The sequence below is a fragment of the Salmo salar genome, chromosome ssa11 (genome assembly GCF_905237065.1).
Source record: "Salmo salar chromosome ssa11, Ssal_v3.1, whole genome shotgun sequence".
Classification (NCBI taxonomy): domain Eukaryota; kingdom Metazoa; phylum Chordata; class Actinopteri; order Salmoniformes; family Salmonidae; genus Salmo; species Salmo salar.
In genome coordinates, this window is record NC_059452.1 from 79,220,019 (window position 1) to 79,277,501 (window position 57,483).

At 43.4% G+C, this 57,483-nt stretch overlaps 3 protein-coding genes and 1 pseudogene across 3 annotated transcripts; all 4 read left to right on the forward strand.

The window, feature by feature from the left end:
• The first annotated feature begins 357 nt into the window (after positions 1–357).
• Positions 358–8,882, forward strand: tmc2a (transmembrane channel-like 2a). Its single transcript, XM_045688887.1, has 20 exons — positions 358–576; positions 749–787; positions 979–1,498; positions 1,790–1,942; positions 2,195–2,285; positions 2,386–2,467; positions 2,645–2,751; positions 2,849–2,947; positions 3,181–3,323; positions 3,547–3,694; positions 3,890–4,078; positions 4,328–4,507; positions 4,827–4,985; positions 5,095–5,223; positions 5,359–5,426; positions 5,621–5,860; positions 6,068–6,193; positions 6,425–6,503; positions 7,498–7,624; positions 8,434–8,882. The coding sequence occupies exons 1-20, from the start codon at positions 537–539 to the stop codon at positions 8,667–8,669; spliced, it is 2,955 nt and encodes a 984-aa protein (XP_045544843.1). The 5' UTR covers positions 358–536; the 3' UTR covers positions 8,670–8,882.
• Positions 8,883–11,708: 2,826 nt separating this feature from the next.
• On the forward strand, positions 11,709–14,808 carry LOC123725103 (annexin A1-like; annotated as a pseudogene).
• Positions 14,809–15,381: 573 nt separating this feature from the next.
• Positions 15,382–21,699, forward strand: slc30a5 (solute carrier family 30 member 5). The gene is made up of 16 exons (XM_014128822.2): positions 15,382–15,920; positions 16,233–16,355; positions 16,449–16,515; positions 16,626–16,711; positions 16,834–16,921; positions 17,044–17,131; positions 17,249–17,325; positions 17,456–17,626; positions 17,794–18,088; positions 18,243–18,451; positions 18,624–18,781; positions 20,006–20,135; positions 20,310–20,568; positions 20,742–20,968; positions 21,183–21,311; positions 21,413–21,699. Exons 1-16 carry the CDS (start codon positions 15,850–15,852, stop codon positions 21,581–21,583), a joined length of 2,349 nt encoding a protein of 782 aa, XP_013984297.1. The 5' UTR covers positions 15,382–15,849; the 3' UTR covers positions 21,584–21,699.
• Positions 21,700–22,447: 748 nt separating this feature from the next.
• Positions 22,448–25,780, forward strand: ccnb1 (cyclin B1). The gene is made up of 9 exons (XM_014128823.2): positions 22,448–22,606; positions 22,850–22,984; positions 23,085–23,192; positions 23,334–23,516; positions 23,618–23,776; positions 24,439–24,675; positions 24,918–25,058; positions 25,190–25,300; positions 25,412–25,780. Exons 1-9 carry the CDS (start codon positions 22,586–22,588, stop codon positions 25,514–25,516), a joined length of 1,200 nt encoding a protein of 399 aa, XP_013984298.1. The 5' UTR covers positions 22,448–22,585; the 3' UTR covers positions 25,517–25,780.
• The last annotated feature ends 31,703 nt before the right edge of the window (positions 25,781–57,483 follow it).

Genomic DNA, 57,483 nt, shown 5'->3' on the forward strand with positions numbered 1-57,483 from the left:
ATGTGTTTGAGGTTTGCCTAATGGGTCTTGAAAAGGAAACCTAAACCTTCATTAAATCTTTAAGGCTGTTCGTCTTGGTCTGTGTGTGGTCATGGTGTCTGATGTCCAGACGAGTGAGAGTGTCTCTAACTGTTTAAATGTCCTTGTCCTTCTGCTGCTATACGGACCGTAGAGAAGGTCTACTCCCTTAACCTTCTGTCTGACACAGATGCTGTCCACTGAAATGGTTCCTTAGGTTCCCTTATTTAAGAAAACCAACACCAGATCATGCTGGAACTTTTTTGTTGTTGTTGCTGTGATTAAGTTACACACTCCTTGATGTCTGAAGCTATGATATCATGTTATTGTTTCCAGAAACAATATAACACCTATGGAGGCAGGTCACATGCTGTAGTTGTCATAGTGATGGGGAGTTAGTTACTAGAGCGAGGTACAAGTCCCAGTAGAGCTCTGGCTCTGTGTACCTGGGGAGGGGTTGGTGCATTCAGTCCAGTTAAAGTCCCAGAACCTTCAGAGAATATCTCACGCCAACTGCCATGCCTAGGAAGAGTGACGTGGCGGCGAAGATTGAGGATGGTGAGTTGGGATTCCGAATCTCAGTTGTTAATGTTTTTATGCTCTGGCTTTGAGGTGATATGAAGACTTTATATGACATGCAAATGCAAAATTCCTTTATAGATTCATGCTGGGCCATTTTAGAGATGTTTGAATGAGTGGTGGACATTTATTTGTTTGCGTTGTCATTCAGTTGGAATCGAGATCGATGGGGACGTGAGTGACAGTGAGGGTAAGCGGAGATGAGCTCTCACCTGACCCGTATAAAACAGAGCTTATAGAGGTGTCTTTCTCTGTGAAGGAGGAGGACGGCTACTTACACCGGTTGTTAGAATGACCTGATATTTAAAAAGCTTCAGCTCTATCTGTACTAGTGTGTTTTTTTACATTGTACTAAAAGTGTATATTTTTTCATGTGTTGAGCTATTGTGTGTGTGTGTTCTCGCGCATACATTTTTGTGTGTGTGTGTGTGTGTGTGTATATATATATATATACAGATGACACCAGTCGAAGGAGAGGGAACAGAAGACCAGCAGCTGGCAGAGGAGGAGCCCGCGGCAGGGGCAAAAAGCCAGCCGATGAGGATGATGAGGACGAGGAGGAAGAGGAGGCCCCCAGAAACCGCAGAGGAGCCAATAAGAAGAAGGCTGCTAAGTCACATGACACCGACGATGAAAGTGAGGATGACACCCCCAAGAGAAGACAAGGAAGAGCAGCAAATAAAGGAGCAGCAAACAAAAAGAAAGGAGGAAAGGCCCAGGACAATGACGAGGACAGCGAGGAGGAGAAGGGGAACAAGAGAAACAAGAAGGGAGCCACGGGAAAGAAGGGGAAAGAAGAGGAGACCAAAGATAAGAAAGGAGACGCCAAAGGGAAGGGCAAAGGAAAGGAGAAGGAAGACGAGAAGGACAAGAAGAAGAAGAAGAAGAAGAAAGAGAGCAGGTATCTTGAGTGGAAGTCAGGGCCCAAGATTCTAAACGTAGTACTAAACAGCACAGGAATCGAAATAATCGGTCAAATACCTTATTTAACTGTATTATACAATATTTGCTACCCTTGCACCAAGAGAAATAGAGGGACATCCTTTCTAACCGTCTTCCAACTATCTCTCTCTCTCTGTCTCTCTCCATCACTAACCTCTCTTTCCCTTTGATCGCTCTCTCCTAACAATCTGTCTTCCGCTCTCTCTGTTCCACTCTGTCTCCCTTCCTCTATCTTCTATCTAACTCCCAGCTCAGACACAGACTCTAACACAGACTCAGAGGAAGAGTCCATGTCAGAGGGAGAGATGGAACGACTGAAGGAGGAGGTGGAGGAGAAGAAGAAGGTCATAGCTATTATGAGGAACAAGCCCTGGCGAATGAAGAGGAGGCTGGTACATCTGAAGTAATGAACGAGTTGACTGATTGCACTCGCATAGGCTACTGGAAAAATGACATATGCTGTCAGGATGAAGTTGAGATACACTTTCAGATAATAATTAGCTCTATTCATTGATCATAGCTGTGTTTATTTTACCCCATTTTAAAGTTTTTTCTACACCTCCTGTCAGGATTCTTTTCCTATTTTGTTAATTTTATACATTTATTTGAGCTTGACTGTAGCTGTTCTGTTGCTAACCTTATGATTTGTTCTCAGAGAATGTCAAGAATTTGTGGATAAATTTGAAGGGGCTCTGGGAAAAGGAAAAGGCAGGAAGTTTTATGCCTATAAAGTCATGATGACGAAGGTATGGAACCATGAGCACAATATATGATTTTCTGACACTTAGCTTTTTGTGGTTGTCAAAATACGAGGCTATAATAATGATTGTCTTTCTTTTTCGCCAGAAATGGATCAAATTCCAAAGAGATTTTGAAAATTTCAAAACGACTTGCATACCATGGGAACGAAAGATAAAAGAGGTTGAAAGTGAGTTACCTGATACTCCGCACTTTAGAAACACCAAAATACTGAAAATATTCCTGAACACAGGTCACAACACAAGATAAAAGTAATATACTGAGCTGATTGTCAAAGGCCAGTTGAATGACAGCTGAGTGCTACAACCTAGTGAAGAAACCCTATAGGTCACTTCTCTCCTCTCAGGTCACTTTGGGTCCTCAGTTGCTTCCTACTTCATCTTCCTGCGCTGGATGTATGGCATGAACATGGTCCTCTTTGGCTTAACCTTCGGACTGGTTGTGATCCCAGAGGTAAAACCGCCTCACAAAGAGTTTTAACACATAGATACAACTCTAATGTATACTCTAGCAGTCTATCAATCATTATTTAAATGTTTTATGGCTCCAGGTTCTGATGGGACTTCCGTATGGATCCATTCCCAGAAAGACAGTGCCCAGAGCTGAGCAGCCCACTGCTCAAGACTACTCTGTCCTCATGGACTTCAACGTGGGTTAAAACATGCAGTCAAGATAGGCTACCCTCTATTTACTCTGCATGAAAGCCTATCAAATATTACCATGTCAAAGAGTTCAGGCTCATATGATGTGAGGATATTTCATATTGTACTATTTAAATAATCAGCATGGGTCTGTAGACACCCGTGAAGATCAGAAGACACCGTTTATCGGTACACTAGAAGAGCGCAGTTCATCACTTGCGGTCACTTCTTTCTCTCTCAGGGGTATTGCAAATACTCAGTCCTCTTCTATGGTTACTACAACAACCAGAGGACCATTGGGCTGCTGAAGTTCCGCCTCCCGCTGTCTTACCTCATGGTAGGAGTGGGGACTTTTGGCTACAGCCTGATGGTGGTGATACGAACGTGAGTCACCACCCAATCCCCCACCCATAAAATATGATCCCATGTCACACGTACGTCAAACACAGCTTAACACATCAAGATAGACCCCAGGAAGAGTAGCTGCTGCTTCTGCGAAAGCTAATGGGGATCAAAATAAGGAAATAAATATAAATCATTCTGTTTGATCTGAAAATGGATGACGGCCTTGTCACTTCGCCACTGTGGTTCATGTATGTTTTGATAGAATGGCTAAGAATGCTGACGTGGGGGGAGGGGATGGAGATGATGGGGAGTTCACCTTTGCCTGGAAGATGTTCACCAGCTGGGATTACCTCATCGGCAACGCCGAGACGGCTGACAACAAGTACGCCTCCATCACCACCAGCTTCAAGGTAACCATGGAGACGTGTGTACTATTTTAGCAACTTCATCACAATGTCTGATCTTTTGAATGATGTTCTTCTGAGTATTTGTTACTGTATTCAATCCAGTATAATTACATATATTATTTCCCACTAACTACACAGCACCACTTAAACATGTTAGTGGCCCATAAGCTACGTGCCTTTCTGTCTGACTGAGTGCAGGAGTCCATCGTGGATGAGCAGGAGAACCAAAAGGATGAGAACATCCACCTGAGGAGGTTCCTGCGTGTGCTGGCCAACTTCATGATCATCTGCTGCCTGGGAGGAAGTGGCTACCTCATCTTCTTTGTGGTGAAGAGGTCCCAGGAATTTGCCAACAGGGACGACCTGAGCTGGTACGAGAAAAACGAGGTAATGCTTGGAGAACGGTGTTGATGCCAAGTACATCCTTTGAAACCAATGGAATCTGTTTCTATTTGGAATCAATTATAGTGATATTATGTCATAACAGTGTAGCATTTTTTATTATCTCATTCATTAATGACTCAACAAACTTCCCTCTCTAGTTCATCACTGAAATATGTCTGATCATATGGTGTTGTGTAAAGTGGTGGTGTAGTGGAGAGATGGTATGATTCCTCCCATTGTCCCACTGTGTAGTTGGAGCTCATCATGTCCCTGTTGGGCCTGGTGTGTCCTCCCCTGTTTGAGACCATCGCTGAGCTGGAGGAGTACCACCCCCGGATCGCCCTCAAATGGCAGCTGGGGCGCATCTTTGCCCTCTTTCTGGGAAACCTCTACACTTTCCTGTTTGCCCTGTTCGATGAGGTCAACAACAAGGTACTGTAAGGCTGCCTCACACTACTTTAGGCCACTACCAGACGTTACCTCCTTCTTGTTCATCTTAAATCTACATTGAGAGCGGGATCACAGGATCCTTTTTGGGATAATAGGAAAGCGTCAACGAGAAGGATAAGGTTTAATACTGGGACGGTTGAGTTACATATTCGGTAAACAACGCAGTGCATCCTGTAGTGAGGGATTGGTTTCACACTCTTAGGACTGATGTTCCTCTGAGAGATGCATTGTCATTGGGATGAATGGGTAGTGCATTGCAATGGATGACCTGTGACTCGATGGCTTCCTTCCTTCCACTCAGCTTGAGGAGGAGGTGTCCATTAGGAATGCGTCCATCTGGGCCCAGAAGGAATACTACGCTAACTTCACCCTCTACAACAATGACACGGACACCACCCCGCCCCCCATGGACCCCTCTGATGTCATCAGGGGGCCATGCTGGGAGACCGCCGTCGGCATAGTACTGACACCTTACTGATATCCTCATCTCTGGTGTGATATGGTCATTGTTTCTGTTGTATGCAATGTACCTTTGTGAAGCCCTGTCTGTGATGTTCATCATGTGACAGGAGTTTGTGAAGCTGACCGTGTCAGACATCCAGGTGACCTACCTGACCATCCTGATTGGTGACTTTGCGCGGGCTGTCATTGTCAGGTTCCTCAACTACTGCTGGTGCTGGGACCTCGAAGCCACATATGTACGTGCTCCACTGGTCATTGTTACAAATGTCTTATCTTGTCTATTGGCGGGGATGTTCTAGAGGTCTACATTTTTGTTGCCAGGCAGAAGTTTGAACCACTGTTTGTGATATGGATTGTCTCTCCCTCTGTAGCCATCGTATGGAGAGTTTGACATCAGTGGCAACGTTCTTGGTCTGGTCTTCAACCAAGGAATGATCTGGTAAGAGATATTTCTATTCTGGTTGTAGAACTATAGAACTCATGCAGTGTATTCCATATTCCCTTCGCTGACCCTGTGTGTGTGTGTGTGTGTGTGTGTGTGTGTGTGTGTGTGTGTGTGTGTGTGTGTGTGTGTGTGTGTGTGTGTGTGTGTGTGTGTGTGTGTGTGTGTGTGTGTGTGTGGGGGTCTTTCAGGATGGGTGCATTCTATGCTCCAGGGCTGGTGGGGATAAACGTCCTGCGTCTCCTCTCCTCCATGTACTACCAGTGCTGGGCCGTAATGGCCACTAACGTGCCCCATGAGAGGGTCTTCAAAGCCTCCAAATCCAACAACTTCTACATGGGCCTCCTCCTTCTCATCCTCTTTCTCAGTCTACTGCCTGTGGTCTACACCATCATGACTTTGCCACCCTCCTTTGACTGTGGGCCATTCAGGTAACACACACATACACACATGCATGTTTACTGTTCTGTAGGACATACACATTCACAGAGGAGAATCCCTGCAAATGCACTCACGTCTCTACACATAAACACAGACAAACAATATACAATATGTAAGGACACATACCTGTAGCTACATACTCACAACAACAACAAAAAAACACAAATACAGACTCACACAATCTGTGATCTCCACAGTGGGAAGGCCAAGATGTTTGATGTCATCATGGAGACGATAGACCTGGACCTGCCTGCCTTTCTGGGAACACTGATGGGCTACGCAGCCAATCCTGGCCTCATTATACCAGCTGTGCTACTGATGGTGTGAGTAGAAAAGTATATAGCTACACATACGTACACACACACACACACACACACACACACACACACACACACACACACACACACACACACACACACATATATATATATATATATATATATATATATATATATATATATATATATATATATATATATATATATAGATATAGATATCTATTAGGATACTACATATCTACATTTGTAAACAGATGGATATGTACTTCCCCACAGACTGGCTATCTACTATCTGAACTCGGTATCTGAGGCGTACCAACATGCCAACGCGGAGCTGAAGAAGAAGATGCAGATGGTTAGTCTGAGGGTTTTTCAAATTAATTCTGGCTCACTTATAAATGTTATGTGGTTAATATATACACTACCGGTCAAAAGTGTTAGAACACTGTTATGTCCTGACCATAGAGAGCTCTTATTTTCTATGGTAGAGTAGGTCAGGGTGTGACTGGGGGGGTTGATCTTGTTTATTTATTTCTATGTGTGGTTCTAGGTTTGATTTTCTATGTTGGTGATTTGTATGATTCCCAATTAGAGGCAGCTGGTAATCGTTGTCTCTAATTGGGGATCATATTTAAGTAGCTGTTTTTCTCACCTGTGTTTATGGGATATTGTATTTTGAGTAAATGCACGTAGCATTCTCTGTTAGTCACGGTTTGTTATTAGTTTATTGTTTATTTGTTTTTGTCGTTGCTAAGTTTCACTTTCTAGTAAATAATGTGGAACTCGACATTCGCTGCGCCTTGGTCCGACATTCATTATTCCAGCGAACGTGACAAACACCTACTCATTCAATGGTCTTTATTTTTTTTACTATTTCCTACATTGTAGAATAATAGTGAAGACATCAAAACTATGCAATAACACATATGGAATCATGTAGTCACCAAAAAGTGTTAAAGAAATCAAAATATATTTTATATTTGAAATTCTTCAAATAGCCACCCTTTGCCTTGATGATAGCTTTGCACACTCTTGGCATTCTCTCAACCAGCTTCACCTGGAATGCTTTTCCAACAGTTTTATAGTTTTGATGTCTTCACTATTATTCTACAATGTAGAAAATAGTAAAAAAATTAATTAAAAAAAACTTTAATGAGTAGGTGTTCTAAAACTTTTGACCGGTATTTAAATAATATTCACTTGCTCTTGCTCGTTATCATCTATCTATCTACATGTATATATCTATCTTTCATCTATCACACACACACACACACACACACACACACACACACACACACACACACACACACACACACACACACACACACACACACTCTGTCACTCTTTAGGCAAGAGATGAGGAGAAGAACAGGAGGAACAACACTGAAAGCACAGACCAGGTCATGAAGGACCTGGAGGACCTGCTCCCCAACCGCTCTCTCTTGCCCCCAGCTCCCCCACCAGAGACAGGTGGAGGTGAGCATCATACCTTCACTTCAAATGTGTATGAAACCTTAGCTCCGATAGTGCAACACAGGTGATCTTGTTTGACCTGATGTTAAATATGGCTGAAATCAACGATATTGAGCCCGCCTGGTCTCATAGACTAGACGTAACATGGTAAACGTAACTCCGGGGACACTCAAATTAATATGATATGTTCTGTTTGGTGTGGTTACATAAACAGAAAGTTACTTAAGGAAAAAACAAAATAGGGTGGTTGGTTGGTTGGTTGGTTGGGGTGGATGGGTAGGTTTATAATGCAAACATCTAGCAACCCAAAGGTTCCGTGTTCGAATCTCATCACGGACAAATTTAGCATTTTAGCTAATTAGCAACTTTGCAACTACTTACAACTGTTGTCTACTTTGCAACTACTTAGCATGTTAGCTAGCCATTTCCCTAACCTTAACCCTTTAACTTAACTCCTACCCTTAACCTTAATCCTTAAACCATAGCTAACGATAGCCACCTAGACAACGTTAGCGGTAACCACCTAGCCACCTAGATAATGTTAGCCACAACAAATTGGAATTCGTATCATATCATAAGTTTAGCAAATTCGTAACATATTGTACAATGTGCAAGTTGTAATTCGTAACATATCATACGAAATGTATGATGGACATCCACAAATGAATACATACCATACGAAACATAACATATCATACTAAATGGAGTGTCCTGGATTTACTATGGTACGTCCAGGTTGCATGAGCAAAAATATGGTTGTACTTGTTTAGACTTTGAAGCAATGCACTCCCCCCTATGTCTTCCCTGACCAGACAATAAAGCAGAACAAGGTGGAAAGTCTACAAAGGTGAGGCCAGGAACTGCAGGCAAGGATGTGAACCTGCAGAAAGACGTGTCCCTGTCATCACCAAATCCCAACGCTCGAGGCGCAGTGACCCGCCCACCGGGTCCCCGGGGGCCTGGACCTCTGCCTGGAAATGGTCAGCAGGGGCCAGGAGGGGGACCAGGGCGGGGACGGGGGAGAGGACAGCCACCTCCAAGACGCTAGCACCCAGAAGAAAAATAAAAGTCAAGATTTTTTATAAATCTAACAATTGTTTAACTAAATAATTTGCAAATGTATTGAATTGTACAAGAAAGTGTTGGATTTGAGCTACTAATTGCTTAAGAACAAATTCACGTTTTGGATTAGGTTGGGGACTGTACACTGAGTGTACAAAACATGAAGGACACTTGCTCTTTCCATGACATAGACTGACCAGGTGAATCCAGGTGAAAGCTATGATCCTTTATTGATGTCACTTGTTCAATCCACTTCAATCAGTGTAGATGAAGGGGAGAAGACAGGTTGAAGAAGGATTTTTAAGACTTGAGTCAGTTGAGACATGGATTGTGTATGTGTGCCACTCAGATGTTGAATGGGTAAGACAAAAGATTTAAGTGCCTTTGAATGGGGTATGGTAGTAGGTGCCAGGCGCACTGGTTTGTGTCAAGAACTGGGTTTTTCTGCTGGGTTTTTCACTCTCAACAGTTTCCTGTGTGTATCAAGAATGGTCCACCACCCAAAGGACATCCAGCCAACTTGACACAACTGTGGGTAGCATTGGAGACAACAAGCATTGGAGACAACATGGGCCAACATCCATGTGTGCAACTCAATATTAGGAATGTGTTCTTAATGTTTTGTACACTCAGTGTATAAAGAGATATACAATTATTCAACTGCTATTGTGTCTTTATTGAGTTTGCCTCGTGTTTGAAACGGTTTGGAATAACAGATTTGGAACGGTTGTTTTTGGAACGCTTTGGGAAAACACATTTCAACCTTTTATTCACATACTGTACATGCCTCCTGGCTTTGTATTTCACTCAATGAATCTGACTTTGACGTAACATTTTGTTAACACAACACGTCTTCATGGTATGTTGTGAAATGCTCATCACTTTTATTGTGTTGGAGGAGAACATCAGACATCACCGCAATCAAACCCACTACATAACCACTGATTTGCAGCATTTCTGCTTCTTACTGTAATCTTTAACAGAGGCACTAGTATGCTAAATCTGTTGTGGTTGAACAAGGTTCGCTTGAGGGATAAAATGTTGTCAGGCTCTAAGGGGTTTGAGAAGTGAATGGTGGAGACACTGCAAGGTGTGTTGTTGAGTAGTGAACAACACAATCAAGACAACTGCGGCTCAGGACAATCTCTTCAGGTGAACAGGTGAGATTTTCTAACATTCAAATCAATCAAATAAAATGAAATTGTATTAGTCACATGCGCCGTATACAACCGGTGTAGACCTTACAGTGAAATGCTTACTTACAAGCCTCTAACCAACAATGCACTTAAATAAAAAAAATATTTAAAAAATGCAAACAAAAAGGGTGGCTGGAGTCTTTGACAGTTTTTGGGTGCATGACACCGCCTGGTATAGAGGTCCTGGATGGCAGGAAGCTTTGCCCCATGTACTGGGCCGTACGCATTACCCTCTGTAGTGCCTTGCGGCTGGAGGCCGAGCAGTTGCCATACCAGGCAGTGATGCAACCAGTCAGGATGCTCTCGATGGTGCAACTGTAGAACCTTTTGAGGATCTGAAGACCCATGCCAAATCTTTTCAGTCTCCTGAGGGGGAATAGGTTTTGTTGTGTGCTATTCATGACTGTCTTGGTGTGCTTGGATCATGTTAGTTTGTTGGTGATGTGGACACTAAGGAACTCGAAGCTCTCAACCTGCTCCACTACAGCCCCGTCGATGAGAATGGGGGCGTGCTCGGTCCTCCTTTTCCTGTAGTCCACAATCATCTCCTTTGTCTTGATCACGTTGAGGGAGAGGTTGTTGTCCTGGCACCACACGGCCAGGTCTCTGACCTCCCCTGTGTTGAGGATCAGCATGGCGGATGTGTTGTTACCTACCCTTACCACCTGGTGGCGGCCCGTCAGGAAGTCCAGGATCCAGTTGCAAAGGGAGGTGTTTAGTCCAAGGGTCCTTAGCTTATTGATGAGCTTTGAGGGCACTATGGTGTTGAACACTGAGCTTTAGTCAATGAATAGCATTCTCACATAGGTGTTCCTTTTGTCCAGGTGGGAAAGGGCAGTGTGGAGTGCAATAGAGATTGCATCATCTGTGGATCTGTTAGGGCGGTATGCAAATTGGAGTGGGTCTAGGGTTTCTGGGATAATAGTGTTGATGTGAGACGTGACCAGTTTTTCAAAGCACTTCATGGCTACAGACGTGAGTGCTACGGGTCAGTAGTCATTTAGGCAGGTTACCTTAGTGTTCTTGGGCACAGGGACTATGGTGGTCTTCTTAAAACATGTTGGCATTACAGACTCGGACAGGGAGAGGTTGAAAATGTCAGGGAAGACACTTGCCAATTGGTCAGCGCATGCTGACCAATGTCCTGGTAATCCGTCTGGCTCTGTGGCCTTGTGACCATAAGGAACGTATAAGAAGTATTGATGCACTTGTGCTCATTCTCTTTAAAGGTGCACTATGCAGAAATCGTTCCGTCATTTCCTGGTTGCTAAAATTCTAATAGTTTGCCTAATTTCAGTTTATGTGACAAAACAAGCAAGTACAGTGTAGATAGTCATTGTACCATCTGCAAAATATATTTTCCAGAACCCAAAATATTGTATTTTCAGCTGATCTACCGCTTCTTAGACTTGCTTTCAATGAGAATAACATATCTATAACTCATATTTCTATGTGAATTTGGTCAAGTCACAAAAAAAGTTACATATTGAAGCTTTAATTATAATTCTGTTTATGAAGTTGTTGGTACCACTTTACATTACAGTTGCCCTTATTACTGTTTACTGTTTACTTAGTACAGTGTAACAAGTACACTGTAATTATACTGCTATTACTTAGGATTAGGGTGAGGACTAGTGATAGGGTTAAGTTGATTGAGAAGTACAGTGTAACAATCAGTAATTACAACACCTGTTACACTGTACTTACAGGAATTCTTTTCCCAGATATAACTAAATTCCGAGCTGTAAAGATGGAAACAGTCGCAAACAGTAGAGATGGAATCCGTCGCATCAGCTGTAGAGATGGAAACAGACATAACACCTGGAAAGATGGAAGTCACCTCACAAATGCTTGGTAAATTAAAGCCTGTATATTATGGAACAGTAGCCCCATATCCACACTTAAGTGCTAGTGGCCATGCAGCAGCTTGAGAAAGCCATTGAAGCCAAAGGTAAAAACACCATGTATCAGAATACTCCAACCTCCAAGCCCCCCTCCCGCTGGGCACAGACGTCAGTTCATCGTCTGATTTTGATTTACATTTGGTTGCGTTGTCAACTAACGTGAATTCAACAATGACAAATTCCACATTCACGTTGATTCAATATCACCTTACATTTTTTGGTTCAAATGTGGAAACAATGTTGATTCAGTTTCTGTCCAATGGGCTTCTATTTTTATTTCATTTAAATGTTTTAACCTTTAACTATTCACTCAGTCGGTTTTGTTGCGTTTTTATTAATCATCAATATCGCCTCTACAGGAGTGGATGAGGATGTGACTATGACAGTTCTGGTGAAGAGGAGCAATGGGCAGAGACAAATCAAAATAGTCTATGAGCAGTCTTCTGGGCATTTGAGTCACAACATTGTCCCCTCAGCCAATCCCCACTCCTAACTGCCCCTTACACATCTCGTTCCCCCCCCTCTAACTTGTTTCAGGCTCTGACTGATGACCTGAATTCAGCTCTGAAGGATGTGGTTTTGGCCCTGCTGATGACCCCTGACTAATTTGATGCCCACCAGCTCAGACAAGCTACTAAGGTAAACAGCAATACAGTTTTTTGGTATATTTTTACAACTCTTAGTAAAAAACTCCAAACTAGTCACACAGCCAGTCTTTCATTCAAAACTTGTCCTTGTGCAGTCATTTGGATTGTAAACATCTCACCACACAACCATTGATTACAAATTTAATTTTATTGTGAAATGTAATGAGAACATTGGTTTAATCACCAAAGCACAACAATTCTATATTTTCAATTTAGTCATTTTAACTACCAGTTCATCCAATGTTCATCCGTTACGTGTTTAAATGAAAATTAAATTAGCACGCATTAATTTGCATCAAGCCTGTCTTGAGCATTTGGCCATACATTATCATTCACATCACTGTGAATCTCATTGTTCATGCATCGCGGGAAAAACCTTTTGACTTGGCGAATCCATAGCTTGACGTTGGTCTGCATTGATGTTGTCATAAGCCTCGTCTATTGCCAGAAGGAAGGTGGCAAGCTCCTGGGGATGGTGATCATCCATACTGAAAACAAAAAAAATCCTTAATAGGGTTGAGGACAGAAGAGTATGGGGGCAGGAACAGGGTCACATATCGGGGATGGGCCCCAAAACCATGCCTGAACCCCCTCTGCATGGTGGAACCTGAAATTGTCCCACACAATGTCATCGGTGACACCTCCACCTTGACAGTCCTGCTCAATTTCATTGAGAAACAATGAAGTGTGCAGCGTTGTAGGATCCAAGTAATGACCTACGTTCTACCACACCTTGTCTATGAGCTCTTTGATTTCTTCCTCCCTTGCTGTCTTTCCTGCTCCATGTTGAAAGAAATTGCAAATGTTCACACACACCCTTTTATTTAATTTCTGTAGTTCTCAAAATCCATATATAGTAGACTATCTGGTTTAAAATATATTGGTTTACCAAACAGTTAAGTGATTAACCATTAAGCGCAATCGGATTAAGTGATGGTCAAATGTATATAAACAAATAAGAAGATAATCATATGAAAGGTATTGTGAGCATTGTATTGTGAAACATTCAGGATATTATCATGTACTGTAGGACAGGTCTATGCTCAATTGCTATTCGATATTGTTCTTGTTTTGTTCAATAGCGTTTGGGCACAAATTAGGATATTCTGGTTGAAATTCTGGCATCAAGGTCAAACGAGGAGATTCGTCAGATCAAGAGGACCTTCATGGATAGTGTGAATATGTGTTCATTTCAAGATCGAGTGTAAGGATGTATTGAAGTGTTATAAATGCCTCTCTCGCTTTCTTCTACAGAATACCAGAAGGACTTGGACAAGATCATTAAATGTGAGACCAGTGGAAACTTCACCCCAGCAATTCTGGCCCTTCTAAAGGCTGACAGGAGTGAAGACAGTGACGTGGACATCCGATCTTGACAAAAATGGTGCACGGGTGGGATTGCGCTCATCACAACCTTTAACAACATAGTAGATGCAATAATATAACTCCATGATAATGTCTGGGCACATAGTCAGTCTCTAATGGGGTACAATTGTTTCCTAGGCTCTCTTTGAGGCAGGAGAGAATACCAAAGGGACTGATGTCGCCGTCTTCATTGACATTCCCGCAGCAGGAGCGGCCCACAGCTTGCCAAAGGTAAGGCATATTAATGAGTACAAACACACACAAACACACAGAAGGCCTGCAGAGTCTCCAAAATAGCCAGGTACAAAATCACTACATAGGTTCCAACACACAACAGAGGTCCAAACACACCCAGACAAACAGGTGTAATGTAACCACACACAAACAGGTCACACATAAAACGGACACACAGAAAGAAAGATTCTCAAGACTCTGTGCTTAATCATGAATGAATCAATGTCTATTTTTTCTCCTAGCATTCCAGAAGTATTCTGATTTCAGTGATGTGGCTTTTCCTAAAGCACTCGACCTGGAGCTGAAGATTGAGGACTGCCTCATAGGCATTGGTGAGATCATCTCCACTATCATGATTGACACATTGTACTCCATTTCTGTGATTTATATTAAACTGATCTGTATGATAGTGTAGTAAAGTGTCTGCTGCAAGCCTGCTTTCTTCGTCTGTGTGTGTGTGTGTGTGTGTGTGTGTGTGTGTGTGTGTGTGTGTGTGTGTGTGTGTGTGTGTGTGTGTGTGTGTGTGTGTGTGTGTGTGTGTGTGTGTGTGTGTGTGTGTGTTCATGCGTTGGTGCTTACCTGTATTAGATGGTGTATTTGGTAAAGAAATATAAAGATATAAAACTCTCCAGGGCTACGGTACGTGTGATGAAACTCTGATCAGGGTGCTGCTGAGCCGCTCTGAGGTGGACCTGAAGAAGGTGATGGAAGAGTTTGAGACCATGTACAAAAGAACCCTACAGGAGCACACCCTGGTGAATTACACAACACAACACTGAGTGAGAATCAGGAGAAAGTTGGAGATTGATTTTTTATAAAATGATGTTGACATTAACTCATTACCCTGTTTCCTTTGTGAAACAGGAGGACACAAGGGATATTATGAGAAAATCCTGCTTTTACTGTGCGGACCTCTCTGAAGACTGTACATATCAAATGTTCTTGCATTACTAAAATAAATAAAACATATTGAAAATATTGAAGGCCTACCTGTTTAAAAATAGCTGCATACATAAAGCATAGATAAGAGCATGACAACTTGTGCTGCCTTCATATGTGGTTTGTTTACTAAATAAGTATATTGGAATTATGTATTCATAAAACTCTTTGTAAGAGCAGTAATCAATTTATCTTTTTAGGTATCCTACAATAGTATAAAATATGTAATCCAAAGTCTAAATATAAAACGTTTTGGGGAAAGGCTATAATTTCGCTTTGGCTGCACAAAGCAGAACTGATGTGAACTCGGACCTGGGAACTCTAGTACGTTCAAAACCCCTGGGAACTCGGAAAAAACAAGCTCCGACTGAGAAAAATCGATTTGAACGGTCATCCAAATCGGAATTCAATTTGGGAACTCGGGCCTATGCCTAGAGCTCCGACTTTCCCACCTGAAGATCACTAAAGTCATGATTATACCTCGTATTTTTCCGAGTTCCAAGTTGTTCTGAACGCGGCATTAGGTTCGGGAATTTGTGACGTGGAAACGTTTACAGTATCCGGAAGTGTGGCCGCCACCATCTGGGATGGTATTCTTTCCTTTGGAAGCAATTTTACAAATAGTTTATGATACCATATTCTTAATTATGCCGGATATTTGAATGGACATGGTCTGCATCTGTATTGTAAGAGGGAGGTCTTGCTAACTAGCTAGCTACGATGTCTTGTTGAATTATATGATAAGCTAGCCGGCTAGCTGGCTAACAACAGCTACTATAGTAATCTCTTTGACACAACTTTACCAGGCCACCGTTCGCTAGCAACCACCAGCCTGGTCGCATGGATCATTACATTTGTTGAATTTCAGCCTAGCTATAAAAATGGATGACAAATACAGCAGCAATGTACTTTCCAGTGGACAGCTTGGCAGGGTTGAAGTACCGAATGCCAGGTAAGCCCTCTAGTTTTCTAGTAACGTTAAATTGTTGTGGTTAGGCAGCTTAGGTTAGCTGTAGCTGAGGAATACTCAAGAGAGAAAAGAGTTGAGCGTTGATTAACTATATATCCTGTGACGATTGTACCAGATTAGTTGATGAATTCAGAGTATTTGCTTGTATGTTCTGTTCAATGCTAGCCTACGGTAGAAGTGAGGCTGTTGTTTACATCATGGCTGTGTTTATGTCACTGATTGTCATCACTAGTCTTCCCTAGCTAGGTGGGCAAGATCATGTTCTGAGATTGCATTTGTTATTCTGTCTTTCAGGCTAACCAGGTACATAGTGTTACTGCTTGTGTCCAAGGTGTTGAAGGCACTTGGGATCTTTGAATCATATGACCTCCTCAAAGTTGTCCATATTGTTCAGTTCATCTTCATACTAAAATTGGGGTGAGTAGCTCCTGGTTACCCTTTTCTCCTCCGATTAAAATATGAGTTTAGTCTTATGTATGGAAAATACATCTGTCTCTTGTTCCTGTGTAGGTGTGCAGTGATTTTGGTTTTCTTCCAAAAACCATTTTCTTCTGGGAAAGCAATTTCAAAGAGACAGGTATGTTTTTGCCTTGCTTTCAGGTCTTACTCAGAGACACAAATAATGTGTCATAGACAGCATGTGCACTCCAGGAGTAATCACGTGACCCTCACCCATCTTTATTGCAGTGGATCAAGCTTCTCAAACATTCGGTCATCAGCTGCATCATTTCCCTCCTGGGTTTCTTTGGTCTCACTCTCTGTGGACCTTTAAGGTAAGATGTCATGTCATCCGTGTGACCGTCCGATTGAATGGAGGGTTTGGTTTCTTGATGTCATTACTTGTACGACCTCAGACACTCCTTGATAAGATCCTATTTTTTCCCTTCTTGCTCAGGACGTTGTTACTGTTTGAGCACAGCGATGTGGTGGTCATCGCACTCCTCAGTGTTCTATTCACAAGCTCAGGAGGGGGCCCCTCCAAGGTAAGCACACATGTGCATCTGTTTTTTAATGTTCTTTCTAAACACTCTTATCGATCTTCATTTCAATGTCTTCCAAACCCCTGTGGATGTTGTGAATGACAACATGTCTGTTTGTGTTGTAGACCAGAGGTGCTGCTCTCTTCATTATCGCTGTCATCTGTCTCCTTCTCTTTGACAATGATGACCTCATGGCAAAGATGGCGGAACATCGTATCCTTTCTGAAATGCATGATAGAATAGGGGTATACAAGTGCATTTTTATTCTCTGAATGGGTGATCATAATGTCTAACCTCTATAGTCTTTCCCTTAATAATATGCTCTTCCAGCTGAAGGACACCATGACAGTGCCCTCACTCATGCTCTCTATACTGCTATTGCATTCTTGGGGGTAGCAGATCACAAGGTAAGGAAATCAATCACAAGTACAGTATTTGCTTGTCTAGTGGATGTAATCTTCCCTGTGCCTCAACTCCATCTTCTCTCCTTTCTTCACACTTTGAGAAATGTTAAGCCACTAATGCTCTTTCTCTCAGGGTGGGGTTGTGTTGCTGGTGGTGTCTCTCTGCCTGAAGATTGGCTTCCACACAGCTTCCAGGAAGTTGTCTGTGGAGATCGGGGGAGCCAAACGCCTCTACGCCCTGGATAACCTGGTCTCCTCCATAGTCCTGCTGCCCTGGGTCATAGTGCTCTCAGCCACCACAGAGGTAAGAGATGGAGAATATGGGAAAGCACAGTTCTAAGGCATCTATAATGCAGGTTATCAGATTTTTTACAAATATTTTGTCTCAGTAAGGTTAAGAGCCCAAACCATTGGGTATTTGTTACTGCATAAACAGTACAAAGTGCCTAAATTGTGATTCTAAATCTCCAGAGCAAGGTAGAGTCATGGTCGGCTCTAATCCTGCCATTTGGGATGATCATCTTCTCTGTGATGATCCTGGAGTTCTATGTAGAGTCCATCTGCATCACCAAGATGGAGGCTCCCAGGTGTGCCCGCTACGGCTCCATCTTTCTCTTCCTCAGCGGGCTGCTGCTGGCCAACTTCTGGACTCACCCGCTGACGGAACAGCTCCGGACCATGAGCAAGACCCCCCAGCAAGAGAGCACAGAGACGGAGCACGTGCTCTCTGGGGGGGTGCTGGTCAGTGCAGTCTTCTTCATCATGGGTGAGTGAGAGTACCGGCAGTAGTAATGACTGACTTCACGGTGGCTAGACAGTTTTCGTCAGAGTAAGGACTGTGACATTAAGTAGTCTAACTTTCAGGTGGCATTCATTGAGCATGTCATATAGCGTAAATCCCCATCTCTCACTGTTTTCAGCGGACAGCATCTTGTCGTCACCATCGAAGAAGGGTCAGAAGGGGACCTTGGTGGGGTATTCCCCCGAGGGAACCCCTCTGTATAACTTCATGGGGGACGCCCTGCAGCACACGTCCCAGTCTCTGCCCCGCTTCATCAAAGACTCCCTCAAACAGATCCTGGAGGAGTATGATTCCAGACAGATCTTCTACTTCCTCTGTCTCAATCTGGTAAGCAGGTCCTCAGGTATGAGAATACACAGGACTGAATATCAGATGACTGGACTGGGTGATCTAGACTTGAGAATTTCAGTACCATGTCTTATCTACAGAGCTTTTTGTGGTGGCTAAAAATGAATTAGTTTACTAAATTGCTTGTTACTTCTTGTTTTCCACGTTCTAGGCTTTCACGTTTGTGGAGCTCTTCTACGGTGTGTGGACCAACAGCCTGGGCCTGATCTCTGATGGCTTCCACATGTTGTTTGACTGCTCTGCTCTAGTGCTGGGCCTCTTCGCAGCTCTCATGACACGCTGGAAAGCAACCAGGATATTCTCTTATGGGTAAGCTCAGTAATGGAAATAAGCTGCTCTAAGAGGTATTGGACGTAGGGCTGGGCGATATGGCCAAAATCTCATATCCCGATATAAGTAATGTCATATAACAAAACGTATCACGATGTAGCACATTTTCTGTAAATTCAATGAATAAATAGTTTATATAAAATGACCACATGTAAAGGCCTATTTCTTAATACATTTTGAGTTATACTCAACAAATAAAACGTACTTAAATTATTATTTCTCCTTTTATTTAAAACCATTGTGCAAATTTTGAATTAATAATGTAACAAAATTTATGAAATCTAAAAATGTAAATAGAGAACACTTCAACTACAGTTGCAAAAAAATAAATAATAATATATAATAATATATATATATATATATATATATAAAATTGATAAGTGACGAGTATTAATGCCCAAATAACATGCAAAACAGGCAAGCCTCCCCCAATTTTTTATATTGCCTGTTTTGCATGTTATTTGGGCATTAATACTTGTCACTTATCAATTTGCATTTGGGTCGAGTGTTAGCACCAACTCACGAAACCCCCGTTTCTCGACCGTGTAAATTGGGGCCATGTCTTTGCAGATGTAAGTTGTAACGGCAGCTGTTATCTCCTTCCATCTTTGTGATTCTTTGCCATATGGTGTGCCGCGGGCAAAAGCCTCTTGCAACGTCTGAGTCGGTGGTTTTGAGCACTCAACTGTACTTTTTGGGGTCTCGTCCGTAGACACTCTCTGTACTGTTTCACATGATTCTTGCGTAGGTGGTAAAAGAGGTTAGTGGTGTTTGAGCCTGTTGTCGGGACCGGCTTGCAGAATATTTTGCAGAGGACGGTTTTCTCGCCCGCGTCAGACTTTTGATACCCAAACCACGTCCAAGCGACCGAAGTAGCTCCTCTTTTAGGTACGAGCTCCGTGTCTACGTGCTCTGTGTCACGTTCACTCTCCTCCATGTTTGTGTTGTAAATTTCCTTCCGCACAAGTGGAAGAACGCAAAGCATCGTCCAATTAAAAATATTGACGTAAAGAGTGTGATTTGCGACACAAAGAAATAAACGATAGAGCATAATATGAAATGATATACGTTTTTCTATCGTCGCACGATATATATCGTCATATCGCCCAGCCCTAATTGGACATCTTCATTCTTATCTGGAGCTATTATTGTCAAGTTGAGAAATTCAAATGTGATTGATCAATGTTCTGTTTCAATTTGCAGATATGGCCGAGTTGAAATTCTCTCTGGATTCATCAATGGCTTGTTCCTCATGGTCATAGCTTTCTTTGTCTTTGTGGAGTCGGTCACACGACTCGTAGACCCTCCCAACATTAACACAGACATGTTGACAGTAAGTTAACCATGTCTACAGCTTCTCATAATGCCTGTTTTTATGTTCATCATGTTAACATTTGTATCAAACATATTCAAGTTTCTCTACTTAATAATATGTAGGTTGTCCAAAAGAGTTTAAACAAATGTTTGTCTGGTAACCCTGATAACATAGCATCTGTGTTTTCTCCAGCCTGTGTCAGTTGGAGGGCTCCTCGTCAACCTAGTGGGTATCTGTGCCTTCAGCCACGCCCACTCCCACGGTGCCGCTAAAAGCAACTGTTCATCACATGATCATGGCCACTCCCACGGGCATGGGCACAGCGAGCACGGGCACTCTCATGGGGGACATGGGCACGGTGGAAACGGGCATGGGCAGAGCAGTCATGGACACAGTCATGGAAGCAGCCATGGCCACTCCCATGGCGGGGGCATGAATGCCAATATGAGAGGTGAGTGATCCACATTCTAAAAACTGTTCATAATTCCTTGTAGAGCTGAGCTGAAGAGAGGTGTTATGAATGTACGTCTAAATTAGGTGCTCATTTGCTCTTCGTTGTTTTCAACTGTATGACGGACCACAATCAGTGTTTAATCACGGCTATAAATACGTATTTTTTCCCAGGTGTCTTTCTGCACGTGCTGGCTGACACCCTGGGCAGTGTTGGTGTGATCATCTCCACAATCCTCATTCGTCAGTTTGGCTGGTTGATCGCTGACCCCATCTGTTCCCTCTTCATCTCCACCCTCATCTTCCTCAGTGTCATCCCGCTGCTGACAGATGCAGCCGAGGTCCTCCTCTTGAGGACGCCTCCTGAACATGAGAAGGACCTCAACATCGCCCTGGAAAAGGTTGGATAGCAAAACCTCTACTAACATAGTAAAGTAAATCAAAATTGAAAGATTGTAATTAAATACATTAGATTTGTGTTCAGTTGATTGATAGTGTTTGAAGAGCGGACCATACCATACAATGAATAATCATGTTGGGTTGATTGATATTGTTTGAAGAGCGGACCATACCATACAATGAATGATTATGTTGGGTATTTTTGTGTTCTTTCAGATTGAGAAAGTAGAAGGTGTGCTGTCTTACCGCGACCCTCACTTTTGGAGACACTCAGCCAGTGTCATCGCAGGAACGATTCACCTGCAGCTGATGTCAGACGTTGTAGAGCAGAGGATCATACAGCAGGCGAGTGGGGGGGAAAATGTTCTGGATTATTTTGGGGGTTAAGTTAATTGTGTTTTTCATGAATAATACATCTCAAACCATTTTCATGTTGTCCTTTATAGGTGACTGCTATTCTGAAAGATGCCGGGGTGAATAATCTATCTGTCCAGGTGGAGAAGGAGGCCTATTTCCAGCACATGTCTGGCCTCACTACTGGATTCCATGATGTTCTGGCAATGACACAACAAATGGAGTCCATGAATTATCTGAAAGATGGAACATGTATCATGTAACTTATTCTGTGGTACCAAATCACATTTTTGATTTTATTTTTTTTGCATTTATGTGTGTGTGCGGTTCATGTGAAATAAAAATTGAATATATAACTTTTATCAAAGTTGGACCACAACCACTGTCTTTATTATGTTCTTTGATTATTCCACCTCCATTTTTTCAGAAGAGTAATTATGCACTAGATATTTGTCTACTGCAGAGCCTGATGTGCCTCCTGAGCACATTTATGGGATCAGAGGTTAACACAATATAATAAATGTGTGTTGTATGGTCATGATGTCCTGTTTCCTACATGACTAGCACAAATGCAGTAATAAGAAGACCGTAAATAGTCAAATAACAGTGCAGTACAAGTGTACACTTTATTACATAAAACGCAACTGTGATGGTGGAGTTATCAAAGAAAAGCAGAGCCAAAATCAAAGGTTTTTAAGAATCTTTGGGGAAATTAGCAGCTGATGGTGCTCCTAGGGGCGGCACGTAACCTAGTGGTTAGAGAGTTGGGCCAGTTGCTGGATCGAATCCCCGAGCTGACAAGGTAAAAATCTGTCATTCTGCCCCTGAACAAGGCCGTTAACCCACTGTTCCCCGGTAGGCCGTCATTGTAAATAAGAATCTGTTCTTCACTGACTTGCCTAGTAAAATAAATAAAAAGATCTTTGCAAACACATTCATTACATAGTAGAAAACATCAACAAACAAAAAAACGAGTTGATAAACCGTAATTAAGTACAATAAAGTGCCTTTGTTTTCAACTGAACCAAAACGTATTTTTCTTATAAGGAGGCGGAAGTCTTAAAAAAAGATGAATCCTGTCGTCATTACTGGTTGTCCTAGGAACGCATTCTAAGCGGCTGCGTATCGTCCAATCAGATGACAACGAATTTGGGAACGCAGCGAATGAGATTCGAGCAAGCCTGCATTTAAACCACGGTAATTCACCCTTTGGTATTGTGCAGTGCAGTGTATTCTGTCTTAAGCAAATCAACTCAGCTTTCGAAATGGCTCTCCCTATGACCAGAGTAAGTGAAAAAAAAAAAATCAGAATTTATTTTTGTTTTAATGTAGTCGTGGCATTTGCATTTTTCCCCTATTCTTTCGTTTAGAATTTTTGGAGCTCAAATGGCGATGAGTGAATCGCCTCGTGCATCTGCAAAAATGTTTCCTTCTCGTGGCATTCTTGCTTACATAGTCATTCAGAAATCGATATCCCTTTGATTCACAGTCAAATAAATCTAGCTACATGGTTTCCTTTATTGCTGTAGAGTCGCCTGGCTTCCTCAGAGAACCAAACTACTCTGCCGGGCAAGGCTGTTCTGGGAACCAAGCCTACATTGAGACAACGAGCTGCGCTCGGCGAAATCGGAAATGTTGGAGTCCCCAGACAGACTCTGAAAAAGGTGAGATTCCGGAAACGTATTCTCAATGTATGGTTTACGATTTTTTTTGTCCTTTTTTAATTTTTTTTTACTAAAATGCTGCGCTTCAATTCTTCTACAGAATGCAAAGGCAGAAACCACAAAGGTGGTTGACAGGAAGACCAACACACGGGCTGAAAAGGCACAGGTGGTTCAACAACCAAAAATCGTAGTTTTTGCCCCTGTTCAGGTGAGACTTCTGGGGTGATGGGCAATTTGTCTGCTTCACATTTTTGTTAGCCTTCAGTATACTCAACTCTCCATTCACGTTTTAGACTTTGTTCACCGCTATACCCCATATTGAATACAAACGTTGGTGTTTATCTGACAGGTTTTGCCTGAGCCAATGTCTCCCACACCAATGGAGACCTCTGGCTGTGCTCCCAACGAGCTGTGCCAGGCCTTCTCAGATGTCCTACTTAATATCAAGGATGTCGACGCTGATGACTACGACAATCCCATGCTCTGCAGTGACTATGTGAAGGACATCTACAAATATCTCCAGAAACTTGAGGTTGGTGTCTTGAACCGGAGTAACTATGTCCAGCAAATGCATTGTATTACTGCATGTGCCTGTTGCATACATGCCCCTCCCTCTGTCTTCTCCCCTTGCAGATCGATCAGGCTGTCAAACCCAAATATCTGGAGGGACAGGAAATTACAGGCAACATGCGTGCTATCCTCATCGATTGGCTCGTCCAGGTCCAAATAAAGTTCCGCCTGCTGCAGGAGACCATGTTCATGACTGTGGGAATCATTGATCGCTTCCTTCAGGTAATAAGCCAGTGGCAACTTTCCCTAGCCCAACTACATCCTGATCTGAAACTATTTAAAGTGTGGTGGGAATTTATGTTCACTTTTTTTTTTTTTTTCTCCTCCCCAATTTTGTGATATCCAGTTGGTAGTTAGTCTTGTCTCATCGCTGCAAAGGTCGAGAGCCATGCATCCTCAAACCCAACCTAGCTGCACTGCTTCTTGACACAATACCCATCCAACCTGGAAGCCAGCCGCACCAATGTGTCGGAGGAAACACTGTAGACCTGGTTACTGTCAGCGTGCATTGCACCCGGCCTGCCACAGTAGTCGCTAGTGTGTGACGAGACAAGGATATCCCTGCCGGCCAAACCCTCCCCTAACCCGGATGACGTTGGGCCAATTGTGCGCTGATAATGGGCCTCCTGGTCGCGGCCGGCTGCGACAGAGCCTGCACTCGAACCCAGAATCTCTAGTGGCACTGCTGGCAGTACCTTAGACCACTGTGCCACTCAGGAGGCACATGTCATTTAACCCGCTAGTAGGCTTATTTTATTTCTTGCCAATCCAGGATTTGAAATTGGGGCAGAGCAACAAAATGGTTTGGGGACACAACCACAAATAACTTGCCCCCATTACTGTGTGTGTGAAAGGTCCCAATTGATTGACATTTCATTCACCAGGATAACCCAGTGCCCAAAAAGCAGCTCCAGCTTGTTGGTGTGACAGCCATGTTCATTGCTTCCAAATACGAGGAGATGTACCCTCCGGAGATCGTAGACTTTGCCTTTGTTACCGACCAGGCCTACACCACTGCACAAATCAGGGACATGGAGATGAAGATCCTAAGGGTGCTGAAGTTCAGCTTTGGCCGCCCTCTCCCCCTCCAGTTCCTCAGAAGGGCCTCAAAGATTGGCGAGGTATGCCAACCCCCTTCAACACTGACACCTCGATTTGTATTGCTCTCCAACCCTGCTCCCGAAGCGCTACCTTCCTGTAGGTTTTTGCTCCAACCACAGTTGTAACTTAGTTTATCAACCAGCTAATTATTAGAATCTGGTGCACTAGATTAGCTGTAATGCAAAAATCTATAGGACTATAGCTCTTTAGAAGAGGGTTGGACAGCCCTGGCTTGTATTCACACCAATTAAAATCTCTCCAGGTGACTGCTGAGCACCACACCCTGGCAAAGTACTTTGTGGAGCTCACCATGGTCGATTACGAGATGGTGCACTTCCCTCCCTCGCAGGTGGCCAGTGCAGCCTTTGCCCTCACCCTGAAGGTCTTCAACTGCGGTGAATGGGTAAGATGTCGTCAGTTTGTTCAATTCTCTGAATGGCATCCACCATTTAGTAAGCTTTTCTGACCAGTGAAAGGAGGCCGTTGTTCGCTGTTGCTTAGTCTTCTTACTTGCTGTTTGTGTCCTCACCTCAGAGCTCCACACTACAGCATTACATGAACTACACAGAAGACAGCCTGGTCCCTGCCATGCAGCATATCGCTAAAAATGTTCTGAAGGTGAACGAGGGACAAACTAAGCATATGGTGAGTATCATACAGAACTGCCACTGTTTTATCACTTTACAGGCACCAATGATTAGCGTTCAAATGATTCTACAAAATGTCCCCCTGATATCTAACGTGTCTTTGTTTCAGACGGTTAAGAACAAGTACTCTAGTCAGAAGCAGATGAGAATTGCCACTATTTCACAGCTGAAGTCTTCGCTGATCAAGGACCTTGCAAAACAACTCGCCCTATGAGATGCCTGCTGGCGCTATATGCTGCTTGTACTGTACAGAATGTATGATTCATGTGATTTAAATTTTTTAGTAAAGTCTTAACAGTTGTGGGAGAAATGTTAGTGTTGGGAAGCAGCTTGTGTTCCAACACCTGGGTGTTGGACTTCCTGGTAATTAAATGCATTGACCTAAAGTAGGTACGCTCTACCTGGCCATCAATGTAACTTGCATGTATGATAAAGACTGTTTATTCATGTAATGCCAATAAACATTTTAACTTTTAAATCCTGATTTTTATTTTGGTATTCTTACTGTAATACTTGGTCTTGTCCACTAGAAGGAGCTAGTGCTTTAGTTGCTGCTTGGCAATTTTATGTGAAGTGCAGCTAGTTTCCTTTAGGTGCATGCATGGCACATTTACAACTGGCCATTTTCTAGCTACCACTTGTACATAGGCCAAAGAGCATGCATTCAACTGCTTGAGTAATGACATTTTGACTGGCTTAGGTGGGAAATGGCAACTGAGCATGGCTGGTGTTCACATGTTTTCAAGACACTCATGCTGTAAGGCTGCTATTTTATTTTTTTGGGACAACATGGCTGGGCTGACCCAGTTGCTCAGAGCTGCTCCTTTTCAAGGCCTCTCACTGCACTCTAAGGAGCATCTGCACAGACATTCAGGTCAGATCCATTCTGCTGTTGGCCAGCCTCTGGTCCATTTCATTTAAGTCCTCTGCTTTTGTAACCCAGACCCCTCCATTTTGGGGGGATCTGAACCCAAGGTAACAATGACCTGGTAATTCCAAATGTGTTGTCACACCAGATGGGTGATGTGTTTTACAGGGATAGCCATAGAACAGCACCCCTGGAGCAAGTTGGTGTTAAGTGCCTTGCTCAAGGGTACATTGCCCATTTTCACCATATCTTCTCAGGTATTCAAACAACTTTTTGCTTACTGGCCCAACACTAACCACCTGTAGTCTTCACGGTTCATGAATCTTTATTCCTAGAGGATATTGATCTGTATCCTCTGCAATTACATTCATTTTGTAGTTCAACCTTAAGAACATTTCCTACACTTCCAGTTAGCCTAACAGCCATTCTAATGAGTTTAGCCTACCCTCTGAACCCACATTCTGGTTTAGGAACAATGTCAGGCACTGTAGTGAATATTTTTGCTCAGGGGCTCCATTGCAGGCAAAGCTGTAGAATAAGACCTTGTGTATTCTCAAGAGGAATATGAGGATCCCTTTAAAAGAACAGGACTCAACCTGTCCTGGAGCAAGCAGCGTCAATTACAATTGATCACATCAAGCTAATGGACACAGCAGAGGCAAAAGTTATCACTTTAGCCCATCTGCAGCTGAGGGCCAAGGGGACATTGTTCCATGAGACCCCCAAGAGGATTCTCAGAGAGCTAATGCTGTTCACGGCCACCTGTCATCACAGAGGTCCTTCTCTGTATCCGTCATGATGATCCCAGACCATCATTCACAGATCTGACAGCTCTCAACCTGTTTGTTGGACACCAGCTTGGCAACATACTGTGATTAAGCTGTCACCAAATGTGCAATATTACAAAGACATTTTTATTTGGCATTGAAAACTTAGTTTGTTGTACAGTTCACATGCGAGTTAACATTGCAGCACTCAGAGAAATATGAATCTGTTGCAGAATTAAAAAACAACATTGCTTTAAGAGCACAAATGCAAAGTGGGGAAAAATCAAATCAAATGATCTCCTTCAGAAAACAAATGGCTCCTCAGCCGATTTTCTTTAGCCTACCTTCTGTCATCATAGGCACAAGGGGATGTTACTTAAAGAGTGTCTATAGGTTCATCTTTTCAGCTCTACTGTACCTTCTGCTGCTCTCCATAGGGACAGATGCTAATTAGTCTCAGTTACACTGGAAAGCTGTTCTTTTAAACCCAGACCCATGCTGAGAACTCATGCTTGAAGACTGAGGTCATGACTGGCCAGCCAGATCAGTTTACAAGACAGATTCCTCCTGTGGAGCTTGAAGCCGTACGGTGAAGCAGCCTGGAACACTGGATTTTTAGCCTTTCGTTTTTTTGTGGAAGTTTCATGGAAACCGGTCGTATGACATAGTGGAATAGCAGATAGAAAAGAGGAGTGACCACTCAACCGTAGTGTTGAATGACCGCTCTCTCAATACCCTGTGTGCTATTGTTTGAATATTGAATAACAACCATATTCCATATGTCAAAACTGGATTCATGATTCGTAAAGAATTACATCAAATTACACACTCTCTGATGACAGCTTAAAGGCAACTTTGGGAAAATCCTTATTCAAACATATTCAATCAACACTAAGGCACAAAAGCTCATGCCATATTCTGTGTTTTTCAAGCCCTCAATAAATGAATTCAAGAGTCAGCATTGAGGTCCAGAAAGAATGGAAAACTTGGCCTCAGAAACACCTTTCAAATTTCTGAGATACATAACTCAACCAAAGTTGAATTGTCCAAGACCAGAGTCAACAGTTTGGAAGTGTTTCTCAGTCTAAACATTATCCGAGATGGTCAGGACTTAACAAGTGCACCCTTCAAAATGAGTCAATACACATTCTCAATTCACATCCACTGTGCCTGCATGTCTCAATTCAATAATGACAAAGTCAAACAAACACAACGCCACAGCTGTGATGTTAGGGTTTTTGTGGGGTACTAATAGGTCTGCAGCTGGCAACCGGACTGAAGTCTCTGGCCCTGAAAGTGAAGCACAAATAAACACAGGGGCATTCATTTTCACAATTTATAGATTTTCAAATAAAAATTGGTGTGCTTCCTGAACTTTACCAACCTTTGCTGCTCAATGGCACATGAAGGAAAGAAAGGCTCCTATTGTGGCCTGAACACTGGTCTGTTTCAACCAGGTGTGAAAAGGAATCACTCATTGGTTCATTCCAATTTACTGAACGGCACACACAGGTCCAGTGTGGCTCAGTTGGTAGAGCATGGAGTTTGTAATGCCAGGGTTGTGGGTTTGATTCCCATGGGGGACCAGTATTAAACATTTATGCACTCACTACTGCAAGTTGCTGTGGATAAGAGCATTTGCTAAATGACGTAACCTCTCTATGTAAGAATTGAATGGCAACAGCTCTTTCATCTTCTTCACCCAACCAAGTTCATACCCTCACATTTGTTGAACAGCCTGTACAACATGAATCCTTATACTGCGCATTTTCTCACTAAACCAAACCCACTCAGTAAATGAAAAGGTTGAAATTGTTTGTTGGATAGCTTTGCTCAAAGAACTGAGAACTTCCCAATTCATCTGACTTTGGAACCATACACAAGATACACTGGTAACATAGTATTTGTATAATAATTGCCTTGTCAAAATGGCAAAGCCGCCATTGCATGACGTTGATGATAGTTAGCTTTATATTTGATCATTCAAATCCGATAAATTGTAATACCCTTTTGTTTTTGCATTTCTATCCATAGAAATGTGTACATTGACACTGTGTTGTTGTGCTAGAGCCTGTTTTGTAAGTTAACATTTTACTCCATTATTATCATGAGTTGAATCAAACCCTTCTAAGTAATAGTCACATTTTTGAGGGATTAATGCCAATGTACTTTGTTGATGTTTTGAGTTTACGATATGTGAAATAATGAGACCAAGATTGCCCGTAAGTCCTGTTTTATTTAGTTATTTTTAAACCAACATTTTTGCCCCTTCATTCTTGGAACCACTGGCTTTCTCAGTATGACTACATCAATAAACATGTCATGTAAACATAGGATACAACAAGATTTTTAGCAACAGGGATAAAATAAAGGGTTATTTTGCAGGCCCCATTGGAGAGCCCTTTTTTGGTTCCAGGTAGAACCCTCTGTGGAAAATGCCCTTCAACCAGGAAGGAAGTGCAAAATCTGACAGAAAATGGCAGATTTCCAAAACATATCATTCTATACTATCAGTCTATCCCCACCATGTCCTGTACTGTAATCTTTGCTCAAGATAGCTCCACTCTTGATTCCCAAAACCATATTTCCACCCCAATCCCTATACACAATTTATTAATACCAGACTGGTTATATTCCAGACTGACTTAGACACGTACACCACAATGCGAAGGAGCTATTGGCTCTGACTTCGTAGGATTTCAAGTCTACCCAACATTGAAACCATAGTGTAAAAGTCCCCAGATGTAGCCGGAAGTCTATGGGTAGATATTACAGAGTGACGTTAAGACTCTGTATGATTACTCTTTCATCATGTGGCTAGAGCAGGCTGCAAGATGCTGTAATTTGACCTCGGTAAGTCAGTCAGCCAAGCCAAAACTTCTCCAGTCATGTTATAAATCCTCAGTGGCGTGTAGGGAGGAGGGTGAGGTTGCTGCTGACACATTGTAAATCTACCTCTGGGGTCACTTGGCCGTCTCCTTTGTTTTTGTGAGTGTGTGACAGTAGATTCCCCGAGAAGGCCATTGCACCTGGACACTATTCCTGTGAGTGTGTTTACGTCTCTACCAACCAAAATGCATTCTTTAGAGAACAGCTGTCCATGCATCATCATAATTCAATCATGACTTTGATTGTGTTTCAATTAACCGGAATGCGATAACACATGCCTGTCCGTTACCTGTTTCCTTACCTGACATGATGGAGAATTCAATTGATGAATATGTCGATGTAAAAAAAAAGTCAGTAAAAGTTTACTAGCATCAGCTGGGATGACCTAATTGTAAGAGCAGTGTGTTTGTGTAGTGCATTTGTAACGCAGAGTTCGCCAAAACACCGTGTGGACGCACATTGCCGAGTAAGCATATCCATAAATTAGAATGGCATGGAGCCTCACTTTTCTTTTACTTTCACCTTACAAGAACAGTAGGCAATTCCCTTCAAGAGACAACCCATTACTATCAACATGATTAAGCTCTTGAGATTTTCTATATTGTACATCTCTCATCGTTCTCTTAGAAATTACCTTGAGCTTCTATCCCAATACGTCCCACTAACTCTGTGCTGTTGTTGTTTTTGTCACACTGCTTTGCTTTATCTTGGCCAGGTCGCAGTTGTAAATGAGAACCTGTTCTCAACTGGCCTACCTGGTTAAACAAAGGTGAAAATAAAAAATAAATAAACTAATAAACATTTCCCTCAATGACTCTGGGTTTGCAGTGGACAGTATAGAGGTAGCCTACTATGGTCTCCATTCAATCAGATCTGCTTCAGCCGACATCCGCAAGGTGGTTGTTTAGGCTGTGTCGGAGGTGGAATTGCATTAGACCTTACAAATCCATAAGTGGCTCCCGGCATTATACCTAAACCGGACATTGCCATTGGGTGCAAATAGTCACACTGATAGAAATCCCATGCAGCCTTTTTTACAAGTTCGAACACTGGAATGCGAGTAAATAAATAACTGGAGCCATACTGGATGGCCGTTGTTATGCAAGCTCCTTAGCAACTTAGCTATTTTGTAATTCTTTTGTTGTGTATTTTTACTTTATTTTCTCAAAATGTATCCTCTATTATTTCTTACAACCGACAAGAACCTTTGAACATCAGATCGGCAGTTACTTACCTCAATTCTGGCTTCAACTTCAACTCATCTGCCCTGGGCTCTTTCTGTAATTCCGGCTAATTTTCGGGCTACCCAAGAGGAAACGCCGACTTTACAGAGGCAAGAGAGGGGGACGCTGGCGAGATTAAGTTGAAGGGAAAACCGACCACCTCTTCCCTCCATTTGCGGATTTTCTACCAACGGGACTCTCGAAACTGCAATATTCTCTGCTTTTCTGAAACATGGCTCTCGGACAAGATACACCACATGGTGGTCCAACTCGATAGACTCTCCATTCACCATGCCAACAGGACAGTGGAGTCGGGGAAATCGAGGGGGGGAGGGGTTAGCCTCAAACCGCAACTGGTGTGCTGACTCGAACTTAGTGGAAGTGCCAACCCATTGTTCAACCGTCTTCGAATACCTGATGGTCAAATGCCGACCCTTTTACCTCCCGAGGGAGTTTTCAGCTGTTATCGTAACTGTTGTATACATTCCACCTCAGGACAAGAACAGGCTGGCACTTAACGAACTGTACGAGGCTATAACCAAGCAGAAAAACTTATATCCAGAGGATGCTTTTCTTCCATCAACACATTTCTCTCACTACTAGGGGCGATAGCATCCTAGATTATTGTTATTCTACCCACAAGCAAGCATACAAGGCCCTCCCTCGTCCGCCATTCTGTAAATCAGATCTCCGTACTCCTGCGTACATCGCCACAACTGATCCATACACAACGCAATCTCAAGTGCACTCCACAGTGCCCTCACCCACCTATAGAGGAATTCCTATGTGAGAATGCTGTTCTTTGACTACAGCTCAGCGTTCAACACCATTGTCCCATCCAAGCTCGTCACTAAGCTTAGGACCCTGGGACTGAACTCCTCCCTCTGCAACTGGATCCTGGACTTCCTGACCGGCCGACAAGACCCCAGGTGGTGAGGGTAGGCAACATCACCTCCGCCACGCTGATCCTCAACATGGGGCCCCACAGGGGTGCGGGCTTAGTTCCCTCCTGTACCCCCTGTTCACCCACGACTGCGTGGCCACGCAAGACTCCAACACCATCATCAAGTTTGCTTACGACACGAGGAAGGTAGGCCTGATCACCAGCGATGATGAGACAGCCTACAGGGAGGAGGTCAATGACCTTGCAGTGTGGGGCCGGAACAACAACCTCTCCCTCAACGTCAGTATTACCAAGGAGCTGATCGTGGACTACAGGAAACAGGGATGAGCACACCCACATCGATGGGGCTGCAGTGGAGCAGGTCAAGAGCTTCAAGTTCCTTAGTGTCCAAATCACTAAGAACTTAAAATGGTCCAAACAGGTCGTGAAGACACCACCTCTTCCCCCTCAGGAGGTTGAAAAGGTTTGGCATGGGCCATCAAATCCTCAAAAAGTTCACAGCTGTGCCATTGACAGTATCTTGACTGGCTGCATCACTGCTTGGTATATGGTAATAGCACCGCCCTCAATCACAAGGCGCTACAGAGGGTGGTGCTGACAGCCCAGTACAACACTAGGGCCACTAGTGTTTCCACTTCACAATAACAGCACTTACAGTTGACCGGGGCAGCTCTAGCTTATATATATGGACTATATGGAATTGTTTTAAGAAGTTCATAGCAATCAATGATCATTTAGCTATTTGATTTTGAATTTTAAGACCCTAAAGTATAAAATAATATTTCCAGCAATTATTTGATACTTTTTACATTTTATTTTACTGCTATTAGCTCATACAAACGCATTGAGTCACTGATGAACTATATAGAAAAACAGTTCCCTGTCACGTTCGTTTGTAGAAACGGACCAAGGCGCAGCGAATGTTGAGTTCCACATGATTTATTAGAAAGTAAAACTAAGCATAGACAAAAACAAATAAACAATAAACTAACAACGAACTGTGACTACAGAGAATGCAACATGCACTAACTCAAAACAATATCCCATAACACAGCTGCCTCTAATTGGGAATCATACAAATCACCAACATAGAAAATCAAACCTAGAACCCCACATAGAAATAAATAAACTAGATCAACCCCCAGTCACGCCCTGACCTACTCCACCATAGAAAATAAGGACTCTCTATGGTCAGGACGTGACACCCTCGCAAAAAATCTAAAGGAAGTTTGTTCCGAAGTGTCTGTCCTATATCTGAGAGCTGTATGAAAGATCAGGATTTTTATTTTATTTCTTGGCACTAAACTGTCTCCATATATACTTCCATTCATTTTTTTAAACTGGTACCAAGAATCTTAAGACAAGTCTTGTGATGCCTTGGGTATGTGTTTGTGAGAGTCTCACCTTTCCATAGAGGGGTCATATTAGTGTGTAACCCAAACTGTTCAAACGCTACAGACAGAAGTTGGCAGATCAGCTGTACCGACTTCAGACGAGTACACCATGGTGTTCCTGAGAGTCTCATCTTTCCGTAGAGGGGTCATAATAGTTTGTAGGCCAAACCGTTCGGGTGCTACAGATGATTTTGTGAGAAGACTGATTTTCGGGATTTCTCTGTCTGACAACCAAGAGCTTCTGGATATCAGAACAGCGATTACTCACCTCAAACTAGACTAAGATTTTTTATTTAATGAGTCGGACGCGAAGGATATACTGCTTCTCCGAGACCAGGCCCAAATCCCCATCATTCGCTTGAAGAAAAGATGGAAATTCAAGGCCCAAATCCCCGTCATTCACATGAAAAAAGGAGATGGGTGCCTTGTGAGAATGGTGCCTTGTGAGAATTCGTCGGTGAGCGGGTAACCCACCTCTGCCATCCGTTCTACTAACCAACGTGCAGTCACTGGAGCATAAACTGGATGAGCTCCGTTCGAGACTATCCTAGCAACGGGACATTAAAACTGTAATATCTTATGTTTCACCGAGTCGTGGCTGAACGACGATACAGATAATATACAGTTGGCTGTGTTTTCTGTGCATCGGCAGGACATGATAGCTAAGGGGTGGGGGTGTGTGTCTATTTGTCGATAACAGCTGGTGCATGATGTCTAATATTAAGGTAGTCTCATGGTATTGCTCATCTCAGATAGAGTACCTCATAATAAGCTGTAGACCACACTATCTACCAAGAGAGTTTTCATTTCAGCCCTCTATTTACCTCCACAAACCGACGCTGACACTAAGACGGCACTCAACGAGCTGTATAAGTCCATAACCAAACAAGAAAATGTTCATCCAGAAGCGGCACTCCTTGTGTCCGGGGACCTCAATGCAGGCAAACTTAAATCCGTTTTACCTCATTTCTACCAGCATGTCACATGTGCAACTATAGGAAAACAAACTCTAAACCACCTTTACTCCACACACCGATATGCGTACAGAGCTCTCTCTCGCCCTCCATTTGGAAAATCTGAACATAATTACATCCTCCTGATTCCTGCTTACAAGCAAAAACTAAAGCAGGAAGTACCAGTGACTCGCTCAATGCGGAAGTGGTCAGATGACACGGATGCTACGCCACAGGACTATTTTGCTAGCACAGACTTGAATACCCTATCCAAGATGGCGTAGCAGTGCAGACGTGTTTGTCGTTGTCCTGTGTAAATTGTCTTTTTTCATTCTTTTTTTGTATATATTTCAATCTCTTTTTCCATGTTTAAATGAAATATACCTTCCGGCAACCCGCCTCACCCAATGTGATGCTGATCTGCTATTTTTTAGACCTTGTAGCTAAAACCTCCATCAGAAGCTAGCCATCAGATGCTAACCAGCTAATTAGTTACTAGCTATTTAGTCATTGTTAGTGGCCTTTACCTCTAGCTCAGACACCAGCCTCTTTTACCCTGGATAATACCCGCCAGTCTGCACAGTGCGATATCAACCCTGAGAATTTCGGACTGCTTTTCTCCACCATTACTCCAGATCATCACAGCTAGCTAGCTGCTACCGAGTGACCCAGCCCCAAAGCTAGCCTTTGAGGCAGGCCCATCTCCCGGCTTGCTCAGTGAACCCTATGATCACTCGGCTACACAGCTGATGCCTCCTGGACTCTTCACTAACACGACTAGAAGCCACTACACCGCCGGATTCCTGCCGTAAGCTCTGGCCCTTTGCATCCGATCATCGCAACTATCTAGCTGCTACCGAGTGTCTATAGTGGCTAACGCCCTTGTCCTGAAGCTGGCACCAGTTAGCCTCGAACCAGGCGCATCTCCCGGCTAGCAAACAAAATTACTCCAGCTACAATACCTTGTTTGCCAATTGGCCTGGACCCTTTGTCGACATGGAGCCCCGCCGATCCATCACATCTGGTCTGCCGACGTAATTCTGTCCAATGTGCCCTCAACCGGCCTTTGTCGGATGTCGGTGAAGACGCTTCTGCTAGCCCCGGCCTGCTAACTTTATGAACGCCGTGTCTCCCGCTAGCTAGTGTAGTAACGACTTCCCTGTTTCATCTATTGCTGTTCACTGGACCCTATGATCACCTGGCTACATAGATGATGCCTGCTGGACTGTTCATTAATCACGGTATTCCATTTTGTTTATTTTGTTTATCTGTTGGCCCCAGCCTTCGAACTCAGGCCCTGTGTGTAGTTAACTGACCCTCTCTGCCCATTCATCGCCATTTTACCTGTTGTTGTCTTAGCTGATTAGCTGTTGCTGTCTTACACGTTGTGGTCTTAGCTAGCTCTCCCAATCAACTCCTGTGATTGCTTTATGCCTCGCTTTATGTCTCTCTCTAATGTCAATATGCCTTGTATACTGTTGTTTAGGGTAGTTATCATTGTTTTATTTTACTGCGGGGCCCCTAGCCCCACTCAACATGCCTCAGATACCTATTTTGTCCCATCTCCCACACATGAGGTGACGTCACCTAGCATAACTAGTGCCTCCAGAGATGCAACCTCTCTTATCGTCACTCAATGCCTACGTTTACCTCCACTGTACCCGCACCCTACCATACCCCTGTCTGTACATTATGCCCTGAATCTATTCTACCACGCCCAGAAATCTGCTCCTTTTATTTTCTCTCCCCAACGCACTAGACCAGTTTTGATAGCCTTTAGCCGTACCCTCATCCCACTCCTCTGTTCCTTGGGTGATGTGGAGGTTAACCCAGGCCCTGTGTGTCCCCAGGCACTCTCATTTGTTGACTTCTGTAACCGTAAAAGCCTTGGTTTCATGCATGTTAACATCAGAAGCCTTCTCCCTTGTTTTACTCACTGCTTTAGCACACTCCGCCAACCCTGATGTCCTTGCCGTGTCTGAATCCTGGCTTAGGAAGGCCACCAAAAATTCGGAGATTTCCATCCCCAACTACAACATTTTCTGTCAAGATAGAACTGCCAAAGGGGGAGGAGTTGCAATCTACTGCATTGATAGCCTGCAAAGTTCTGTCATACTTTCCAGGTCTATGCCCAAACAGTTCGAGCTTCTAATTTTAAAAATGAATCTCTCCAGAAATAAGTCTCTCACTGTTGCCGCCTGTTATAGACCGCCCTCAGCTCCCAGCTATGCCCTGGACACCATATGTGAATTGATTGTCCCCCATCTATCTTCAGAGTTTGTTCTGTTAGGTGACCTAAACTGGGATATGCTTAACACCCCGGCCGTCCTACAATCTAAGCTAGATGCCCTCAATCTCACACAAATCATCAAGGAACCCACCAGGTACAACCATAAATACGTAAACATGGGCACCCTCATAGATATTATCCTGACCAACTTGCCCTCCAAATACACCTCTGCTGTTTTCAATCAGGATGGTCAAATGACCACCCCTCATCACTGTCAAACGCTCCCTAAAACACTTCCGCGAGCAGACCTTTCTAATCAACCTTTCCGGGTATCCTGGAAGGATATTGACCCCATCCCGTCAGTAGAGGATGCCTGGTTGTTCTTTAAAAGTAATTTCCTCACTATCTTAAATAAGCATGCCCCTATCAAAAAATGTAGAACTAAGAACAGATATAGCCCTTGGTTCACTCCATACCTGACTGCCCTCGACCAGCACAAAAACATCCTGTGGCGTACTGCGCTAGCATCGAATAGTCCCCGCGGTATGCAACTTTTCAGGGAAGTCAGGAACCAATACACACAGTCACTTAGGAAAGCAAAGGCTAGCTTTTTCAAACAGAAATTTGCATCCTGTAGCTCTAACTCCAAAAAGTTCTGGGACACTGTAAAGTCCATTAAGAATAACATCACCTCCTCCCAGCTGCCCACTGCACTGAGGCTAGGAAACACTGTCACCACCGATAAATCCACGATAACTGAAAATTTCAAAATGCATTTCTCTACGGCTGGCCATGCTTTCCTCCTGGCTACCCCAACCCCGGCCAACAGCTCTGCACCCCCCGCAGCTACTTGCCCAAGCCTCCCCAGCTTCTCCTTCACCCAAATCCAGATAGCAGATGTTCTGAAAGAGCTGCAAAACCTGGACCCGTACAAATCAGCTGGGCTAGACATTCTGGACCGTCTCTTTCTAAAATTATCTGCCACCATTGTTGCAACCCCTATTACTAGTCTTTTCAACCTCTCTTTCATATCGTCCGAAATTCCTAAAGATTGGAAAGCTGTAGCACGCGCTCCAGCAGGTTTATCTCACTGGTCATCCCCAACGCCAACACCTCCTTTGGCCACCTTTCCTTCCAGTTCTCTGCTGCCAATGACTGGAATGAATTGCAAAAATTTAACTTTAAGCATCAGCTATCTGAGCAGCTTACCGATCGCTGCAGCTGTACATAGCCCATCAGTAAATAGCCCATCCAACTACCTACCTCATCTCCATATTGTTTTTATTTACTTTTTTGCTCTTTTGCACACCAGTATTTCTACTTGCGCATCATCATCTGCACATCTAGCACCAGTGTTAATTTGCTAAATTGTAATTACTTCGGTACTATGGCCTATTTATTGCCTTACCTCCTTACTCCATTTGCACGCACTGTATATAGATTTTTCTATTGTGTTATTGATTGTACTTTTGTTTATCCCATGTGTAACTCTGTGTTGTTGTTTTTTGTTGCACTGCATTGATTTATCTTAGCCATGTTGCAGTTGTAAATGAGAACTTGTCCTCAACTGGCCTACCTGGTTAAATAAAGGTGAAATACATTAAAAAAATATATATGTTCCGGGATTCATCCAATGGCACTGAGGAGTATACCACCTCAGTCACCGGATTCATCAATAAGTGCATCGACGACTCGTCCCCACAGTGACCGTATGTACATATCCCAACCAGAAGCCATGGATTGCAAGCAACATCCACACCGAGCTAAAGGCTAGAGCTGCCACTTTCAAGGAGCAGGATACTAATCCGGGCGCTTATAAGAAATCCCGCTATGCCCTCAGACGAACCATCAAACAGGCAAAGCGTCAATACAGGACTAGGATTGAATCCTACTACACCAGCTCTGACGCTCGTCGGATGTGGCAGGGCTTGCAAACTATCATGTACCCAGCTGCGAGCTGCCCAGTGACCTGAGCCTACCAGACGTGCTAAAATACTTTTATGCTCGCTTCGAGGCAAGCAACACTGAAGCATGCATGAGAGCACCAGCTGCTCCGGACGACTGTGTGATCACGCTCTCCGTAGCCAATATGAGCATGAACTTTAAACAGGTCAACATTCACAAGGCCGCGGGGCCAGATGGATTACCAGGACATGTACTCAGAGCAGGCGCAGACCAACTGGCAAGTGTCTTCATTGACATTTTCAACCTCTCCCTGACCAAGTCTGTAATACCTGTTTCAAGCAGACCACCATAGTCCCTGTGCCCAAGAAAGCAAAGGTAACCTGCCTAAATGCCTACCGACCCCTGGCACGTTGGTAGCCATGATGTGCTTTGAAAGGCTGGACCTGGCTCACATCAACACCATCATCCCGGAAACCCTAGACCCACTCCAATTCGCATACCGCCCCAACAGATCCACAGATGACGCAATTTCAATCTCACTCCACACTGCCCTTTCCCACCTGGACAAAAGGAACACCTATGTGAGAATACTGTTCATTGACTACAGCTCAGCGTTCAAAACCATAGTGCCCACAAAGCTCATCACTAAGCTAAGGACCCTGGGACTAAACATCTCCCTCTGCAACTGGATCCTGGACTTCCTGACGGGGCGCCCCCAGGGGTACCCTTCAGGGGTACGTGCTTAGTCCCCTCCTGAACTCCCTGTTCACCCACAACTGCGTGGCCAAGCACAACTCCAACACCATCATTAAGTTTGCTGACAACACAACGGTGGTAGGCCTGATCACCGACAACGATGAGATAGCCTATATGGAGGAGGTCAGAGACTTGGCAGTGTGGTGCATCACCGCCTAGTATAGCAACTGCTCAGCATCCGACCATAAGGCCCTACAGAGGGTGGTGCGTACAGCCCGGTACATCACTGGGTCCAAGCTCCCTGCCATCCAGGATCTTTATACTAAGTGGTGTCAGAGGAAGGCCCAAAAAATTGTCAAAGACTCCAGTCACCCAAGTCATGGACTATTCTCTCTGCGGTACCGGAGCCCCAAGTCTAGGTCCAAAAGGCTCCTTAACATATTCTACCTCCAAGCCATAATACTGCTGAACAATTCATCAAATGGCCACCCAGACTATATGCATTGACACTCCCGCCCCTTTGCTTTTATCACTGCTGCTACTCACTGTATTATTATGTATGCATAGTCACTTTACCCCTACGTACATGAACAAATTACCTCGACTAACCCGTACCCCTGCACATTGACTCGGTACCAGTACCCTCTGTATATAGCGTCGTTATTGTTATTTAATTGTGTTACCTATTTTTTACTTTAGTTTATTTTGTAAATATTTTTGTATGTATTTTTGTATTCGGCACATTTTTTTATCATTTTTAATTTTAACTTTTATTTAACTAGTTAAGAACAAATTCTTATTTTAAATGACAGCCTACCCCGGCTAAACCTGGGCTAATTGTGCACAGCCCTATGGGACTCCCAATCACAGCCAGATGTGATACAGCGTGGATTTGAACCAGGGACTGTAGTGACTCTTGCACTGAGATGCAGTGTCTTAGACCGCTGCGCCACTCGGGAGTTTTATCTTGTTGGAAAAGTAATCTCGTTGCCATGAGGATGTTGTGTGTGGATATTGTCACAGATGGCTCTTCGCTCAGACAAGGAAATGAATGGTAAATGACTCAGTGTGAATCAACACAAATAACTTTTCTTATTGTCTGTTCATTGGTAGGCCTATTCAACAGAATATGGGAAACTAATTCACCAATGCTCTGTAGTTAATCTTAGCCCATATAATCATCTGTCCAGCGCACCCCCAGTCCTTTTCAACAGAAGTGGTGCTATTGATTAAATTAGTCAATAAAGGCTTGTTTTCCCCTACTACTATCATACTAATGCACTTACAGTGAATGCCCCAAGCAGCCTTGCAGGCCAGGTTATAAAGTGCACTAGAGCTCCTAAATTATTCACGAGCCCCTTCACCAGCCGATGCCTCCTTTAGAGATGGGCGGGCGGTGGGCGATGATGTCACACAGCCCCGTGGAGCCAGACAAGGGCACCTGACACTGAAACTGAATGATTGATCCAGCTGTAGAACACTCCCCGCCACAGTATCCTGGAGCAGTCTTTAGAGATGGGCATTCAACTCCCTTAGGTCGTATCATTACAACCGATGTCCAGGACATGAATGAAGGACTGTCGAGGTGTCAGTTGAAAAGTTATGTAACCCCGTTTAATTCGGTCAGACGAGAGAATGGGAAAATGTTACTGGATTTTAAAGCTTTTGTCACAAAGAGGGCCATTTATGGGGAGATGAATGACAGTGAAATCTGAATTGATATTTCATATTCCAGTCTTGGACTGCAATAAAGGGAACTTGTGACCATTTATTTAATATAAAAAAAACAATACATCTCAGATGGAGATTACACAGGGCATCTGACAACATCGGTTTTATTCAGCCTGTTCTATAAGTGCTACATCAACAGGGTTGTAAGTGGCTAAGCCCAGACAGAATAAATGTAGGTTATTACCCATAAAATAGCATTCATAATAGCACACATATAAAGTAAACATTCTTGTGCTCGACACAGAATTTGAGAATCGACTGATTGAAATCATCCATTTGACAGTATGTTTTATCCCACAGCTCAGAGAAACTCATCTACCTTCAAGAGACACTTTTGAGAGGCCCATCGACTTGTCTTCTCAGGATTGCAACAGCTATTGACCACTCATCAATAAGATTCAAACTAGCCCACTGAGCAAAAACTGGTTGAATGAACGTTGCTTCCATGTCATTTAAAAACAATTGTGATGATGTTGAATCAACATGGAATACTGAATGGATTTGCAAAAAATTATCAATGTAAGGGAATTTCATCTTTTTTTCAGCCAACTTGTAACCTAAATCCAATGACATGGTGAAATGTTTTGTTAATTTGACGTTGAATTCATGTTAGTTAAACTCAACCAAATGTAAATCGAAACTAGAAGTTGAAATGATGTCTGTGCCCAGTGGGAGCCTGGTTCATAACAGGCCTTTTGTAATGTCCATGTGTCATAAAAGCTAAAGAACAGCATAGACTGGCTTCCAATTTGATTCAGCATTAGCCAGGACTATTGTCGTTGTAATGCCAAACAAGGCAGCGATGGTTGAGCTGGCTCTGACTAAAACAGACAGGCAAATCCAGAATATACCCAGCCCTCAGTCCAGGTTTAAAAACATGATGAAACAAGCATTGCATATTTTAAGAAAGTGTGGGGTATTTATGCTCTCCTGCTGATCTGCTTCTCTCTAATTTCTGGGAAGTCCAGCTGAAGGTATACACAGTAGAAACACTGTGGAAAATCAACATATTCTACAACAAAGCCAAGAGCGAAGGGATGACATTGCCAATTTAAAAGCTAGCTCTCTGCTCTGAAATAAGTGCTTCAGGAGTGCTGGAAAGATCTTCACTGTTCAGAGCATTAAAATCACTGGCTCAAGCTAGCATTCAAGATTTTATTGCACTAAAACCTTTGGGATATTTGAGAAAATGCTCTCTAGCTTAACAGTTTGATTTGATTTATTCTCTGTATGATGGAGGAAGCAGTCATTGTGGCTGCAGTGCATTCCTTGTTGTTTTTTTGTAAAAGAAAATGTCTTCTATACATGGCAGCTAAAAGCTGCATTGCATATACAAAAGCACATACCAAAATACAACAAACACAACACAGTAGCTAAGTAAGTTAGGCACTGGAAGGATGAATGATGGATCAAGGAATTGAAGCAGTTATGATGGCATTGAGCGCTGTCATTCCTTAATTAGGCCTAATGAAGGATGAAGTGAAGGAAAAAAATAAACTCAAGGAATTCATACCTTTCTTATACTCATTGAGATACCCACCTAAAGTAGTCTACAAGTAAAGCCTTGGATTTGAATACAACTACAAAAGTCACCATGATTTCAGACCCTACAAATCTATGTTATAATAGCCTACGCTAAGCATTTTAAGCTGTGGGAGAATCTCCTCCTACAATTTTGCGTGATTTTCTTCATTTCTGGCTCAAAAGAAGTACGTGGTCCTCTTACATCCGGCTGGCCACTTTATATTCCGCTGTGTTATGTATTTATTTTAATCCATCTTGCTCATTGACTTGACATTCCAAATTACCATTAAATAAAGCCCTGAGTGATAAGGGTTCAATGGGTTGGCCAAAGAAACAGAACACTACTTAAAAACACACACACACACACATACATACAGTGGGGAGAACAAGTATTTGATACACTGCCAATTTTGCAGGTTTTCCTACTTACAAAGCATGTAGAGGTCTGTAATTTTTATCATAGGTACACTTCAACTGTGAGAGACGGAATCTAAAACAAAAATCCAGAAAATCACATTGTATGATTTTTAAGTAATTCATTTGCATTTTATTGCATGACATAAGTATTTGATCACCTACCAACCAGTAAGAATTCCGGCTCTCACAGACCTGTTAGTTTTTCATTAAGAAGCCCTCCTGTTCTCCACTCATTACCTGTATTAACTGCACCTGTTTGAACTCGTTACCTGTATAAAAGACACCTGTCCACACACTCAATCAAACAGACTCCAACCTCTCCACAATGGCCAAGACCAGAGAGCCGTGTAAGGACATCAGGGATAAAATTGTAGACCTGCACAAGGCTGTAATGGGCTACAGGACAATAGGCAAGCAGCTTGGTGAGAAGGCAACAACTGTTGGCGCAATTATTAGAAAATAGAAGAAGTTCAAGGTAACGGTCGATCTCCCTCGGTCTGGGGCTCCAAGCAAGTTTTCACCTCGTGGGGCATCAATGATCATGAGGAAGGTGAGGGATCAGCCCAGAACTACACAGCAGGACCTGGTCAATGACCTGAAGAGAGCTGGGACCACAGTCTCAAAGAAAACCATTAGTAACACACTACGCCGTCATGGATTAAAATCCTGCAGCGCACGCAAGGTCCCCCTGCTCAAGCCAGCGCATGTCCAGGCCCATCTGAAGTTTGCCAATGACCATCTGGATGATCCAGAGGAGGAATGGGAGAAGGTCATGTGGTCTGATCAGACAAAAATAGAGCTTTTTGGTCTAAACTCCACTCGCCGTGTTTGGAGGAAGAAGGATGAGTACAACCTCAAGAACACCATCCCAACCGTGAAGCATGGTGGTGGAAACATCATTCTTTGGGGATGCTTTTCTGCAAAGGGGACAGTACGACTGCACCGTATTGAGGGGAGGATGGATGGGGCCATGTATCGCGAGATCTTGGCCAACAACCTCCTTCCCTCAGTAAGAGCATTGAAGATGGGTCGTGGCTGGGTCTTCCAGCATGACAATAACCTGAAACACACAGCCAGGGCAACTAAGGATTGGCTCCGTAAGAAGCATCTCAAGGTCCTGGAGTGGCCTAGCCAGTCTCCAGACCTGAACCCAATAGAAAATCTTTGGAGGGAGCTGAAAGTCCGTATTGCCCAGCGACAGCCCCGAAACCTGAAGGATCTGGAGAAGGTCTGTATGGAGGAGTAGGCCAAAATCCCTGCTGCAGTGTGTGCAAACCTGGTCAAGAACTACAGGAAACATATGATCTCTGTAATTGCAAACAAAGGTTTCTGTACTAAATATTAAGTTCTGCTTTTCTGATGTATCAAATACTTATGTCATGCAATAAAAAGCAAATGAATTACTTATAAATCATACTATGTGATTTTCTGGATTTTTGTTTTAGATTCCGTCTCTCACAGTTGAAGTGTACCTATGATAAAAATTACAGACCTCTACATGCTTTGTAAGTAGGAAAACCTGCAAAATTGGCAGTGTATCAAATACTTGTTCTCCCCACTGTTGTATATATATATATATATATATATAGCTTTGCATCATCCTGCCAAAGCTACTATGACATCACTGAAGACAGTAGTTTTAAAAATTTAAACTGTCATGAGTAATTATTTATTCATTTAATCACATGATCGTCTTTCCCGCCCCCTCCAGGCCTATAAAAGGTGCCCCCTGTCCATCTAAAAGTCATACATAGTCTTATCCATCATAATGCCCAGAAGACGCAGAACATCCACCAGCCGCCCTGTCCGCAGGCGCCGCCGACCCAGGTTGTCCTGGCATCGCAGAGGAGGAGGCCGCAGATAGAGTTAGACAGGCCGAGTAACCTAACTGACCTAACCACTCCCGTTTCTCCCTCCCAACCACTGCTAGTGTGGAGATGTTAAAGTCTCCTTAAATAAAAGATGGGCTTTTAACTAAAACTGTTACATTTTTAATTTGTATTACAATGGTTTAGGCCTATAAGAGTTTTAGGCAGTGGAGTTAATAATAATAGAAAGGCTAAGTAGCCTAGATAAGAATTGCGGAATCTGTTTGGGATAGCCTACAATTAAAACATTGAATCATTGTATCTGTCCCTAACAAATACAGTTGAAGTCGGAAGTTTACGTACACCTCAGCCAAATACATTTAAACAAATTTTTTTACAATTCCTGACATTTAATCCTAGTAAAACTTCCCTGTTTTAGGTCAGTTAGGATCAACACTTTATTTTAAGAATGTGAAATGTCAGAATAATGTTAGAGAGAATGATTTATTTAAGCTTTTGTTTTTTTCATCACATTCCCAGTACATCAGAAGTTTAGTATTTGGTAGCATTGCCTTTAAACTGTTTAACTTGGGTCAAACATTTTGGGTAGCCTTCCACAAGCTTCCCACAATAAGTTGGGTGAATTTTGACCCATTCCTCCTGACAGAGCTAGTGTAACTGAGTCAGGTTTGTAGGCCTCCTTGCTCACACACACTTTTTCAGTTCTGCCCACACATTTTCTATGGGATTGAGGTCAGGGCTTTGTGATGGCCACTCCAATACCTTGACTTTGTAGACTCATATGCGACCAAGCTTTAACTTCCTGACTGATGTCTTGAGATGTTGCTTCAATATATCCACATAATTTTCCTGCCTCATGATGCTATCTATTTTGTGAAGTGCACCAGACCCTCAGGCAGCAAAGCACCCCCACAACATGATGCTGCCACCACCACCATGCTTCATGATTGGGATGGTGTTCTTCAGATTGCAAGCCTCCCCCTTTTTCCTCCAAACATAATGATGGTCATTATGGCCAAACAGTTCTATTTTTGTTTCATCAGACCAGAGGACATTTCTCCAAAAAGTATGATCTTTGTCCACATGTGCAGTTGCAAACCGTAGTCTGGCTTTTTTTATGGCGGTTTTGGAGCAGTGGCTTCTTCCTTGCTGAGCGGCCTTTCAGGTTATGTCGATATACTTTTGTACCTGTTTCCTCCAGCATCTTCACAAGGTCCTTTGCTGTTGTTCTGGGATTGATTTGCACTTTTCGCACCAAAGTACATTCATCTCTAGGAGACAGAACACGTCTCCTTCCTGAGCGGAATGATGTGTCATGCACAAAGTCGATGTCCTAACCGACTTGCCAAAACTATAGTTTGTAACAAGAAATTTGTCGAGTGGTTGAAAAACTAGTTTTAATGACTCCAACCTAAGTGTATGTAAACTTCCGACTTCCACTGTAAATACATACATTAAAACAATGTATTTATTTTAAACATTAACACATTCAATCATCAACAGTCAAGTCCAATGCATTGCATCATTATGGTTTAGTTCGCAATCCGCAGCATAGGCCTACAATCATGTCTTGATCCAACTGCAGGCCTATACGCAAATCATTGATTCATAAACATGTACTATAGTTATAACATTGCACAACATTGACAGACAACTAAGGAAGAGAATAGACACGGGAATATAAATTGATAGGTTATTCGTTTAAAAGTTAGCCTATCAAATCAAATCAGACTTTATTTGTCACATGTGCCGAATACAACAAGTGTAGACTTTACCCGTGAAATGCTTACTTACAAACCCTTAACAGTACAGTTCAAGAAGAGTTAAGAGAAATATTTACCAAGTAGACTAAAATAAAAAGTTTAAAAAAAAAACACAATAACAATAACAATAATGAAGCTATATACAGGGGGCACCGGTACCGAATCAGTGTGCGGGGGTAGAGGTTAGTTGAGGTAATTTGTACATATAGGTGGGGGTGAAGTGACTATGCATAGATGATAAACAGTGAGTAACAGCAGTGTACAAAAGGGAGGGTGGGTCAATGTAAATTGTCCGGTGGCGATTTTATTAATTGTTCAGCAGTCTTATGGCTTGGGGGTAGAAGCTTTTGAGGAGCCTTTTGGTCCTAGACTTGGCGCTCCGGTACCGCTTGCCGTGCGGTAGCAGAGAAAACAGTCTATGACTTGGGTGACTTGAGTCTCTGACAATTTTTTGGGCCTTCCTCTGACACCGCCTATTATATAGATCCTGGATGGCAGGAAGCTTGGCCCCAGTGATGTACTGAGCCATTCGCACTACCCTCTGTAGCGCCTTTCGGTCAGATGCCGAGCAGATGCCATACCAGGCGGTGATGCATTTTGTGCCAATGGTGTTCATTTTAGGATCAAAAGAAGGGCTTCCATCCTCTAACGCAGTGGTTCCCAAACTTTTTATAGTCCCGTACCCCTTCAAACATTCAACCTCCAGCTGCGTACCCCCTCTAGCACCAGGGTCAGCGCACTCGCAAATGTTGTTTTTTGCCATCATTGTAAGCCTGCCACACACACACTATACGATACATTTATTAAACATAAGAATGAGTGTGAGTTTTTGTCACAACCCGGCTGGTAGGAAGTGACAAAGAGCACTTATAGGACCAGGGCACAAATAATAATATAATAATAATCTATAATTTTGCTCTTTATAGGGCCATCTTACATATAAAACTTTATTTGTTCATGGAAAATGGTGAATAACTCTCCACAGGTTAATAAGAAGGGTGTGCTTGAAAGGATGCACATAACTCTGCAATGTTGGGTTGTATTGGAGAGAGTCTCAGTCTTAAATAATTTTCCACACAGTCTGTGCCTATATTTCGTTTTCATGCTAGTGAAGGCCGAGAATCCACTCTCACATAGGTACGTGGTTGCAAAGGGCATCAGTGTCTTAACAGCTCGATTTGCCAAGGCAGGATGCTCTGAGCGCAGCCCAATCCAGAAATCTGGCAGTGGCTTCTGATTAAATTCAATTTTCACAGAACCGCTTGTTGCAATTTCGATGAGGCTCTCTTGTTCAGATATCGGTAAGTGGACTGGAGGCAGGGCATGAAAGAGTTAATGAATCCAGTTGTTTGTGTCATCCGTTAACGGGAAAGTACCTGCGTAATTGCACACCCAACTCACTCAGGTGCTTTGCTATATCACATTTGATATTGTCCGTAAGCTTGAGTTCATTTGCACACAAAAAATAATACAATGATTGAAAGACCTGTGTGTTGTCCTTGTTAATGCAGAGAGAGAAGAGCTCCAACTTCTTAATCATAGCCTCAGTTTTGTCTCGCACATTGAATATAGTTGCAGAGAGTCCCTGTAATCCTAGATTCAGTTCATTCAGGCGAGAAAAACATCACCCAGATAGGCCAGTCATTTGAGAAACTCGTCATCATGCAAGTGGTCAGACAAGTGAAAATTATGGTCAGTAAAGAAAACTTTAAGCTCATCTCTCAATTCAAAGAAACTTGTCAATACTTCACCCCTTGATAACCAGCGCACTTCTGTATGTTGTAAAAGCGTTACATGGTCGCTGCCCATATCATTGCATAGTGCAGAAAATACATGAAGTTAACCATTTTCACTGTAGTGTCCAAAACGTCTTTCAAGCCGTCAGGCATTCCTTTGGCAGCAAGAGCCTCTCGGTGGATGCTGCAGTGTACACAAGTGTTGTTGGGAGCAACTGCTTGCACGCACGTTACCACTACACTATGTCTCCCTGTCATGGCTTTTGCACCATCAGTACAGATACTATGCTAGCTGGGCTAACAACAAATGTAGAATTACTGATGCTAGCATTGGATGTGCTTGTGGAAGCAGAACAACTTGTGTCGTCGACAGGTGCAGGTGTAGTACTGCTGGTAGTAGCAGTACTACCAGTAGAGCTGGTATGTGTCTCTACGGACATGGGCCTTACTTTTTTTAACCATTTATCCATTTTTGATCAAACGGAATGAGCAGCAGCTACATTTGGCTACATACGGGCCGTTAGTGGAATTCCCACAAGAGAGTAACGGTTAATGTGATTGGATGTTAATTATTTAAGTAGGCTACCTGTATTTGACATTGTGTTGTTATTTCGCTAAACACTAGATGGTTTAATTTTGTTTTTGCCAGTGAAACGAGGCTACTCAGGTGAGAAAACCTCACCCAAATGTATAGCCCCGTTGGAAAATATAAATGGACCGTTTAAAAATATGAATCACATTTCTATTTGGCATACCCCCGACGGCATTGCGAGTACCCCAGTTTGGGAATACCTGCTCTAACGCCTTTGGCCATGTTACGTAGCCATGGGAAGTAGGAGTGCTGAGGGTTCTGCAGCACCCCCTGAAAAATCTGAATTGAAACAAAATATGAATAAAAACATAATAAAAAACTTGAGAAAAAAAGTAGTGCACTGGGTAGTGCACTGGGCATTTAATAGTCCTGTTTTAGCGTACTGATATAGCCGTCTGTCCCACCCTCAGTTGATTACATTAAAATGGTGGAGGCCCTCAATGGCTACGTTCATGTTAAAACAGCCTTTTGGCCACTAGAGGCCTCTGTCATTCTCTATGGAGTGTACTCATAGGAGCAAAGCAGGAAGTAAAAACAGAAAGTAAAAGCAGGAAGTAGAAGCAGAAAATCAAAGCAGGAAGTCAAAGCAGGAAATGGACCATAGAGAAGTGTACCATATGCGTTTTAGCCTCAATAGAGGGTTGCCAGTTGACGCACGACGCCTCCTGGTGGCCATGTTGGAAGACCACCGCATCAATTCTTTCAACAACAGTTGAGTGCTACCTGAAGCTGCATGATAACAGCCTTTGATAACTACCGTAATTTCCTGACTATTGAGCGCACCTGAATATAAGCCGCACCCACTGAATTCATTTTTTATTTTTTATTTTAACATAAATAAGCCGCACATGTCTATAAGCCGCAGGTGCCTACCGGTACATTGAAGCAAATGAACTTTACGCAGGCTTTAACGAAACACGGCTTGTAACAAAAATAAATAGGCTTTAACGAAACACGACTTGTAACAAAAATAAATAGGCTTTAACGAAACACAGCTTGTAACAAAAATAAATAGGCTTTAACGAAACACGTGTAACCGATGTGAAATGGTTAGTTAGCGGTGGTGCGCGCTAATAGCGTTTCAATCAGTGACGTCACTCGCTCTGAGACTTGAAGTAGGGTTTCCCCTTGCGTTGCAAGGGCCGCGGCTTTTGTGGCGCGATGGGTAACGATGCTTCGTGGGGTGTCAGTTGTTGATGTGTGCAAGGGTCCCTGGTTCGAGCCCGGGTTGGGGCGAAGAGAGGGACGGAACCTACAATGTTACATTGATGCTGTTGACCCGGATCATTGGTTGCTGCGGAAAAGGAGGAGGTCAAAGGGGGGGTGAGTGTAGCCGATGTGAAATGGCTAGTTAGTTAGCGGTGGTGCGCGCTAATAGCGTTTCAATCAGTGACGTCACTCGCTCTGAGACTTGAAGTAGGGTTTCCCCTTGCATTGCAAGGGCTGCGGCTTTTGTGGCGCGATAGGTAACGATGCTTTGTGGGGTGTCAGTTGTTGATGTGTGCAAGGGTCCCTGGTTCGAGCCCGGGTTGGGGCGAAGAGAGGGACGGAACCTACACTGTTACACACGGCTTGTAACAAAAAATAAAACATTTGCAGTAAGCTTTAGTTGTCTTTCTGCACTGAGTCAATTCCTCACGCTGCTGTTTCCAATGTCTTATCATCGACTCATTAAGACCAAGCTCCCGTGCAGCAGCTCTATTTCCTTTTCCAACAGCCAGATCAATCGCCTTCAACTTGAAAGCTGCATCACATGCATTTCTCCGTGTCTTTGCCATGATGAGGGTGACAAAATGACTACAGGAATCAGAATGATGGGAAGTTTGAGAGCGCTCGATTTAATCTAAACAGTAAAAAAAAAAGTTGTTTGACCTTAACCCGTTCGGCAATTTCATTGGTCTAATGAAAGCTTCATGCAGGCAAAAAACTGAGCACGTCACAGAATGTGTTTTTTTTTAGAAAAAAAATTTGAAAGCAGGAAAAATCCATATATTAGCCGCGTCATTGTTTAAGCCGTGAGATTCAAAGCGTGGGAAAAAAGTTGCGGCTTATAGTCCGGAATTTACGGTAGTTGATTCATCACCATGGTCAATTTCTGTGCAGTATTTGGTTGCTGTAAGAAGGCAATCATGAAACACCAGGGAGATAAGACTCAAGGGCTGCGGTTCAAACTAATACAGACACACCCTCGTGCACTTACCCTTAACTTATGCCCTTGGGGGAATCTGAATAGGAATCTGAACTCGGTGGAGACGTAATGTGGGTTGATCAGAGCTCTGGTATCAATCGTTGATAAGCAAACAATCAAACTTGACTTGGTGTGGTGGCGGTTCGGGACAGCTGTGCTGGGACTGGGTCAGAGATGGTAGGAGATAGTGATGGAGAAGAAAGTGAAGCAAGTATGGAGCATAGCTCTACAGCAGTTCAGAGGTAGAGAGTGCCGAGGAAGGGCAAGATAAGTCGCGAGGGGAGCATGGAGATGAGGAGGAGCTTAAAGTGATTCTGAAGTTTAGAGAGGAAGGGGGAATTGGGGCAATGAGTCCGATAAGGTTGACAGCTGTGATAAAAGAGTTGATTGGAGATGTTGTCTATGCTAAAGTGTTAAGAGATGGGAGCTTGTTGGTGTTCTGTAAGGACATGGCGCAGAGGGAAAACACTCTCAGAGTGAAGCAAATAGGGAAGTGTAAAGTGGTGTGGAGCAGCTGGACTGATCAAACAGGGAAGCAGTGGATTAAAGGGGTGATAACAGGAGTGCCTCTGAGTGTTAGCACTAAGGAGGTAAGTGACAACTTCAGAGGAGGCGTTCTAATGAATGTTCAAAGATTGCAAGCAACAAGAGATGGAGTTAGATAGCCCGTTTTTAATTTAAGCAGGCAAGCCAGTTAAGAACAAATTCTCATTTACAATGACGGCCTCCGGCCTCCCCTAACCCAGACAATGCTGGGCCAATTGTGCGCTGCCCTATGGGAACCAGCCTGGGATCAAACAAGGGTCTGCAGTGACACCTCTTGCACTGAGATGCAGTGCCTTAGACCGCTGCGCCACACGGGAGCCCCGAGTGGATACTGCCAAATAAAGTAACCATAGGATATAGGAGTTATTATGTGAGGGCTTATGTACCCAAGCCTTTAAGCTGTGATAAATGCCAAAGGTTTGGGCATGTGGCAACAGCAAGGAAAGAGAAAAAGAGGTGTGCCAGGGAACATGCGTATGGGAAGTGTGGGGATGGTGTACAACCAAAGTGCTGTCGGGGTGCTCATAGTGTGGCATATGGTGGGTGTGAGGCAATGAAGCAGGCAGTGGAGGTGCAGCAAGTGAGAGTGTAGAGAAGGGTGTCATATGCTGAGAGACATCTGAGTGACAGGGTTGACATGGGAAAAGGTTTGAGATTACCTCAATCCCCCGAGGCTGGAGTCATGTATTACTGGATCTTAGTTATGGTGGTAATACTACAATTGAATGCTCAAAGCCTGTTGGCTAATGGGCAGGAGTTCAAACAGATCATTGTGGATATGCCAGTTAAGCTTGAATTTATTTGTGTGCAGGAAAATTTGCTCAAACCGACTTTGGAGTTTTGTAGGGGACCTCACTCTGGTATCTAGTGCGATGGCAGGAATCTGTGAGTGGGAGGTATGGGAGGAGTCGACAGTAGGGAGTGATCATTACCTCATAGTATGCACAGTAGGCCGGAGGGAGGAGGAGTTGTCAGTGGATTGAGTAGGCAGGTGGGTGTTTGGAAGGGCAAAGTAGGATCAGTTTCAGGAGCTGAGTGAGCAGGTGGATATGAGCGGGGATGTGGACAGTATGATTAACTGGGTTAGGACAGCTTTAGTGGGGCAGCTACTGAGGCTATACCTAAGAATTCAAGGAGAAGGAGGAGGAAAGCAGTCCCATGGTGGACAGAGGAATGTGGGGTAATGGTGAGGAGTAGGTACAGGGCATTTAGAGTACTGAAACGGACCCATAACTTCCAACATCTAATTCAGTATAAGCAGTTCCAGGTTATGTTGGCGTCAGTTCTGTGACACCATTGGAAGGGTGACACCTGTGGGAGGGGTCAGAAGGGAATGGGATTATCAAGTGTTGACGAGTGGGGAGGATATGGCACTAACAGATGAGAAGAAGGCAGAGATGATGGCCAAAGCGTTTGTCCAGGTGCGTAGATCAGCAAATTTGTCAGAGCAGGGGCAGATTGGGAGAGAGAGAACGAGAGCGGAGCACCCTGGAGTGATGGATAGGAGGGAGGATGTAAATGTTGCATCAGCCAATAGCTTTAACATCGCATATATGTAAGATTATGGAATGTACACTATATATACAAAAGTATGTGGACACCTTCAAATGACTGGATTTGGCTATTTCAGCCACACCCATTCAGCCACTTAACAGGTGTATAAAATCGAGCACACAGCCATGCAATCGCCAAAGACAAACATTGGCAGTAGAATGGCCTAACTGAAGAGCTCAGTGACTTTTAACGTGGTACCGTCATAGGATGCCACCTTTACAACAAGTCAGTTACAAAAATGTCTGCCCTGTTAGAGCTGCCCCGGTCAACTGCTGTTATTATGAAGTGGAAACGTCTAGGAGCAACAACGGCTCAGCCGCAAAGTGGTAGGCCACACAAGCTCACAGAACGGGACCGCCGAGCGCTGATGAAGCGCGTAACGTGTAGATATTGTCTGTCCTCAGTTGCAACACTCACTACCGAGTTCCAAACTGCCTCTGGAAGCAACGTCAGCACAAGAACTGTTCGTCGGGAGCTTCATGAAAGGGGTTTCCATGGCCGAGCAGCCGCACACAAACCTAATATCACCATGCGCAATGCCAAGCGTCGGCTGGAGTGGTGTAAAGCTCGCTGCCATTCAACTCTGGAGCAGTGGAAACGCATTCTCTGGAGTGATGAATCACGCTTCACCATCTGACAGTCCGACAGACGAATCTGGGTTTGGTGGATGCTAGGAGAACGCTACCTCCCCCAATGCATAGTGCTAATTGTAAAGTTTGTTGGAGGAGGAATAATGGTCTGGAGCTGTTTTTCATGGTTCGGGGTAGGCCCATTGGTTCCAGTGAAGGGACATTTTAACACTACAGCATACACACTAGATGATTATGTGCTTCCAACTTTGTGGCAACAGTTTGGGGAAGGCCCTTTCCTGTTTCAGCATGACAATACCCCCTTACACAGTAAGGGTGTGGAAGAACTTGACTGGCCTGCACAGAGCCCTGACCTCAACCCCATCGAACACCTTTGTGATGAATTGGAACGTCGACTGCGAGCCAGGCCTAATCGCCTAACATCAGTGCCCGACCTCACTAATGCTCTTGTGGCTGAATGGAAGCAAGTCCCCGCAGCAAAGGCGGGACCAACTCCATATTAATGCCCATGATTTTGGAATTAGATGTTCGATGAGCAGGTGTCCACATACCTTTGATCATGTAGTGTATGATTATGGAGAGTCTAACTTCATTCCTGGAGAGCAGGTATCGCCACATCAGAGTGGGTTCAGGAAGGTTAAGGGAACAATGGACCCAGTGCTCTGCTTAGAAGCAGAGGTCAGGAAGGCTCAGGTGAACAAGGAGACTGTTGTAGCTGTCTTTTTTGAAGTGGAGAAGGCATATGATATGATGTGGAAGGAGGGGTTGTTAATAAAGCTTGATATTATGGGGGTAGGAGGAAGAACGTACAACTGGATAAAGTATTTCCTGTTTGGAAGGTCTATCTAGGTAAGGGTGGGGAAGTCTATCAGGCAGCTGGTGGATAATGGTACACCACAGGGGAGCGTGATTAGTCCTCTGTTGTTCTCAATCATGATCAATGCTGTTTACTCTCCGGTAAGGACGGATATTGGGAGGTCGTTATTTGCAGATTATGGGGACTTATGGAAGAGGGGAAGAAATGTGCCATACATAGTCAGGAAGGTACAGGAAGCAATTGATTAGGTAGAACAGTGGGCGTTAATGTGAGGATTCAGGTTCTCTGTAGAGAAAACTCAGACATTGTTCTTTACCAGGAGGAAGGTGGGAGATGAGGTATGCTTGAGGTTATATGGGAGAAACTTGGAGAGGGTGGGGGCCATCAGGTTCCTTGGGGTATACTTTGACACTAGGCTGACCTGGGCTGTGTGACAGGGAAGGACTGGGGGCTGGGCGTTGAGGACTATGTATGAGGACTATTTATGTTGCATTGATCCGATTTCTAATAGACTATGGCAGTATAGCGTATGCTTAGGCAGCCCGGGCCTCATTGGAAAGGCTAGATGTCATGCAGGGGCAAGGACTCAGAATATGTCGTGGAGCGTTTTAGACCTCCCCAGTGTCTGCACTACAGGTGGAGATGGGGGATATGTCATTGTAGATTAGGAGACATCAGCTGGCAATTAATTATTGGGTCAACCTACAGGGACATGGGGTGTCTCATCCTTCGAAAGGGATTTTACAGGCATGCTAGGAACATGAGCAAGGACAGAACACAAACTTTGGGTGGGTGGGTAATACCCAGGCGAGGGAGATGGACTGTATGGAAGAGAGTTTAGTCCAACGGTAGCTATTCCTGTAAACCCAACTTGACTACTCCCGCCTCCAGTAGTTGATCTAGAAGTGTTGGAGAGACTACGGAAAGATAGGGAGGGTGTTGATCCATCTGATTTGTTTAAGACAGGATCCAAGGACAGGATGTACTGGCAATGCAAATAGTCTGGGTAGCCATTTGATTAGTTGGACTGCAGAGTGAAGGAAAATCATCCAACAAGTGCTCAGCATATGTGGGAACTCCTTCAAGACTGTTGGAAAAGCATTCCAGGTGAAGCTGGTTGAGAGTTTGCCAAGAGTGTGCAAAGCTGTCGTCAAGGCAAAGGGTGGATACTTTGAAGAATCTCAAATATAAAATATATTTACATTTGTTTGACATTTTTTTGGTTCTATATGATTCCATATGTGTTACTTGATAGTTTTGATGTCTTCAATATTATTCTACAATGTAGAAAATAGTAAACATAAAGAAAAACCCTGGAATGAGTAGGTGTGTCAACTTTTGACTGTTACTGTATGTTAGCAAAAACCAACCTCCTGAGGACTTATTTATCATGTTTTAGCATTAGAGTTAGAAGAACATTCCCTTAATGTCAAACAGAATTTCCCCAGAATGTGGTTACCATGTTCTCAGAATATCCAATATACATTTTCTAGACCCATTTCATGGGACTTTGCAATAACTTTCATGTGTCCAATTTTCTGAGGGTTAGGAGAATATTCCATCAACATCACATCAAACATGTTCTGTGCATGGCTGCACAGAACATGGCTGCCATGTCCTCAAAATATAAGATATTAATGTTCTAGACATGAGTCATTGGAATGTTGCCAAAACATTAATGTGTCCAAGGACATTTAAAATATATGACGTTCTGTCCTGGTACCTTGGAGGTTTTTGTCTAGTTCCCGGCTTGTTCCAGTGACTTCCCTAAGTAAGTTTTTAGGACGTCGCCTGATAGTCCCAAAGAGGCGTTCTCCCCCCCAAAAAACGTGTTTCATTACAGATCACCCCTTATAACTGTTGCCGAGCCCATCAAGGCCCTGATTGGTGAACCAAATCAAATGTTATTGGTCGCGTACACAGATCTTCAGATGTTATTTGCAGGTGCAGCGAAATGCTTATGTTTCTAGCTCCAACAGTGCAGTAATATTCAGCAATACAATAACCAAAAAGTAAAATATATATTATGGAGGGACCATTTCAGGTCCTCAGTGATGTCCACGCTGAGGAACTTGAGGCTTTTGACCCTCTCCACTGCAAAACGTCTTTATGGACGTCACCGAAACAAGCTGGAAACTAGACAAAAACCTACAGGGGACCATGACAGAACATCCTTTGTTTCAAACATCATTGGACACATGAATGTTCTTTCAACATTCCCATGAAACGTGTCTAGAACATTAATATCTTATATTCTGAGAACATGACAACCATGTTCTGTGTATGTTTGGTGTGACGTTGATGGAATATTCTCCTAACCCACAGAAGACTGAAAACTGGAAGACTCTTGCAACGTTCCAATGAAACATTTGGAGAACATTAATATTAAATATTCTGTGAACATGGTAACCATGTTCTGGGTAAGTTCTATTTGACATTAAAGGAATGGTCTCTTGAAAACAGTCCTTGCACATCACTGGAACATTCCTATGAAAACGTTAGTTTAAGGGACATTTCTCTAAAGTTTTGGAAACGTTTGTTGCTCGATGGGAACGAGTGACAGTTACTAAAGCCCCGTTTATACCTGGTGCTAACATGGGTCCTTTGTCTTTATCTTGTCTACATTCTGATTATGCCCAAATTTCCAGAAATGTGTCTACACATGGTATTAAAATGTGTCTGTTATCTGTCCACTGTGTCTGCATTGTGACCAGATTTCCTGGTCCCTTCCTTTATGCAAATGATTTCACAGCTATTCTTTCCAAATACAATTTATTTCTTTATTTATTGTAAGACACATATTGATGTAATCAGTCAATGATGCCACCTGCCAATGATTTTAGAGGGCGGAATATTTATGATTTAAATGGTTTCTCTCTCACGAGCTGTCTACACTCGTAAGATATCCAGACACAATGTGTCTCACTATCCTCCGGAGGCGGGCCAGGATGATCTGATCACAATCAGATGACATTGTGTCTTTTGAGTGTCTACACCTTTCTAAAAATCTGGCCACAATCCGAATGTGAACATGAAGAGGGCAAAGGACGCAAGTTAGAGAACCA

Coding starts and splice junctions, on each gene's coding strand:
- tmc2a (XM_045688887.1), top strand. CDS start 537: ATGCCTAGGAAGAGTGACGTGGCGGCGAAGATTGAGGATG. Junction 577..748: donor GGCGGCGAAGATTGAGGATG/GTGAGTTGGGAT, acceptor GTTGTCATTCAG/TTGGAATCGAGATCGATGGG. Junction 6,504..7,497: donor TGAAGAAGAAGATGCAGATG/GTTAGTCTGAGG, acceptor GTCACTCTTTAG/GCAAGAGATGAGGAGAAGAA.
- slc30a5 (XM_014128822.2), top strand. CDS start 15,850: ATGGATGACAAATACAGCAGCAATGTACTTTCCAGTGGACAGCTTGGC. Junction 18,089..18,242: donor TGCAGTCTTCTTCATCATGG/GTGAGTGAGAGT, acceptor CACTGTTTTCAG/CGGACAGCATCTTGTCGTCA. Junction 21,312..21,412: donor AGCAGAGGATCATACAGCAG/GCGAGTGGGGGG, acceptor TGTCCTTTATAG/GTGACTGCTATTCTGAAAGA.
- ccnb1 (XM_014128823.2), top strand. CDS start 22,586: ATGGCTCTCCCTATGACCAGA. Junction 22,607..22,849: donor TGGCTCTCCCTATGACCAGA/GTAAGTGAAAAA, acceptor TTATTGCTGTAG/AGTCGCCTGGCTTCCTCAGA. Junction 23,193..23,333: donor TAGTTTTTGCCCCTGTTCAG/GTGAGACTTCTG, acceptor TTTATCTGACAG/GTTTTGCCTGAGCCAATGTC.